Source organism: Trichomycterus rosablanca, chromosome 3 (genome assembly GCF_030014385.1).
Source record: "Trichomycterus rosablanca isolate fTriRos1 chromosome 3, fTriRos1.hap1, whole genome shotgun sequence".
In the NCBI taxonomy this organism is placed as follows: Eukaryota; Metazoa; Chordata; class Actinopteri; order Siluriformes; family Trichomycteridae; genus Trichomycterus; species Trichomycterus rosablanca.
In genome coordinates this window covers 50397822-50463686 of record NC_085990.1, presented here as the reverse complement: position 1 = coordinate 50463686, position 65865 = coordinate 50397822, and the positions used below count along the sequence as shown (strand labels likewise).

The following is a 65865-nucleotide window of genomic DNA, read 5'->3' as shown; positions in this document are numbered from 1 at the left end:
ATGAATTCCAACATGTACTGTGACATTCTGAAACAGAGCATGATCCCCTCCCTTCGAAAACTGGGCCTCATGGCAGTTTTCCAACAGGATAACGACCCCAAACACAACCTCCAAGATGACAACTGCCTTGCTGAGGAAGCTGAAGGTAAAGGTGATGGACTAAACCCAATTGAGCACCTGTGGCGCATCCTCAAGTGGAAGGTGGAGGAGTTCAAGGTGTCTAACATCCACCAGCTCCGTGATGTCATCATGGAGGAGTGGAAGAGGATTCCAGTAGCAACCTGTGCAGCTCTGGTGAATTCCATGCCCAGGAGGGTTAAGGCAGTGCTGGATAATAATGGTGGTCACACAAAATATTGACACTTTGGGCACAATTTGGACATGTTCACTGTGGGGTGTACTCACTTATGTTGCCAGCCATTTAGACATTAATGGCTGTGTGTTGAGTTATTTTCAGAAGACAGTAAATCTACACTGCTATACAAGTTGTACACTGACTACTCTAAGTTATATCCAAGTTTTATTTCTATAGTGTTGTCCCATGAAAAGATATAATGAAATATTTGCAGAAATGTGAGGGGTGTACTCACTTTTGTGATACACTGTATATATATAAAATATATATTTTTTTTAAGCATTTTTCTCCCCTTTTTCTCCCTTTAGCGTGTCCAATTGCCCCATTGCATCATGCTTCCTCTCCACCAATGACGATCCCCGCTCTGATTGAGGAGAACAAAGCCACGTCCCCTCCAACACCTGGGCAGCAGCCGTATGCATCTCATCACCTACACTTTGACGAGTGCAGTGCAGCTCAGCGTTGTGTACGGAGAGACACACCCTGAGAGCACTCTTTTCTCATCTCTGTGCAGACGCCATCAATCAGCCAGCAGGGGTCGTAATTGCACCAGTCATGGGAGAGAAAGACCCCATCCGTCTTAGTCCCCACCCATATCTGAACAACAGGCCAATCGTTGTTCATGTGGCCGCTCAGCCCAGATGGCAGGCGGACCTGAGATTCGATACGATGTATTCGAGATCCCAGCTCTGGTTCCAGCGTGTGTTTTTACCGCTGTGCCACCTGAGCAGCCCCTAATAATTTATTCTTTCTGTGACCCACAGACAGGCCGGTGCCCAGGTGGCGCAGCCCAGTTCGAATCTCAGCTCTGCTACCGGTCGGCTGGGCGATATTTAGCAGAAACAATTGGCAGTGCCTGCAGCAGACAAAATTGGCCACCGCATGGTGGAAACAAGCCGGACTACTTGGGTAGGACATGACAGTCTACAGCCCTCATCGGTCGGAGGTTGGGGGGGCGGCAGCAGTGCAGACGAGGTTACAATTGTATACGAGCAAATAAAAAAGCAAAAAACTGAATAAAAAAGCATTTTTTTAAACAGAGTATTCGTTCCATGCTTGTGAGAGGTACGAAGGTGTTATTTAAGCTCCTGTAACTGCAGGGCTCAAACAGAGTGACATCAATCACTCATACATTCATTTAAAAAAAAAAAACACTTTAATTTGGTCCAAGTTGCTCTGGGTCTACAAACACTGGGCGCACAGCAGCAATACACACTCCACACAGAGCTTATGCATCACAGAGCAACACACACATTCACACCTAGGGCAATTCTGAATAGCCAATCCATCTTCTGCATGTTGTACTAAAACTAAAGCACCTGAAGAAAACCCACATAGACAAAGAGAAAATGCCAAACTGAACAAAAACACTGGTTGTGCTGTTATTGGAGAAAATATTTATTCATTTATTTCAAATAGCTGTTTTATTCAGGTCAGGGACGTGATGGATCCATCACCAACCAGAAACAATAGAATCACTTACATGTAGGGGGAATTTCAATGTAATAATACACCTTCTGCATATCTTTAGGAGGTGGAAAGAAACCGAAGCGGTCATTGGACAATCATCACTGCATTCTTGATACTTGTCCAGGTATCAATATAGGCTGGAGCCTATCCCAGCATTTCAATGGGCGCAAGGCACACAGTTACACCTTGGACGGGGCGCCAGTCCGTCATAAAATATACTAGTTTAGTTTTGTATCTCCAATTCACCTCACTTGCTCGTCTTTGTACTGTGGGAGGAAACCGGAACATAATGCCAAGTTCACACTACATGACTGTCCAAGTCGTCAGGTCGCTGTACAGTTCACACTACACGACTGGATCTCTTGTAATCGGGAGTCTTTAAGTCGGTGTGTATTTCACACTACACGACTGATCGGCGATAGGGGGTTTCACACTACACCATCTATCTTCCTCCACAGTCCAAAGACATGCAAGTGAGGTGAATTGGAGACACTCAATTGTCCAAGACTGTGTTTGATATAAAATTGTGTGAAGTAATGAACCTTGTGTAATGAGTAACTACCGTTCCTGACATGAATGTAACCAAAAGTGTAAAACATGACGTTAAAATCCTAATAAACAAACAAACAAACAAACAAACAAACAAACAAACACCATCTATCACCAACTGGAATCGCAGGCGAGCTTCTCTGGTCTCCCAAACGTTTAGTCGTGAAAACACACGCGAGAAGTAAAGAGGGGTTTAATGATACCACGTCCAGAAATACACATCAACAAAAAGAGAGCGATCAAAGTCGAGTTTCGATCGTCGAGCAAACGCCGATTTGCTCCCAAGCCAGCAAATCTAGCGCGGACCAGTCGCCGAGCGAAAATCAGGGAAAAAATCATGTAGTGTGAACTAGGCATAAGTGTATGTTAGGGGGTCTTTATTATTTTTTGGCAATAAAATTAAGAAAAATCATGAAGTATTAAGCTGATTTAAAAAAAGGCTCAGGATATTTTGTGCGGCTCTGGGGTCTCAGGGACCCCAAACAAAACATGAGAGTTTGTTTGTTTGTTTATTGGGATTTTAACGTCATGTTTTCACTTTGGTTACATTCATGACAGGAACGGTAGTTACTCATTACACAAGATTCATCAGTTCTCAAGTTTAATATCGAACTCAGTCATGGACAATTTTGTGTCTCCAATTCACCTCACTTGCACGTCTTTGGACTGTGGGAGGAAACCGGAGCACCCGGAGGAAACCCACATGGACACGGGGAGAACATGCAAACTCCACACAGAAAGGACCCGGACCGCCCCACCTGGGGATCGACCCCAGGACCTTCTGGCTGTGAGGTGACACTAAACATAGCAAGAACTAAACAGAAATGAAACATAATGCTTGGATAGAGAATGGAGTCCATCTAGTGGCGATTCATGCTCAACACAGCTCACTCATACAGCAGTTTCATACATCACTTTATTTTTAAATAATAACCGCAGCTATATTAACAATGATAAAGTCACAGTCTGTCCTTCGAAAAGCACTAAACACTAATGATTTCAAATGAAAGACGACTTCTTAGATCCACATTTTATTTCTTTTGGAAATTCAGGGAAAGTCATGCTCTAGAACACCACACACACTCACATAGAGATCAACAGTTTAGAAAACTCACACATGCTATAACTACATTAAAAAAAACCCAGACAATAAATTAAATTATACAACAGGTAGTTCCGACCTTACAATCTGATTGGTTGAGAAGCGTTCTAACCGTGCTGATATTGGTGATAACAGTTACGGCCTTTTCACACCACAACTGTATTACTCCGCTGACGCGTTGCCAGTAACGACAAACTTCATGCACACACACACGCGCACGCAGGCGACACAGACTTTATTCCCGATCTCGTCTTAAATCTGTGATCTGATACACAATCTAGTGCACTATGTAGGGAACATAACCAATTGTCTAATTCACTATCTAGTGCACTATGTAGGGAACATATATCCTTGATCTGATACACAATCTAGTGCACTAAGTAGGGAACATAACCAATTGTCTAATTCACTATCTAGTGCACTATGTAGGGAACATAACCAATTGTCTAATTCACTATCTAGTGCACTATGTAGGGAACATAACCAATTGTCTAATTCACTATCTAGTGCACTATGTAGGGAACATATATCCATGATCTGATACACAATCTAGTGCACTATGTAGGGAACATTAATGTGTTTGTAACGCGAACAGTTAGTTAAGCCAGTTAGCAGCTCCTAGTAGTTCTGTTTTCATCCATAGCCTTTGGTGTGTGCGAGAGGTTTTTTGTTTCTTTTTTTCCCTTCGGAGGTTCTTGCCTTTTTCTTCTTGTTCTTCTTACCTCCCTGAAATGAGTTTTTGCAACTTGGGATGTCTGCTTTGTAGTGTTAAACTTTATATTCATTGTGGAACTACTTTTTAGCGGAAGTTATTGTCAATATTAAAGCATATTTATTATGAAATTCAGGGCTTCTTTGGTTTATTTTCTTTCTTTATTTTGTAAAAACTGTTGTATAAAAGCAATAGAACACTCGAGGTCGTGTTCTAACTGATCCAGTACATCAAAATAATAAGAGCAAAGCAACGGCATCAAGTACAGATAAATATGTTTGAGGTTAAAGGGGAAGTTTATTAGGATTTAAAGGTGATGCCTTACACTTTGGTTCCATTCATGACAGGACAGGTAGTTACAGGTTACCCATAATTCATCAGTTCAAGTTTAACGTTAAATCTCCGGTTCATCTCACTTGCATGTCTTTGGACTGTGGGAGGAAACTGTAGCTCCCGGAGGGAACCCACGCAGACACAGGGAGAACATGCAAACTCCACACAGAAAGGACCCGAACCGCCCCACCTGGACCTTCTTGCTGTTGGGCGACTGTGCTACCCACCAAACCACCAATGTGTGGGGGGTTAAGAAAGGTCAGTCACCTTAATAACAGCATGAAAGATTCTAACTGTGATATGAAGTAATATTTAAATAGGGCAGCGGTAAAGTTACTGGATGGACTAGTAATCAGAAGGTTGCCAGTTAAAGCCTAACCCCTGCTAGACTGCCACTGCTGAGCCCTTGAGAAAGGTAGTTAATCCTCATTGCTGTACACGGTTATATAATTGTAAGTCACTTTGGATAATCGCGTCTGCTAAATACTGTAAATGTACATTTTAATCAGGAGCAACACTAAGATGCTTGTTTGTATATTATACACATCCCCCTCTGGGCACATGCACTTATTTAACAAAACACACCAGCACATCCACAGGAAATATACATACACACTCTCACCTGGGGATTAACAGACTCTTTACTCATGTGGGTGTATTTCTCAACCAAACTATTTATTATTTAAACACAAAACACAGTGCTGACATGACACTGCCAACCATGTTATTTAACTTTATATATTTATAATAACTATGTTATTTTAGGTAAAGTTTCTTCTGTGTCCTTTATGTTTTGAGGTACAGGTTGCATCTGGGATTTTTTTTTTTTTTAATCAGCATTAGGTTTGCTTATTTATTTAGTCACATGACAAAAAATTAAACAAAGGCTCCCAGGCGGTGCAGCGGGAAATTCCACTAGCACACCAGCGCTGAGATTCTGAACACCCGGTTTGAATCTCAGCTCTGCCAGTGGTCGACTGGGTGCCATCTAGTGGGCAAAATTGGCAGTGCCTGCAGCAGACACAAAAAGAGTCTAATAAGACTAATAAAGTGGGTTGGGTTTTAAAACACTGTGTAAGGACCCTGGTTAGCACAGCCCAAGACGCCTAAGCAGAAGTGGATGAGCCTCATGGGGCAGTTAAGGTACTGGACTAGTAATCAAAAAGCCCACCACAGCCAGGTTGCCACTGTTGGACCCTTGAGCAAGGCCTTTAATCCTCAATTGCTTAGACAGCACACGGTCACTGTAAGTAGCTTTAGATAAAAGTGTTTGCTAAATGCCAAAAATGTAAATGTGCGAATCCACCGAGGCACGGGTGAAAAAGAAGGGGTTGGAGGACTGCGCACATGTCGGAGGGGGGCATGGAGCAGGTAAATATACCCTACTCAAATGCAATCAGGATTCCCAGCAGCAGAAGACTAATTGGCTGAGCTAAATTCGGAGGAAAAATGGACTAAATGCAGAAATAAATAGGAAAAAAAACTAAACAAGGACTGACCTTATAAATTCTACATGCCATACTATCTCCAACTTGGGATGACCGCAGCTAAGCGCACTGCATTAGGTCACTTTGCTGGAGCCTATGCCAGCTTTTCAATGGGCGCAAGGCACACAGTAACACCCTGGACATGACGCCAGTCCACCACAGGGCACACACACACACACACATACACATTTACTCATAGGGCAATTCAGTGTCTCCAATTAACCTGACTGCATGTTTTTGGACTGTGGGAGGAAACCCACGCAGACACGGGGAGAACATGCAAACTCCGCACAGAAAGGACCCGGACCGCCCCACCTGGGGATCGAACCCAGGACCTTCTTGCTGTGAGACGACAGTGCTACCCACTAAGCCACCGTGCCGCCCCAACAGGTAACACTTAATATTAATTTTGTAGTTATATTTGGATTTCTTTTTAGTGCTGTCAAATGCATTTTATTAATAACATCACAAACCGGATTTGCTACCATACGACTGATCTATAATCAAAGAAAATGCACACGAATTATTACATTGGTGGTGTAACATTTACTAGAAGCCTCAGCCGTTCCTAAATTATGGTCAGAAATGAATGACAGTAACACAAACAACTCAGAAAGTAGAAGAACAGCAAACCTGAACACAAAGAGTCCAACTGCAGACAAAATGGATCAAAACTCGCGATTCTTATTTATATATTAGTACAGATATAAGTCCATGTAACACCTCATCGATTTAGGACGTCCAGCGCCACCAGGCCACTTTCATTCTGTCCCAAACCGCTTCGATGGAATCAAATGCTGGACGCACGTCCAGGATAGAAAACTCGTACGTGTTTTTATCAAGGTCTCCTTCATAGTAGTCGATCACGTATCGCACTTCTTTTCCACAGCGGTCCACGATCCAGTCGTGACGGTCGAACGGTAATTCATACCTACCAAAAGAAATTAAATCAGTATGCTCAAACACACCTCAAAGTCAGCAAGCATGAAGAATAAACTAGGGATGTAACGATACACTCTACCCACGATGCGATACGGTTCACGATACGATTTTTCCCCCGATTTTTTTAAACAAAATTAAATTGAAGACAAATTATGACAAAGTTTCCTTTTATTATTTCTCTTAAAAAAAATAAAATAAAAAGCTGTAGTTGTGATTATCTTTTATTTATCTAAATAATGAATGCCCTTTTATTTCTGAGGTAGGTACAAACTATGCCAAATAATGCTTATTGTGTAAGAAAAACATTTTTTGAATGAAATTTTAAAACAAATCTAACATTAAATAAATAAATAAATAAATGAATAATACAAATAAAGAAATTATCTTCACATGAATAAATTTGGCTGGAAAATCCTCTACCTGGCAACTTTGTGAAGTGCCGTCAACCAGGCGTGGTGAATGGCTTCAGCGCCCTCTGCTGTTTAAAGTGAATATCGATTCATCTTTAATGAATAGCCGATTCGAATCGTGGCACATCTGCATTGATTTTTAACTGCCTTGTGGTGCATCGTTACATCCCTATAATAAACTGTTAATAAATCAATTTCGTACCCCATCCAGTGACGAATTCTGGCCCTGGGGGACAACTCCTTTGCTTTACCACCAAATCTTTTCAGAGATGGGCCACATGGGCATTCACTGCAAACGAAAAAGAAACCAAAATTAAGTTCAAACAGGATCAACGTTCCAGTTCAGTGAAGCTGGGGTGGTGATGATAAGTGTTGCTTTATTTACCCAGCATGCAGCGCCTCCCACTTGAGGATTTCATACCAGGCCTGCTCGTTGTTTTGATTGTGGATTTTAATGATATTTGTCATGTCTTGGGGAGAAAGGGCATCTTCTTTCCATCGCCAGCTACAAAATAAATACATACGTTCATGGTTCTGATATATTTAATACAGTAGTGTTCAAAAAAATAGCAGTGATTTTAAAAAAGTGAATAAAGCACAAAATCATTATAATAACTTTTATTTCCATAAATGCAAACGCACTGAAAATACTCCACTTTCAATTCTAAATCAAAACATTAACAACATTTAGCCAGTTTGTGTTAATCCTTTACAGAAAGTTAAGAAAAATGAATATTAAGCTTTTCAAAATAATAGCAGTGCAGCATTTTTCATTAAAAACTCAAAAAAACTATCTATAACATGAAAAAATGTTTGAGGTTTCACTTTACTTTAAATTACTGAACTAATATTTAGTGGCAAAACAATTGTTTCTGAGATCTGTGTTGCATGGAGTCGACCAACTTCTGGCACCTCTGAACAGGTATTCCAGTCCAGGATGATTAGACGACATTCCACAGTTCTTCTGCAGTTTTGGGTTTTGCCTCAAAAAAACACATTTCAGACGTCAGAACACAAGTTCTCTCTGGGATTGAAGTCAGGGGATTGGGCTGGTCACTCTATTACCTCAATCTTGTTTGTCTGTAACCAAGATGTTTTGGGTCATTGTCATGTTGAAACACCCATTTTAAGGACATTTCTTCTTCAACATAGGGCAACATGATCTGCTCAAGTATTCTGATATATTTAAACTGATCCATGATCCCTCGTATGTGATAAATAGGTGTAACACCATGGTATGAGAAACATCCCATATCATCATTTTGTACCACCATGCTTTACTACCTTCACAGTGTACTGTGGCTTGAATTCAGTGATCGGGGGTCGTCTGACATACTGTCTACGGCCACTAGACCCAAAAAGAACAATTTTGCTTTCATCAGTCCACAAATGTTGAGCCATTTCTCTTTGGACCAGTCAATGTGTTCTTTGGGAAATTTGAACCCATTCAGGACACGTCTTTATCTTAACAACGGAACTTTGCAGGAGTTCTTGCTGATAAATTGGCTTCACTTAATCATCTTCTGTACTCACTGGGAACTTCAGATGTTCCTAATTCTTTCTGGAGGTGATCATTGACTGAGTATTTGCTATTTTGGCTATTCTTCGATCCATTCGAACAGTAGTTCCACGCTTCCTTCTGCATCTTTCAGGTTTTGGTTGTCACTTTAAGGCATTTGAGATCATTTTAGCTGAGCAGCCAATAATTTGCTGCACTTCTCTGTATGTTTTTTCCTCTACAATCAACTTTTTAATAAAAGTACTCTGTTCATCAGAACAATGTCTGGAACAACCCATTTTACCCAGTATTTCAGAAGGAAACGCGCTATGACCAACCTGTGCAACATTTGCCCCCCTTACCTTAAATAAGGGCCAAAATTGACACCCATTCTTCTGCAGAATGAATGAACTTCACCAATTGAACTCCTCACTGCTATTATTTTGAACAACCCACTTTCAATCAATGCTTCGATTACTCAGAATGAGTGGCATGCATGTCCTAATTGTTGGGTTTGTTTTGTTTTCATTACTCTACTACACTTTCAAGTAAATTATTTGCTATGTAGAAATATCACTTCTACTAAAAACAGTGATTTATCAGGTTAATGGTGTTGGACTGCTATTTTTTTTAACACCACTGTATGTAGGGCTCTACTAAAGTTACGGGAAAATGTGCTTACTTTCACGGATTTTAAAGAAAAGCGCCACATTTTACAGCAGCCATTAAATGACACTCATAAATTGAATGTTAGAATAAATGGAAGCTACAACACACAGCACAGCTACCTTAATAGTGAACATAAACATACGTAAACATAGCTGAATGTAAAGGCTCAGTCTCAAATGAGAAATTTCTCATCCGTGTTTTGACAAGCCTGCGTCCACAGAATTGGATGTGATTTTTCCAGACTCTTTTTTTGACTGTGGGAGGAAACCGGAGCACCCGGAGGAAACCCAGGCAGACACAGGGAGAACATGCAAACTCCACACAGAAAGGACCCAGACCGCTCCATCTGGGGATCGACCCCAGGACCTTCTTGCTGTGAAGCGACAGTGCTACCCACTGAGCCACCGCGCCGCCCTTTGGGGCGTGGATACACGTTGCCTTTCATTCTGGTACTTTCAATATTCAATCAGGATGTGTTTTTATATCTTTTTATTATGAGTAAATGTGTCAGTCTGGTACGGCTGATGCTGCATGTAGTGTAACTTCGTGTTTCCCAAGGTTCTTTTTTTGTCTGGTATTTAATTTTGGGTCTTATTTTGTATCATTTGTTGTTTGTTAGTTTGTTTTTCTCCTGATTAGTTGGTCTGCTTTTTCGTGTCCGGCATCCAGCAAAGGTAAAAAGATTGTTTAATAAGCTTAAAGCGTTGTTGACTTCAGTCTGTAATTTATTTTTTTCAACCTATGCTTGGCAGATGCCTGTGAATGTATAAGTTACAATCACAAAGATGTCCAAAAATCCCAGTCAACTCAAATAAACTTTGGTATATAATTACATAATGATTGCAAAAAGTCCAGTCATAGTGGAGTGGACATTAGAATTAACCCAGTATGTGGATAGTAGAGATGCATGAGTACCGATACTAGTATCGGGTATTAGCCCGATACCGCGCTCATTAACTCGTACTCGTACTCGCAAATGAGGCTCCGATACTAAACATCCGATACCTTGTGCCTAGTGCACGTTGCTGCGTTAACGCAGGAGTTTTCAACCTGTGGGGTGCGAGTACTTGTCTGGGGGGGCGCGAGTGCCTGACCGGTGCCTTACGAGATTGCCTTACGAGATTTTTTTACTTCTAAAACTAAAGCAATTCATTTTTCACCCACGGGAGACAGATTGAATTATTCTCACTGACCACGCTCACACGCACATTTAATGTTATTTAGTTCCGTTTGACAAAAAAAACCCTTCAAAATAGAGCTAACAGCGAAGATAACTGGTTACAAAAACAGCGACCGCTGTTACAGGACGTGTGTGTGTTCAATACTCTGTTCACAGTGTCGATACAAGTGATTCAGGAGTCGACTCATTTGAAGCACAGCGTAAGTTTCTTTTCTCAGTCATCTCTCCGTGTTTACTGTTATAATGAATGTTGCGGTTGTAAATAAACACCAACTACTATAGAACATTTTGTGTGACTCGCTTACATTATAAAGCTCAGGCTTAATTATACTGGTTATTACCACAGAGCGGGAGCCGACTCAGAGTCGTTTACGATTTACCGAGGTGAACCACGAATGTACGTGCTGATAGAATCGGCTCAGATGGGATCGGACTGTATTATCCTTTTAAAGTAAATATTTCAATCAGCAGAATCGCATCGCATGTATGATGTGCACAGCGTTAATTACGTGCGTTTATTAATGAACGTTAACGTTAGCTTGTCAGAAGCTTTCTCAATGATGTCTGAGCGGTGTTTTTTTTTTTTTTAAACAAGTGATGGCAACCGAAGCAACTGTTCCACTGCACTATTTTACACTAAAAACTACACTATTCCATAATGCTCCAGATTGCATAATTCTAAATAGGTATCGGCGAGTACAAAAATACATGTACTTGTACTCGGTTGGGAAAAAGTTTTATTGATGCATCCCTAGTGGATAGTATTACTTACTCCATAGTAGGGCTGGGCGGTATGGCCAAAAATTTGTATCACAGTATTTTTTTTAGAATTCTTACGATTTCACAGTATATCACAGTATTTTTTTTTTTTTTTAATAATTTAATAATTGTTTTTGTATCAATGGAATTTTATATAGGTCTTTGGCTTATTCTTTTTTCAAGAGTACACAGAATGTAAAGCATTTCCATTTCATCATGTGTATATAATGGAGGTTTTGAGAGCTATAAGTTTTGCTTGGCCCCATAAAATGACTCAGTATATGATGGTATGAATATGCATGCTGCAGTTTCAGAACGTAAACCATTTTTATTGTGCTAACTGCAAAGTAGTAAAAACAACGTTAATGCCAAAAACCATAACATTATATTATTATTATATTATTACTGTACAATTTGCTCAGTTCTCCCAATGAAATCGTTATACTGAAGTATTTATCTGTTGTACAACATAAAACATTGCTTCAATGTTGTTGGTATAACGTTGAAAAAACACTATTTTCCGATCCAATAAAAGCGAATCTGCTTTTTTTTAACCTTTCGTCTCGAGTGTCTATAGAGAAATCAGGTCCTTGCATGAGTGGATTGTTACTGCATTCGTAATGCCTTTGTGTGCAAATGTTGCATAGTCTGTGTGTAAACCGTAGTGTGTGTGTGTGTGTGTGTGTGAATGCTCACTGTAATAGTCATCTAACATTACTATTACAGTGGAAAAACAACCAGGGCTCTAAATAAAATATGTACCGAGGATATAAAAAGTCTACACACTCCTGTTACAATCCCAGGTTTTGTGATGTGAAAAACAAAGATGAATCAACAAAAATAGAAAAACAACAACAATATGGTTTCATCAATATGCACCCTCAGAAACTAATACTTTGTTGAAGCACCTATCAGCATGGCACATCTTGACTTGTCATCCTTTGTCCACTATTCCTTGCAAAAGCGCTTCAAATCTGTCTAATTAAGAGGGCATCTCCTGTGCTCTGGATTCAGATCTGGGCTCCGGTCAAGCCCTTTTATTGCTGATATGGAGTTTTGGGTTGTTGTCATGCTGAAAAGTAAAATCTCTCTTCATCTTCAGCTTTTTAGCAAAAGCCTAAAGGTTTGTGCCAGATTTTAAATGAAAATGGACATTTTAGCAGTCCTAAATTCTGCCCACTTTTAAAGCCTACAGCAACTGTGTAAACTATGCCACGGTATGGCGGTATACGAAAAATTCATACCATACGAATAATTGACGCCGATATACCGTCATACCACCCAGCACTACTCCGTATATAAACAATAAAGTTAAAAACGTACCCCTTTCTTAGCATGGCATTCCAGAACATTTGCTCAGAGGGATACACCCAGTTTTTTTCTGTTTCCGCTCTTGGGATGGTGGATTCCTGTCTATTTACCGGCAAAGGGAAGGGCTGGTCCGTGGCTGGCTGCTGGTTAGGTGGTGGCATCTGATGAGAACACATACACACATACACATTACATTGGATCACCTGCAAATCATTTCTAATGTAAACACGAACAAGCACAAGCAGTGAAGTGATCGTTCTGGTACCATGTTTGATGGATCGATATCAGACTGTCTGTCTGCAGCCTTCATCGGACACTCCACGAACTCGTAGGCCCGCTGCTGGTGTGCCGGTCCGGCCGAGGCTGCGGTAGGAGGCGGACTCTGGTGCATGGGACACTCTGATGGAGGGGAACCTTAAAATCAGACAGCATGTTAATAAGGCAGCGTTTATATAATATCTGTGGGGAAGATGCACTCGATTTAGACTTACTCTCCTTGCGTGCCTGGTGCATAGGGCAGCCCGACGGAGGCGAGGCACTGCCAACATGAGCTTCTGCTGTAACAGTGGCAGCTGGGCTGGAAACTGAGCCACCCATCCTCAAGCCCTTCGATTTTTATTGCAACTGCAAATACAAAGTAAAAATGTGGCAACATAAGCTTTAATAACGTGAGATTTTAGCTGCAGGTTTACTGTAGTATATTTATGTATTTATTAAGATTTTAATGACATCTTTGTCAGACTGTTTAACTGTGACTAACTCATGCACACATTTGATTATCATAATGTATTTGTATATATTGTTAATAAGAATATACACCGATCAGCCAGAACATTAAAACCACCTCCTTGTTTCTACACTCACTGTCTATTTTATCAGCTCCACTTACCATATAAGAGCACTGACTGTAGTCCCTCTGTTTCTCTACATACCTTTTTAGCCTGGCCACAGAGCAGGTATTATTTAGGTGCTGGATCATTCTCAGCACTGCAGTGACACTGACATGGTGGTGGTGTGTTAGTGTGTGTTGTGCTGGTATGAGTGGATCAGACACAGCAGCGCTGTTGGAGTTTTTAAATACCGTGTCCACTCACTGTCCACTCTATTAGACGCTCCTACCTAGTCGGTCCACCTTGTAGATGTGAAGTCAGAGACGATCGCTCATCTATTGCTGCTGTTTGAGTCGGTCATCTTCTAGACCTTCATCGGTGGTCACAGGACGCTGCCCACGGGGCGCTGTTGGCTGGATATTTTTTGGTTGGTGGACTATTCTTAGTCCAGCAGTGACAGTGAGGTGTTTAAAAACTCCAGCAGCATTAATGTGTCTGATCCACTCATACCAGCACAACACACACTAACACACCACCACCATGTCAGTGTCACTGCAGTGCTGAGAATGACCCACCACCTAAATAATACCTGAACAGATGGACTACAGTCAGTAATTGTAGAACTACAAAGTGCTTCTATATGGTAAGTGGAGCTGATAAAATGGACAGTGATCTGCATTTAGGTGCTACTCATGCAGATTATTGATTTTTTTACTATTTCTTGATCAATATTAGACAAATAACAGAATAATGATGCTAGTGGATAGAATTAAAAAACACTGTATATGAAATCCGACTCAATACCACTTCTGCATTTTAAACCAGTATGAGCCTCGGTAATACTCAGGTAAACAACTTCAGTGTGTTTTCCCTTGTACACAAAACTTATAGGACATGTTGGGTGGACAGAAAAGGCTGCGTAATGCCAGAGCTATGAACATAATGTATGTAAACAAGGTGGAGTTGTGAAATAAATACAGGTGCAGTCTGATGAGTCTGACAGCATGCTTTCATTATCGATACAGATACGGAGACATAATTGGTTTTGTTTTCTCTGGTACATTTCTCATAAATGTTTTATTTAAACCACATTAATGCACATTAAAGCTCTAAAATTATGGAGCCTAACTGTTGACTTCTGACTGACTGATCATCCTTAAGAGAACTTTATTAGCTTTATAAATCCCTTCTGAAACCCAGCATGAAAATGAGAGACACTCATGTGGTTGGTACAAAACTGGACACTTTTGCAGGTGGCTGAGGAAAGGACACTCAAAAACTTTTATCCATAAAGGATAACACACAACACCCTTTAAACAGCACAATCACCAGACAGAGGAGTGTATTCAGTGATAGACTGTCTCTGTGCTGCTCTACAGACAGGCTGAGAAAGTCTTTTGTACCGCAGGCAGTCAGACTGTTTAACACCACACGACATCGGGGCCGTTAAATCGGACTTTAACTCATACACACCCTTGATTATTATAATGTGTATAGGTAATACATATATTTGTATATACTGTTAATATGAATACACACATATACTGTACATACAGTGTATCACAAAAGTGAGTACACCCCTCACATTTCTGCAGATATTTAAGTATATCTTTTCATGGGACAACACTGACAAAATGACACTTTGACACAATGAAAAGTAGTCTGTGTGCAGCTTATATAACAGTGTAAATTTATTCTTCCCTCAAAATAACTCAATATACAGCCATTAATGTCTAAACCACCGGCAACAAAAGTGAGTACACCCCTAAGAGACTACACCCCTAAATGTCCAAATTGAGCACTGCTTGTCATTTTCCCTCCAAAATGTCATGTGACTCGTTAGTGTTACTAGGTCTCAGGTGTGCATAGGGAGCAGGTGTGTTCAATTTAGTAGTACAGCTCTCACACTCTCTCATACTGGTCACTGAAAGTTCCAACATGGCACCTCATGGCAAAGAACTCTCTGAGGATCTTAAAAGACGAATTGTTGCGCTACATGAAGATGGCCAAGGCTACAAGAAGATTGCCAACACCCTGAAACTGAGCTGCAGCACAGTGGCCAAGATCATCCAGCGTTTTAAAAGAGCAGGGTCCACTCAGAACAGACCTCGCGTTGGTCGTCCAAAGAAGCTGAGTGCACGTGCTCAGCGTCACATCCAACTGCTGTCTTTGAAAGATAGGTGCAGGAGTGCTGTCAGCATTGCTGCAGAGATTGAAAAGGTGGGGGGTCAGCCTGTCAGTGCTCAGACCATACGCCGCACACTACATCAAATTGGTCTGCATTGCTGTCACCCCAGAAGGAAGCCTTTTCTGAAGTCTCTACACAAGAAAGCCCGCAAACAGTTTGCTGAAGACATGTCAACAAAGGACATGGATTACTGGAACCATGTCCTATGGTCTGATGAGACCAAGATTAATTTGTTTGGTTCAGATGGTCTCGAGCATGTGTGGCGGCAATCAGGTGAGGAGTACAAGGATAAGTGTGTCATGCCTACAGTCAAGCATGGTGGTGGGAATGCCATGGTCTGGGGCTGCATGAGTGCAGCAGGTGTTGGGGAGTTACATTTCATTGAGGGACACATGAACTCCAATATGTACTGTGAAATACTGAAGCAGAGCATGATCCCCTCACTCCGGAAACTGGGTCGCAGGGCAGTGTTCCAGCATGATAATGACCCCAAACACACCTCTAAGATGACCACTGCTTTATTGAAGAGGCTGAGGGTAAAGGTGATGGACTGGCCAAGCATGTCTCCAGACCTAAACCCAATAGAACATCTTTGGGGCATCCTCAAGCGGAAGGTGGAGGAGCGCAAAGTCTCGAATATCCGCCAGCTCCGTGATGTCGTCATGGAGGAGTGGAAAAGCATTCCAGTGGCAACCTGTGAAGCTCTGGTAAACTCCATGCCCAGGAGAGTTAAGGCAGTTCTGGGAAATAATGGTGGCCACACAAAATATTGACACTTCAGGAACTTTCACTAAGGGTGTATATATATATATACATACACATATACATATATACAATACTGCAGCTATTATTTTAGTTGTATTTAAAGCCATAGTGTCAGACGCACAATTGCACATCTTTTGCATTTATTTGCATGTCGTATATTGGGGGTGGGCAGCACTGTCGCCTTACAGCAAGAAGGTCCTGGGTTTGATTCCCAGGTGGAGTGGTCTGGGAGCTTCCTGTGTGGAGTTTGCATGTTCTCCCCATGTCTGTGTGGGTTTCCCCCGGGCGCTCCAGTTTCCTCCCACAATCGTCCATGACTGTGTTTGATATTAAAAACGTATGAACTGATGAATCTTGTGTAATGAGTAACTACCGTTCCTGTCATGAATGTAACCAAAGTGTAAAACATGATGTTAAAATCCTAATAAACAAATGAATGACATCATATAATGCATACATGCACATTGTACATTTGTATTAGTTTGTCTTTTTTTCTTTTGTTCTTTGTTCAGCTACTGGAGGACAATTTCCTTCGGGATAAGTAAAGTATCTATCTATCTAGCTCTCTCTCTCTCTCACTCACTATCCTTATATCTATTTATCCTTTTACCTATCTACCCGCCCACCCACCCATCCACCCATCCATCCATCCATCCATCCTCTTACCTATCTACCCATCTATCTATCTATCCATCCATCCGTCCGTCCGTCCGTCCGTCCGTCCGTCCGTCCATCCATCCATCGATCCTTCTATCTATCTATCGATCGATCGATCCTTCTATCTATCTATCCATCCATGTATCCATCCATCCATCCATCCATCCATCCATCGATCGATCGATCTATCGATCTATCTATCTATCTATCTATCTATCTATCTATCTATCTATCTATCTATCCTTCCATCTATCTATCTATCTATCCTTCCATCTATCTATCTATCTATCTATCTATCCTTCCATCTATCTATCTATCTATCTATCTATCTATCCTTCCATCTATCTATCTATCTATCTATCTAAATATAACATCTAATATGGAACTAATAACAAAACTGATGACCAATAAAGTTGACAAATGACCTTAAATGACCTCTTGAACCAGGAGCACATCATTAGGTACCTGGTGTTATGTATATATCTCAGTTTAGGTCTTCTCACTACGTCCATACAGTAAACTAATGTAGTAATGCTTAATACAAGCATACATTAAACTGATTGTGTCGATGTGAAGATGAATGTTGAGTAATTACAGTAAACAATAAACAGAACAATAAAATAAAACTAATTTAGAGATTTAATAAAAGCTTACCATCAGATTAGCAGCACCCTCGTTTATGTAACTATATAATACTACAGTCACGCTCTTACTCATCGTATCACCCTTAATTAAACTACCAGTAATGTTCATAAATAATTATATTAACGTAAACTGAAGTTAATAAAGTAGTTAATAATATATTCTGTTTTACCTGAGTCTGGGTCTGAGTCTGAGCTAGCCGGCGGTGCAATCTACTCCCAATGTCAAGCCAACGTGCTGATCCCCGCAGCCTGAACTGATATTCCGGGCGACGTCCCAAATTGCACAGTATTCCCTACTCACTACGAACAAGCAAAGTAAGTGCGGGACGTCTACATGGCATGCGACACGATTTAAACACAAACCAACTACAACGGAATATAAAGGTTTAAGTAGTAAAGAGTAAATTCTACAATGTTTCAATTCGATGTGGTTTATTAAATTGCAAATTTTACAAACTAGTGCACTATGTAGTGGATATTGTGTGGTTTGGAACGCACACCCAAAATCGCTTCACAGTTCCTTCTTTCGTGTAGACTGAACAGCTCGATTCGTATTACTGCTACCTAGCGGGAACTACTTTAATAGCATCCAGTTAAATGCTCCACAGGCTGGAGTCAGATAAACAACAAACTCCAAATCTTGTTTATGCACCATCTTGTCTGTAGCTTGGGTGTGGTGTATGTTATTTATAAGGTAGGATAAGGTAGAGCATCTGAAGGTTGACGTGGGTTTGCATTATCAGGAGAGGCGACAGATTCAGCAGGAGAACCCAAGGAAGATTCTGGACCTTCAGACTGGACAAGCTGGCGTTAACCAGGGGTGCTCACACTTTCGTGGCTTGAGATCTACTATTTTCAGTTGACAGGTCATCGTAATCTACTTTTTAAAAAGGTTGGCCTTTGGAGCTTTTTTAAATGTGCTTCAGTTCCTATATTGATATTCAGCTTTACAGGGTAAGCAACTGAAAATCACACTAACCTCATTCTGATGATTTACACTGAATGGTGTCGGTCAGGTTTATGTAGTCTGGACTGTAGCTGCTGATACTGATTCTCAAGCAGCTTCCAAGTGTTCATCAGTAAGGGTGGAGCGATATTTACACTTCATTATTGTCATGTGGGAAAAGTCTGATTCACACAAGTAGGTTGATCCAAAAATGCTGTCAAATATGTGGCACATTTTCTTGTTTGGATATTTTTCCTCAGCCAGCAGGTTCCAAAGCTGTCCAGCAGAGGCGCTTGAGTTTATATGAATGTCAGACTGTAGGGTTAAAATTTCTGTATGTAACACGAGATTTGAATATTCTCCATCAGCTTCTTCCACGTATGATTGAAACAGCGTCTCTGCAGCGTTCTGACCCGAATCCAACCGTTTTTGGTTTCTTTCTGCTTGGTTGTGCACTCATCTTTACAAACAGTGCAGGTTACAAAAGGAAAAATGTAAAAATGGTGCAAACTGGCTACTAATGAATGAAAACTTTCTAGACTGCTTTAGGCAGGCTGAGGTTTAGCTATGGTAGCAAACAGCAAATTAAAGAAACAGTGGCCACATTTCATGTCAATCATGTTAAACTGTTTGAATGAGGCGCGATCTACCAGCTTGCACTGCGATCGACGTATTGGGCACCCCTGGCGTAAACCTTTGACCCCAGCAAAGAGAACCTCAGCAGCTCAACAGTTAGGTCAAAAAAAGCTCTATCAGGCAGAAAATAATAACTTTATGAAGGCACCTTTTTACTTTCTTTACTTCCCACAATATTTATTCCTTCATCTTTCTCAGTGTGTGCTGTAAATCTCACTCTTATACACTAACATTCACATGAATCTACAGTTATAATCTCATCATATCAGTGAAAAATACTTTAACCAGGCATGTGTTGGGTACAGGATCTGAATATCCAGAACACAAACCCACTTAAATATGAGGGTCCTTTTTTAACTTTATTTATTAAATAAATAACATTTTAAAAAACAAATATCATCACTTTTCTACATCATCACTTTCTGATGTATTTTTTCCAGCGTCGTACCAACTTTTTAACGCCATCAGCAAAAAGTGTTTTTGGTTGAGCGTGAAGCCACTGATGCAGCGCTGCTTTCACATCATCACATGAAAATAATTTTCCCCTTAAAGCTTCTTCGAGTGTCCAAAAAGGTGGAAATCAGATGGAGCTAAATCCGGACTATAAGCGTCTCTCAGATACGACCGATTACTCCTCCTCCCACCCTCACCGCTTATAACCAAAATATAGAAGTGGAAAAGTGAAGATCCCTCATATTTAACGGAGAGATGAGTTCATCCATGAGGAAGCTATGAATGAGCATATACATCTATTTATAATTTTATTATACAAAATGTCCCAACATTTCTGTAAATGTATATGCACAAATCTTTTTGCAATACGTTTGCACAATCCAGGGTCTGTAAATAAAAGAATGTAGTTGTTACACAGCAGTGATTACAGGTTTTCTTTAGGTGTACGCAAGGTAGCCAAGATTAATAAAAAATACAATTGGAAATATCAATAAAAAAAATAGAAAAATATCAATGAATATGTAAATATCAATGTAGAGATGGGCGGTATGACGGTACATTCGGTATACCGTCCTTGATTTCTCACACCGTATGGATTTTTCATATACCACCATACCATAGCACAGTTAATACAACAGCTGTAGCTTCAACTGGACACAAATCATATAATATTGTTCGCCGCTAAAAGCGCTATGGAGCGTTGTGTAGATTAGATACAGCTCACTTGTTAACCGTTTAGCATTTAGCAACTGTTTAGAAATATTTTTTGTTTGATGATTAAAACACTATATACTGTACTGTTTGTCGGGGCACGGTTGTTGCAAAAAAGCAAATGGTTAAGCGATGTTACTACCGGGGTGAAGATACTTCAGTTTAATTGCTATACCAACGTTATACCAACAACATGGAAGCAAGCTGGAACCCTAGATATATAAAGTCAAGTGATCATGTTGTACAATCAGTGGTCGTACCTCAGTATAACAGAAATGTGCATTTCATCAGTGGTGACTGGTGGACTGCAAACCTTGTTTTATTTGTTAAAGGAAGAGCTAATGGTAATTGTATAATACTTAAATATTATATTAATATTTGTATATAAACATTGTATATATTGTATTGTATTTATTGCACCTGTTTGTGTCATTTTGTGGGGCCAATAAAACCTTCAATATATACACCGATCAGGCATAACATTATGACCACCTTCCTAATATTGTTTTGCCCCCCTTTGCTGCCAAAACAGCCCTGACCCGTCGAGGCATGGACTCCACTAGACCCCTGAAGGTGTGCTGTGGTATCTGGCACCAAGATGTCGGCAGCAGATCTTTTAACTCCTGTAAGTTGTGAGGTGGATCCTCCATGGATCGGACTTGTTCGTCCAGCACGTCCCACGGACGCTCGATTGGATCGAGATCAGGGGAATTTGGAGGCCAAGTCATCACCTTAAACTCATTGTTGTGCTCCTCAAACCGTTCCTGAAGCATTTTTGCTTTGTGGCAGGGAGCATCATCCTGCTGAAAGAGGCCACAGCCATCAGGGAATAGCGTCTCCATGAAAGGGTGAACATGGTCTGCTACAATGCTTAGGTAGGTGCTACGTGTCAAAGTAACATCCACATGGATGGCAGGACCCAAGGTTTCTTGGCCTATATCAATGCCTATGCAATTTCAATTTCGACATTTTAACTGACAGAGTGAGATGAGTGCCAGCGAAGTAAATAAGTAAGTAGACCATAAGTTTAGAACCAACAAACTTGGTTGTGAGGACTGCAAAAGGTATCAATCTGCTACTATTGACTATAAGTTTTATAATCAAACACAACAGAGACAGAAAGCATCTTCAGCTGATACCCTACAGCAGCACTCCCCAAACTTTTTTGCACCACAGACCGGTTTCATATAACATATAACTTCACGGACCGGCGGGGGCTGCAGGATTTAATATAGAATAACTATAGAATGGAAAATCAGTGTGAATCCTGAGCTTTTTTCACTGCAACGAGACGGTGCTCCGACCTAAGGGTGATAACACCCAAAGAGTATTGGAAATTTCATTGCTCTTGTAGCGATCTCTAATTATTTATTCTTTCTGTGCGGCCCGGTAATAAATGACCCATGGACCGGTACCGGTCCGCGGCCCGGTGGTTGGGGGCCACTGCCCTACAGTTACACAGACCTTTCTGTATTCAGTACACAAGGGCACCAAGGGGTTAAAATAAAATAAAACTTAAACATCAAATTACCAAATCAAGATGACAATATGTAAAATATGAAATATATTCTCTATTTAATATCGCAGTGCAAGAAAGAATAAAACAAATGACTAGTCGTGTATTTCCAGTCTCATACCTGAAGTATATTTGCAGACTGTAACATCATCCCAACATCTGAAAATGTTACTAAATGACCGACTGTTCACGGTATCTAATATCAAAACATTCATATATCATGGTTTCTTACAAAAAAGCAAAATGTCCAAGAAGTAATGGGCTGTAAACATGCATTAGAAGGACAAGCAGTGATTTGGCAAATGTAAAATGATTAAGACAGGTTTGATGCTGGTGTAGCTGAATCTGAAAACAAAATCTAGTGCAGGAAACGCTTGTAAATCAGTGAGACAGCAAATAAATATCTGGAATAAATGTATACAAAACAATTAAAAAACAAGGGATCATTTCTTATAGATATACATACATAATAAAATCATTATCTCCATCTGCTTTCTACAACAAAGTAGAAATAATTCAAGTAATTCATTATTTAAAAATAGAATTTTAAGAAGCAAATCATTCTTGTACATCTTACATGGTCTGACACACATCCACACCTAATAAACCCATCTTCAGAAAATAAGACTCAATAACGTGGCCACGATTGCGTATATCATCAGTGTGTGCGAGTTTCCTTTAAGTTGAAGTGTGGCTAAGAATATTAACAAACTCACATAACACACCCAAATCTGCAGCCATAAACCCTGAATGTTGTGTATACACTGATCAGCCATAACATTAAAACCACCTCCTTGTTTCTACACTCACTGTCCATTTCATCAGCTCCACTTACCATATAGAAGCACTTTGTAGTTCTACAATTACTGACTGTAGTCCATCTGTTTCTCTGCATGCTTTGTTAGCCTCCTTTCACCCTGTTCTTCAATGATCAGGACTCTCCTAGGACCACCACAGAGCAGGTATTATTTAGGTGGTGGATCATTCTCAGCACTGCAGTGACACTGACATGGTGGTGGTGTGTTAGTGTGTGTTGTGCTGGAGTTTTTAAATACCGTGTCCACTCACTGTCCACTCTATTAGACACTCCTACCTAGTTGGTCCACCTTGTAGATGTAAAGTCAGAGACGATCGCTCGTCTATTGCTGCTGTTTGAGTTGGTCATCTTCCAGACCTTCATCAGTGGGCACATGACACTGCCCACGGGGCGCTGTTGGCTGGTTATTTCTGGTTGGTGGACTATTCTCAATCCAGCAGTGACAGTGAGGTGTTTAAAAACTCCAGCAGCACTGCTGAGAATGATCCACTCATACCAGCACAACACACACTAACACACCACCACCATGTCAGTGTCACTGCAGTGCTGAGAATGATCCACCACCTAAATAATACCTGCTCTGTGGTGGTCCTGACCATTGAAGAACAGAGTGAAGGCAGACTAAAAAGTATGTAGAGAAACAGATGGACTACAGTCAGTAATTGTAAAACTACAAAGTGCTTCTATATGGTAAGTGGAGCTGATAAAATTGACAGTGAGTGTAGAAACAAGGTGGGTTTAATGTTATGGCTGATCGGTGTATCTATTAACACAGACGACAAAAACGTCTCCGAACATCATATATTCCATTTAAAAGAATAAATATACAATTACAAGTACATACTGTTTCAGTTCTGAACTGAATCAAATAAATATAATAGGATGCAATACAAAATACCGACTTCGAAAAGCTCTGCTTTTGTATAAGTGTAAACTGTTTTAGCCACAGGCTTTGTTCACACTCCAATGAAAGTCCGACGTTTTCCCTCATACGTGGCAACGATTTGTCTTTTCATGATCTTATGATAAGCAAAATATAAAATCTGACATTTCAAATTTCAATCTAAATCACAAATAGTGCTGAAATCCCAAAATGATTCAACCCCCACAGCAAATAAGCAGTTTATTAGCAAAATATCAAATATAACTTTGAGCCGTTTCAGCTACAGTAAAGCATGGCGACGACTCACTAATGTTCTGGGGCTGATTTGCTTCCTCTAGTGCTGAGTGGGCAGATGAATTTAATCAAGAATCAGGAAACCATAGAGAAAACGTCACGCCTTCTGTAAGGAAGCTGAAGCTTGGGCGTCATTGGTAGTTCCAACAGGACAGTGATCTCAAGCATAGCTTAAAGTCCACCAAGAATTGATTTCAGAAAGTCCTGGGAGATTCTGAGGATTTGAACCCTGTAGAAAATCTTTGGTAGGATTTGAAGACGATAGTTGCAGCACATAAACCCATGAATATTAGCAAACTGGAGGCCACTGCTCATCAGGAATGGAGTAAGATTCCTCAGGAACGCTGCCAGAAGCTGGTGTCTGTCTATGCAGCACGAAAGAGTCTTAACCGAGTACTGAAGATGCTTGTCATGAAGGGGTTGAATAATTTTAAGACTGCACTGGTCATTAAAAGTAAGTTTTGGAGAAACCACTTGTTTTTTTTAGTTCTACTGAGCTATTTCAATTCTAATTTGCAATGAGGGTTGAATCATTTCGATTGCAATTGTAATCTGTATTGCGACTTCAGTCTGAACAGCCAGAGAAGTGTGTGTGACACCTTTACATTGATCAATTCAATATTAATCCTAATTTCACATTTGCAGGAATGAGTTATTATCAATGATGCAAATTGAAAATGTAAAGCTTTGATTGCATTAGCAATAGTACTAAACTGTAGAGAAAAGGTGACGCTGTGTGTTCCACCTGACCCGTCGTTTAAGGATTAACAGTAAAGACGTCTGGGACGCCTGTCTATGTAAGACAGAGATATCACCACGGACGAATTCGCTATATGAGCGTCATTGTGTGGCAGTAGAACTGGAACACTGTACTATTGGTGACGGCCGGTAGTATAAGTTACTTTGTCTGCTGTCAGTCTGTGGGATAGTCTTAGTATTTAATACTGTAATTTCCCTGTTAATATGTATAATTAATCCCATATAATAACGTGTATCTCTCTTGTTTTAATTTCATATTCTCTAAATTGTAGGGTATATTTTATTATATTTTCTTTTAGTTTTCATGTTCTTAATTTTTTATCTCTCGTTTGAATTTCATGTTCCCTTAATTGTAACTAAATGTTTGTTTCTGAGGTTCTAGATCTCAGGAATGTTTGAATGCTTTTAATAAATTATTTTTCCCTTATGTAAAGCACTTTGAATTGCCACTGTGTATGAAAGGTGCTATACAAATAAACTTGCCTTGCCTAGAGCTGTAAATCACGGGAAGTATAAATTATATATAAATAAATAAACAAAATCATTTAATCACATATTTTAAAAATTATATCAGACATACGGTAATGTCACCCTGTTGCTGATTTAAAGCTAGATTTATTTTCTTCCCTCATAAAAAGTGTCTGAAATTCTGAAAGGTTGTTTTGAAAGATCTGAATAGTTCCCAACAACGTTCCTTCAGTCTCCCTGTTGTGCATTTGTTACCTAGTACAACAGCATTCGAGATTCTGATACAGACAGAAACAGGAAAACTGTCTTACATGTTAGTTAAAACTGATACATGTTTTAAAATAAATAAAGTGATTTGTTGTTTTTTTTACCCTGAGGTGGTTCTGACTGAAACCTGTTCACCCTCTTGAGGTTAAAGACTGCAAGTCGAGACTGCAGTGCCAACAATGCTGCTCCTGCTAGATGGGACAGAAAGCTGGCGTGTCTGCACCCAAATGTCCAGAACTTACAACGGACTTTATCACAGACTAGACTGAACAATGAACAATAGTTTTTTTTGCTAGTTATAACTTTTAGTTCAATTTAATTTTATATGTTTGTTTGTATGATTTGTGTAGATCCTATTTATTTAAAGTATCCTCCAGGCCACCCAAAGAGGATGGAGGGCCCTGCTGATTCTGGTTCCTCTCAAGGTTCCTTCCTGTAATTTTAAGGGAGTTTTTTCTTGCCACTGTCGCCCTCGGTTTGCTCAATAGGGTTTTTTTGTCTGTTGGTCCTGGATTCTGTAAAGTTGCTTTGAGACAATGTCCATTGTAAAAACCGCTATATAAATAAATTTGACTTGACTTGATTTATTTGTTTAGCCGTGTTTACACAATGGTTATATTCATGACAGGAGAGGGTAGGTCATTTTGATATCAGTCTATAGCCCTTGTCAAGCGTTGTTTCGTATGTTGTTTTATATGCGTTTTAAGAATTTAAGGATTGTTTCTACTTTGTCTTGGTTAAAAATTCCATAGTTTTTAAAATAAATAAAGTAAAATTAAATATGCACACAACAGCCTGTGTTGCAAACTCACTCACTTTCTTAACCGCTTATCCAATTAGGGTCGCAGGCGGGTGGGCGCTGGAGCCTATCCCAGCTTTTCAATGGGCGCAAGGCACACAGTAACGCCCTGGACGGGGCGCCAGTCCATCACAGGGCAAACACACACACACACACACACACACACACACACACTATAGGGCAATTCAGTGTTTCCAATTAACCTGACTGTATGTGTTTGGACTGTGGATGGAAACCGGAGCTCCCGGAGGAAACCCACGCAGACACGGGGAGAACATGCAAACTCCGCAAAGAAGGGACCCAGACCGCCCCGCCTGGGGATCAAACCCAGGACCTTCTTGCTGTGAGGTGACAGTGCTACCCACCGAGCTACCGTGCTGCCCTGTGATGCAAACTGTGATATCAGAATGTTTTTTTATCTCACTTATCATTTACTCAGTACCACGTACTGGCCAACACTACTCTTGTCTTTGGTCTCGCCCCCCTCAGTTTCTTTAGATTAGAAATGTCTCTTGTATTTATTGTAGAGCTGTTATCTGTGTATATTCTGTGTTGCACCCTGACCCTGAAGGAACGTTGTTTCATTTCAATATGTATGGAGTTGTATAGCGCTGAAATGACAATAAAGCCTCTCCTGACTCTCTTATTTAGAATCCTTTTATATTTTAGTGGTCATTTGGCCAAACACATTTTGATTGCAACTTCAGGCAAAAGTGGACTACAGGGCAAACTTATGAATGTGTATTCTAATGTTTTCAATTACTAAATTATGTTTTTGAGCTTCTTCTATTTATGCGTGACCAGAATCTGTTTTGCCAGATACAAAGAACGGTTTGTCAGATAAATTAAACAAACTAAACAACTTATCAAAAGTGTGAGTGCTTGGGAGTGTGAATGTGACCGAACATTAACATCCATGACTGAAGCAGACTGTTGGCTTTGTACGAAAATCCCTTTATGAAATATTAATCATACTTAAAGCCCTACCATGTAATACGCAATTTGCTGTGAAATTCAAACTTTGAGGTTTGTGTTTAGCCATTTAACGTTTTTCATTCGTGTAGCGTTCAAGTTCCTCACGTTTACTGGTTAATTTGCACTATGAAACGATCCTAGCAATCCTACGGCAATTCAGTTAGCAATCGCTTAGTCAAAATGTCCAAGATGTTGAAGTGTAAAGCAGCTAAAAACACGACTCGGGTAACTGAGTTTGGAACACTAACAACCAATTCTGTGGACGCAGAGACGGGGGTCAAAACACGGATGAGAAATTTCATATTTGAGACATAACCGTCGCTGGATGTTCTAGGTTTACATTCAACCGTTAAGGTAGCTGTGCTGTGTATTGTAGCTTCTATTTAATCTATCACTTAATTTATGTGTCATTTAATGACTGGCGTGAAATGTGACTCTTTTCTTTATAAATCTATATCTGTGATTTTTAAAAAACGAGGTCCGTGAAATTAGTAGGACCTTACTTAAACAGAATATGCACGATGCAAAACATTCATAGAACCACAGCATGGCGAGAACAGATCAAGTGTACGAAGTGGACACAAACCTGCTGTGTGGAAGTCATTCCACTATCTTACAATTCAAAATCAAAAGTGGCTAAACAGTGTGAGCAGCTCTCCAAACAAACCAAATTCATAAGCGCCTGGATGGATTTCAGCATCATTTACGACGTCCAATAAGCAAAAAAAATGTATGCCGTGTCCTCCAGCACGTCGACAGCTCGGTTCTCTTCCCAATCATCACAACCTCAGTATAAAATATTGAAATATTTAGTCCATGTTGATTCACAGTTTAAGTCTCTCAGCCTCGGTGACCTGAAGATGGCATTTTGGAGTCCTTGTGTGGTACAGTACAGGTCAGAATGGATCCTTCACAGCAAGGGAAGGAAATGAAACATTGGTGGTGTCTTGCGACCCTAGACGTTTCGTCGTCCTATAGATGGCAGTGACTTTGATAAATAACTTTAAAATGAAGGACCTTTACCAGAAAATGAAGGACCTTTAGCACAAAGCTGTAGTCTATAAAACGAAGGTTAAAAAAAGACATTAAAACTTAAGAAAGTTGAAATAAAATACAGTCGGGTTTGTACGCACGGCCCAGATCACTGTAGATGAAGTAGGTGGTTCAGGATGTGAGCTCAGCGTCTTTACAAGCAACGTTTATAAAAATTTAACATCCGCGGTTCACTTGTAACACACTGTTCTGATAGCATCAGCCACTTCCTTCACGTATTGCTCTGGGTTTCTTATCTCTGCTTCGAAATGCCGACGCCGACAAAAACAAACAGCCGCCTCGTGAAAAATCCCTTCTCAATTCCTTACCACAGAGAGCAAACGTTTCACCATCCTTCAGTCGGCCTTTCCGTTTTTAAGTGTCTGGGTTTTGATCTGCTGGCTGGATCGCAGGACTCTGTAGCAGCCGCGAGCGATCTTATGCATCCACATGACGTTCATGATGTCCAGACAGAAGCTGGAGAAGATCCAGGCACTGCGGCCGCCGAACGAGACGCGGTAGAAGGCCTCCGTGCCGTAGACGGAGTACATACGGCTGTAGTAAACAGGCATGACGGAGATGCGCACCATGAAAAACACGAGCGCCATCAGCACGCCGTTGGCAATGTTGAGCTTGGAGGATTTTGGGTAGCCTAAGACTTCAAAGAACCAGCTGAAAAACACAGGCGAGCAACGGTAAAATAAACCAGGGTTAGTTCAAAAATATGTGGATCACATACACTTTAAATTAATGTACACACAAACCACTCTTGGGTCAAGAATAAAATACAGGGGGCGCTCAGGTGGAATCTTCCAGGGCTGAAATCAAGCCTCTGTGGAGTTTGAGGTTTGCTTAAAACTACTGTCCTGTTGAAAGGTCCAATGACGCCAAAGCTTCAGCCTCCTTACAGAAGGTATGATGTTTTCACCTAGGATTATTGACTTTCCAGACATACCGCTGATTCAAAGATTTAGTTTTTATGTCATTGCTCCACAGAACAGAATCCAAAAGACCTCTGTAGTTTATTTATATGATTTTCAGCATACTGAAGACCTTCAGCATTTAATGTGTGCCCTACTGTACAAACAAAAACCTCAGGGTCAAATCTTGCTGCAGGTCTTTTGCAGTCACCTCATGGTTTTTGACCACCTGCCTCCTTAGGAACATGGCAGCAGCCAGTGGTGGCAGCTTCCTCATTCTGCCCCGTCCAGGTACAGTAGCCAGTGTCCTTTTAACTTTGAACCTGAGAACTGCACTTCCAACTGTTTCTCTACAAACATTAAGTGATTTGCGGTCTTTTTGTTCCCTTTTTCTTGTTTGTACGAGGCATTTCTGTCTTATCTTAGCCTTATGGACAGCTCTGTTGACTTATGTCTAACATGCAGTCAAACGAGACAGTCAACAAATCCCGAGCCAGTCCAGGTATTTTGTGTGTTTTATCTCAAACACACTTGATGAAACCAATGAAGCTCTTGATTAGCTGCATCAGATGTGCTTGAGACAACACCTGATTTGCAAACTTGTGCTGTTATGAGTGATTCTATTCAAGGGGTTGAATGAGTCAGGGACTGCAGTGGTCATTTTGTGCTGAATTTAGAGGAACCACTTGTTATATTAGTCATGTTTAGCTATTTTAATAGCTGCAAGTTTGTACATTTTGCTAATAAACCTAATTTGCAAAGAGATTTAAATAGGGATGTAACGATACACTCTACCCACGAGGCGATGCGATTCACGATACTGGGTTCACAATTCAATTTTTTCCCGATTTTTTAAACAAAATTAAATTGAAGACAAATTATGACAAAGTTTCCTTTTATCATTTCTCTTAAATAAAATAAAATAAAATACTGTATTGGTGCTTATCTTTTATTTATCTAAATAATGAATGTCCTTTTATTTTTGAGGTAGGTACAAACTATGAAAAACAATGCTGCACATTTCCCTTTTTGTGTAAAAACTTAAATAAAATTTTAAAACAAATCCCACATTAAATAAATAAACGAATAATACAAATAAAGAAAGTATCCTCACATAAATAAATCTGGCTGGAAAATTCAGAACCTGGCAACCCTGTAGTGACGTCAACCAGGCGAGATGAATAGCGCCAGCGCCCTCTGCTGTTTAAAGTGAATATCGATTCATTATACATGTAAACCCATTTGAATCGTTACACATGTGAATCGATTATTAACTGTCTTGTGGTGCATCGTTACATCCCTAGATTTAAATCCTTTTAAATGCAACTGTATGTTAAAAATATGACCAGGGGTATGAGCGTAGTTTAAAATAAGCTGCCGAGCAACTACAAGTCTCTTACAGAACATAATAAAGAGAAAACAGTGCAGAACCTACCGCTGATTCACACACGGCGTGGAAAACTCTGCAAGCAGACGGAAGTTTGCGAAATAAGGCAACATTCCTTGGCCCTGAAACAACAGTGTGAAGAAAAAACACAGTGACAGACCAAATAAAGCGACACATTTATAAAGCTTACCTTTTATTTAACAGAACAAGTCTAACATAAATGGAGAAATGATAGTAGACACAATTTAAAGACCTGGTCTCTAACCAATCAGCACTTTTGCTTACAATGGGGTATTAAAGTAAAGAACTTAACCTTAATGTTGTACATGGAACTTATTGCAAAAAAATATAACGATGTCAGCGTCTCTATTTATCTATTTACTCTTTTTAAGACTTTGAGAAGAAGATAAATTAATATAAAAAATGTAATCCTCACATAAAAGGGAATTTGAATTTCTTAATTACACCGATCAGCCATAACATTAAAACCACCTCCTTGTTTCTACACTCACTGTCCAGTTTTATCAGCTCCACTTACCATATAGAAGCGCTTTGTAGTTCTACAATTACTGACTGTAGTCCATCTGTTTCTCTGCTTGCTTTGTTAGCCCCCTTTCATGCTGTTCTTCAATGGTCAGGACCCCCACAGGACCACCACAGAGCAGGTAATATTTAGGTGGTGGATCATTCTCAGCACTGCAGTGACACTAACATGATGGTGGTGTGTTAGTGTGTGTTGTGCTGGTATGAGTGGATCAGACACAGCAGCAGTGCTGGAGTTTTTAAACACATTGTCACTGCTGCACTGAGAATAGTCAACCAACCAGAAATATCCAGCCAACAGCGCCCTGTGACCACTGATGAAGGTCTAGAAGATGACCGACTCAAACAGCAGCGATAGATGAGCGATCGTCTCTGACTTTACATCTACAAGGTTGACCAACTAGGTAGGAGTGTCTAATAGAGTGGACAGTGAGTGGACACGGTATTTAAAAACTCCAGCAGCGCTGCTGTGTCTGATCCACTCATACCAGCACAACACACACTAACACACCACCACCATGTCAGTGTCACTGCAGTGCTGAGAATGATCAACCACCTAAATAATACCTGCTCTGTAGGGGTCCTGACCATTGAAGAACAGGGTGCAAGCAGGTTAAAAAAGTATGTAGAGAAACAGATGGACTACAGTCAGTAATTGTAGAACTACAAAGTGCTTCTATATGGTAAGTGGAGCTGATCAAATGGACAGTGAGTGTAGAAACAAGGAGGTGGTTTTAATGGCTGATCAGTGTACATACACTATTGCTGCTATTATTATTTTTAGTTGGTGTCCATGCTATACTGTCAGATGCACAAACTGCACTATTTTTAGCATACTGTATATCGTACATTTGCTACACTCGACTTTACCCTCTTCTTGTTCAGCTACTGGAGGCCAATAATTTCCCCCTATCTCTCTCTCTCTCTTTCTCTATCGTATCTGATATCTATCTGATTGTAAAGAAAGGCTCTGATTCTTATTAGCTGCTTGAAGTAAACATATTGTTAGCAGTTTCCAGCATTTTGTCCCTGTACTATCACTTTTCTCTTCACTGTACAGATAACAGTGGCAGACATGAATACGAGAACACAGTCAAACATGAATAACACACTTACCTTGGAGCTAAAATAAAATACTTACTCAACAGTAAGCAAATAACAAAAAATAAAAAAGAGAAAAACAGCATATGCAGGCTAGTACCCCTATGCACTGGTAAGTCCATACTGTAACTGGGATTCATAGCTGCACAGTATTCTGCAACAGCACAACAGCAGACAAGACAGGAAATAGTCCATCTAAATTAACCCTGCCCCCCTCCCACACCTCCCTTAATTATAGTAGTTTTTGCATGAAGACATGGGGACTGCATTAACCAGGTAGTCGTGCTAGACGGACAGGACAAAGGTGCAGAATGAAAGCAAATACAACAGAAAAGCTGCAACACCAACACCAGGGATTTGTTTGACATGCACTCGCTGACACTCGCTGTTTATAAAATCTGACAAACTGGTGACTCAGGTATGAACCAGCTCATAATAATTAAACTTCCATAATATGACGTCCATAAATATGAAACTATTTGGCATTGTCATTTTCCACAAAAGGCGGCATGGTGGATTAGTGGGCAGCAAGAACGTCCTGGGTTCGATCCCCAGGTGGGGCGGTCCGGGTCCTTTCTGTGCAGAGTTTGCATGTTCTCCCCGTGTCCGCGTGGGAGCGTTTCCTCCGGGAGCTCCGGTTTCCTCCCACAGTCCAAAAACATGCAGTCAGGTTTATTGGAGACACTGAATTGCCCTGTAAGTGAATGGGTGGCTGTATGTGTGTGTGTGTGTATATATGTGTGTCTGCCCTGCGATGGACTGGTGTCCCGTCCAGGTTGTTACTGTGTGCCTTGCGCCCATTGAAAAGCTGGGATAGGCGACCCTAATTGGATAAGCGGATAAGAAAATGAATGAGTGACTTCTTGTCCCATGTCCAGTTATAATAACAGCCTACCACTGGACATTAGGTCTGCACTGTCCACTGCTGCTGTTAAATCTAGATTAAGAACTCATTTTTACTGGTTAGCCTTTGATGCTTTTGCTATGATTGTAATGGTTTTTGCTTTGTTTAACATTGTGCACCCCAGATTTAATGTATTACTTTGTACAGCATATTAAATGTGGATTTGATTATTAAATAAATATTCATTCACTATAATGTTTCTGTAGGTTTTCCATACCAAAATTAATTGTTATTCCTGATCTACATAAGTCTACTAACTAGGAGATCAGTTCCGAGTGAGCTTACACTATATGGACAAAAGTTTTGGAACAGATTTTACCCCCCAATTTTCTCCTCTAATCTAGTCGTATCCAATCACCCTGGCTGCGTTACGCTTCACCTCTACCGATACAACCCTCCACTGCTGACTGAGGAGCTTCGCAACTGACACCCTCCCCTCCCCTCCAACACGTGTGCAGTAGCCGACTGCATCTTTTCACCTGCACAAGGCGAGTTCATATGCGGATCAGCCTTGTGCACGGAGAGTCACACCCTGATCAACATTATTCCCCAACTCTGTGCAGGCGCCATCAGTCAGCCAGCAGAGGTTGCAATTGCACCAGTTATGAGGAACCCTGGTCCGGCTCATCCAATCCCTGAACAACAGCCAATCGTTGTTCAGGTGGCTACCCAGCCCAGCCGGATGGCAGAGCTGAGATTCGATACTGCGCCACCTGAGCAGCTTAGAACTTTATTTTTAATTCATGTATTTCAGCCACAACAATTACATACAGGAATTTATATGCATCCAACTTTCCTGTTCCATCATGACTGCGCCCCGTTAACAATGCACGTTCTATAAATACGTAAAGAAAATCTCGATTTAAGGAAGCTCCAGTGGGGCCGCGCAGGTGGCACAGCGGTAAAACACGCTTGCACACCAGAGCTGACATTTCAAACCCGTCGGTTCGAGACACAGCTCTGCCATCCGGCAGAAAAACGATTGGCTGTTGTTCATACCGTGTGGGAGCCGGATAGGGACCTCGTCACCGAGGCAATTACAACCTCTGCTGGCTGATTGATGGTGCCTGCACAGAGTCGTGGGGTCAATGCATCGATCAGGGTGTGGCTCTCCGTACACAAGGCTGATCCGAATATGAACTCGCCTCGTGCAGGTGAAAAGATGCAGTCGGCTACCGCACACGTGTCGGAGGGGCGTGTGTCAGTCTCGCTCTTCTCAATCAGAAGTGGAGATCAGCATCGGTGAAAAGGGGGCGTAGTGCAGTCAGGTGGTTGGATGCGAACTGGATCATCGATTGATCAGTGTCCAGTCATACAAATGGTCTTTTGATTGAATGGGCACAAATTCCCACAGACATACAGTACTTCTTGTGAGAAACGAAGAAGCCCTCACAGAGGATCACACAGAGGTCGGTTTATTTTAATACCATTTGTTTTTGAAATGGGATCTCCAACAAGCTCATGGTCAGGTGTCCAAAAACTTTTGGCCATACAGTGTATATGCTCTACGTGCGCTATAGCAATTTTAAAGCCATTACTCCTCAGTGTGGTGCAAATGCCTCTATATACTTTAAAGTAGTTTTTTTTTTACTATTAGCACTTGACAATATACAACAAAAAAAGCTAAACAGATCTGTATTATACGTTCTTTGTAATTAACAGGTTGCATGTAGTAACACGATCACAAACATATATAATAAATATATAATATATAAATATACAGTGTATCACAAAAGTGAGTACACCCCTCACATTTCTGCAAATATTTCATTATATCTTTTCATGGGACAACACTATGGAAATGAAACTTGGATATAACTTAGAGTAGTCAGTGTACAACTTGTATAGCAGTGTAGATTTACTGTCTTCTGAAAATAACTCAACACACAGCCATTAATGTCTAAATAGCTGGCAACATAAGTGAGTACACCCCACAGTGAACATGTCCAAATTGTGCCCAAATGTGTCGTTGTCCCTCCCTGGTGTCATGTGTCAAGGTCCCAGGTGTAAATGGGGAGCAGGGCTGTTAAATTTGGTGTTTTGGGTACAATTCTCTCATACTGGCCACTGGATATTCAACATGGCACCTCATGGCAAAGAACTCTCTGAGGATGTGAGAAATAGAATTGTTGCTCTCCACAAAGATGGCCTGGGCTATAAGAAGATTGCTAACACCCTGAAACTGAGCTACAGCATGGTGGCCAAGGTCATACAGCGGTTTTCCAGGACAGGTTCCACTCGGAACAGGCTTCGCCAGGGTCGACCAAAGAAGTTGAGTCCACGTGTTCGGCGTCATATCCAGAGGTTGGCTTTAAAAAATAGACACATGAGTGCTGCCAGCATTGCTGCAGAGGTTGAAGACGTGGGAGGTCAGCCTGTCAGTGCTCAGACCATACGCCGCACACTGCATCAACTCGGTCTGCATGGTCGTCATCCCAGAAGGAAGCTGACGCACAAGAAAGCCCGCAAACAGTTTGCTGAAGACAAGCAGTCCAAGAACATGGATTACTGGAATGCCCTGTGGTCTGACGAGACCAAGATAAACTTGTTTGGCTCAGATGGTGTCCAGCATGTGTGGCGGCGCCCTGGTGAGAAGTACCAAGACAACTGTATCTTGCCTACAGTCAAGCATGGTGGTGGTAGCATCATGGTCTTGGGCTGCATGAGTGTTGCTGGCACTGGGGAGCTGCAGTTCATTGAGGGAAACATGAATTCCAACATGTACTGTGACATTCTGAAACAGAGCATGATCCCCTCCCTTCGAAAACTGGCCTCATGGCAGTTTTCCAACAGGATAACGACCCCAAACACAACCTCCAAGATGACAACTGCCTTGCTGAGGAAGCTGAAGGTAAAGGTGATGGACTAAACCCAATTGAGCACCTGTGGCGCATCCTCAAGTGGAAGGTGGAGGAGTTCAAGGTGTCTAACATCCACCAGCTCCGTGATGTCATCATGGAGGAGTGGAAGAGGATTCCAGTAGCGACCTGTGCAGCTCTGGTGAATTCCATGCCCAGGAGGGTTAAGGCAGTGCTGGATAATAATGGTGGTCACACAAAATATTGACACTTTGGGCACAATTTGGACATGTTCACTGTGGGGTGTACTCACTTATGTTGCCAGCTATTTAGACATTAATGGCTGTGTGTTGAGTTATTTTCAGAAGACAGTAAATCTACACTGCTATACAAGTTGTACACTGACTACTCTAAGTTATATCCAAGTTTTATGTCTATAGTGTTGTCCCATGAAAAGATATAATAAAATATTTGCAGAAATGTGAGGGGTGTACTCACTTTTGTGATACACTGTATATATTTTAGTTTATGCATTTTCTTCCTTTTTCTCCCTTTTAGCGCGTCCGATTGCCCGATTGCGTCATGCTTCCTCTGCACCAATGCCGATCCCCGCTCTGATTGAGGAGAACGAAGCTAACCCACGCCCCCTCCGACACGTGGGCAGCAGCCGTATGCATCTTGTCACCTACACTTTGACGAGTGCAGTGCAGCTCAGGATTGTGTACAAAGAGACACACCCTGACGGCACTCTTTTCCCGTCTCTGTGCAGGCGCCATCAATCAGCCAGCAGAGGTCGTAATTGCATTAGTTATGAGAGAGACCCCATCCGGCTTAATATTCCACCCCTATCTGAACGACAGGCCAATCTTTTTTCATGTGGGTGCTCAGAGATCCCAGCTCTGGTGTTCTAGCGTGTTCTAGCATGTTCTATATATAAATATATAACATATACAACGACAAACAGCCAATCTGAAATATATCTGTAACACTGACGAACCATCAAACGACATCAACAAATGATGCTTATGGATTCGCCAACAACAAATTTAGTCGCACCAACATAAACAACACTTAAAAGCGTAAGGATGAATCTACATCCTCAAGTACATAAAAATGTTATATTCGGCTGATCGGCTTGATTTGGCAGTCATGAAAGTGTCCAGTAACAGTATGGTCATTTATTAGGTCACTTAATGTACCTGGCTCATGTGAAGCTAAACTAAGCGCTTCCTTACAACTGCATGTCAAAACAGAATCCACAGTGTACGACTGTCAGGTCGACTCTGAACGACTTTAGTTTGAACTGATAAGGTGATGCACATTGTGTGCAAAACTGTAAACACAAACTGTTGGCAGAACACAAGAAAAGTAAAAAAAAAAAAAGCATCCAGACAGCTCGATGGTGTGTTTTTTTAAAGCAGCACAGGAAAGAAGCAACAGATTTCTTCACGAATTAATGCTCTGCTGCAGGGTGCAGCTAATGAGTTTTTAAAAAAATGCAAGAAAACAGATTGAAAAAGGGCAAAGCAAATAACGTTAGAGAAACAAAAGTGCTCAGCTATGGTATTAAAAAGAGGAAAATAACAGAAGCATGCACACAGCAGACTTTCCACCAGTAGAAGCAGCAGCGTTAAGGCCCTGACACATCAATCTGACCATTGAGAACCACTCTGGATCGCCTTCCAGTGCCTCACACCAAAAAGAAACAGCTAATGTGCGACATCATTCATCATATCGAGATGGCAGACATATGTATGCATAATTTTAAAAAAGTGGCAGTGTTAGCTTAAGGGTTAAAGAACTGGACTAGCAATCAGAAGGCTGCTGGTTCAAGCCCCACCACTACCAAGTTGCCACTGTTGTGCCACAATTCTAAGTGGCTCTGGATGAGATTGCTTCACAATTCAGATTCACTGTGTTTACCTGGTTTTTAACATTTAACTGTGTTACATTGCAATAAGCATACCAACTAGGACAGCTTACTGTAAGCAACCAAAACACATTCTTCTGTACTAAATACCAGTATAATAAAAGTATCATAAAAGTATGGCAGAAGAGAGTTGTGAATAGTGTTGAGAGATGTTCTGTTTTGGCATATCATTAGGTTTCATGTGATTTGTTACACAGGCTTTTCTAGTGATGTTTCTGGGTTTTTTTATTTATGCATTTAGTGATTTAGCGTAGCCAATAAGTCTTCCGCTATTAGGAATCCCGACTGCATAAGAGGAGAGTATATTCGCCTGCCCCACGCCCCCTATGACGTGTGCGCAGTCCGCCGACCTCTTCTTTTTCGCCCGTGCCTCGGTAAAATAATAATAATAAGGATAATGATCATCTAGGGCAGATGGGACGTCTTTATTTGTCATATATACGTATAAACATGTTCAGTACGATGAAGTTCATTTTTCAGCATTTCCCTGCTGGTTTATAAGCTGGCGTCAGAGTGCAGGGTCAGCCATCGTACTGCACCAGTCTCGCTCTTCTCAATCAGAAGTGGAGATCAGCATCGGTGAAAAAGGGGCGTAGTGCAGTCAGGTGGTTGGATGCGACTGGATTAAGAGGAAAATCGGGGGGAAAAGGGGGCTCCTGCACAGAGCCCAGCTTTGGAATGAACTGGATCATCGATTGATCAGTGTCCAGTCATACAAATGGTCTTTTGCTTGAATGGGCACAAATTCCCACAGACATACTTCTTGTGAGAAACGAAGAAGCCCTCACAGAGGATCACACAGAGGTCGGTTTATTTTAATACCATTTGTTTTTGAAATGGGATCTCCAACAAGCTCATGGTCAGGTGTCCAAAAACTTTTGGCCATACAGTGTATATGCTCTACGTGCGCTATAGCAATTTTAAAGCCATTACTCTTCAGTGTTGTGCAAATGCCTCTATATACTTTAAAGTAGTTTTTTTTTTACTATTAGCACTTGACAATATACAACAAAAAAAGCTAAACAGATCTGTATTATACGTTCTTTGTAATTAACAGGTTGCGTGTAGTAACACGATCACAAACATACAGTGGGGGAAATAAGTATTTGATCCCCTGCTGATTTTGTAAGTTTACCCCCTTACAAAGACTTGAACAGTCTATAATTTTTATGGAAGGTTTATTTTAACAGAGAGAGACAGAATATCAACAAAAAATCCAGAAAAAAAACATTAAATAAAAGTTATAAATTAATTTGTATTTAATTAAGGGAAATAAGTATTTGATCCCCTACCAACCAGCAAGAATTCTGACCCCCACAGACCGGTTATGTGCCCATGAGGCACACAAATGAGTCCTGTCCCTGTATAAAAGACTCCTGTCACAGAATCAGTTTCTTCCGTTCAAATCTCTCGACCACCATGGGCAAGACCAAAGAGCTATCAAAGGACGTCAGGGACAAGATTGTAGACCTGCACAAGGCTGGAATGGGCTACAAGACCATCAGCAAGAAGCTTGGTGAGAAAGAGACCACTGTTGGTGCGATCATTCGAAAATGGAAGAAATACAAGATCACAGTCAATCACCCTCACTCTGGAGCTCCATGCAAGATCTCACCTGGTGGGGTAAGAATGATTCTGAGAAAGGTGAGGTCAGTCCAGAAGTACACGGGAGGAGCTTGTCAATGATCTCAAGGGAGCTGGGAGCACAGTCACCAAGAAAACCATTAGTAACACACTTCGCCGTAATGGATTGAGATCCTGCAGTGCCCGCAAAGTCCCTCTGCTCAAGAAGGCTCATGTACAGGCCCGTCTGAAGTTTGCCAATGAACACCTGAATGATTCAGAGAAAGCTTGGGAGAATGTGATATGGTCAGATGAGACCAAAATTGAGCTCTTTGGCATCAACTCCACTCGCCGTGTTTAGAGGCAGAGAAATGCCCGGTGGGGATGGTGTTCTTGGGGTCATATCCAGCATTTCTCTGCTCCAAGCTCCCTTGAGATCATTGACAAGCTCCTCCCGTGTAATTCTGGACTGACCTCACCTTTCTCAGAATCATTCTTACCCCACCAGGTGAGATCTTGCATGGAGCTCCAGAGTGAGGGTGATTGACTGTGATCTTGTATTTCTTCCATTTTCGAATGATCGCACCAACAGTGGTCTCTTTCTCACCAAGCTTCTTGCTGATGGTCTTGTAGCCCATTCCAGCCTTGTGCAGGTCTGCAATCTTGTCCCTGACGTCCTTTGATAGCTCTTTGGTCTTGCCCATGGTGGTCGAGAGATTTGAACGGAAGAAACTGATTCTGTGACAGGAGTCTTTTATACAGGGACAGGACTAATTTGTGTGCCTCATGGGCACATAACCGGTCTGTGGGGGTCAGAATTCTTGCTGGTTGGTAGGGGATCAAATACTTATTTCCCTTAATTAAATACAAATTAATTTATAACTTTTATTAAATTTTTTCTGGATTTTTTGTTGATATTCTGTCTCTCTCTGTTAAAATAAACCTTCCATAAAAATTATAGACTGTTCAAGTCTTTGTAAGGGGGTAAACTTACAAAATCAGCAGGGGATCAAATACTTATTTCCCCCACTGTATATAATAAATATATAATATATAAATATATATATTTTAGTTTATGCATTTTCTTCCTTTTTCTCCCTTTTATCGCGTCCAATTGTCCGATTGAATCATGCTTCCTCTCCACTAATGGCGATCCCCGCTCTGACTGAGCAGAACGAAGCTAACCCACGCCCCCTCCGACTCGTGGGCAGCAGCCTTGGAGCCGAGAGGTTTAAAGGCCTTGCTCAAGGGCCCAACAGTGGCTGCATGGCAGAGAAGGGATTCAAACCCACAACTTTGTAGTAGGTTACTTACAGCTCTACTCACTAGGCTACCACTGTCTCTGAAAAAGCCAGATTCGAACCAGCGACCTAAGGATGCCGGCACTATCCACAACAGTCCTCCGCTCTACCAGCCGAGCTATCAAAGGGCAAAAGAACAGACCTTTGAAAGAGAGCCGATATGGGATATGAACCCAGGACCTTTTACACCTAAAGAGATAATAATGTATGATACAGCTTTCTGCAATTGTTTAAGCAGCCGATCACCAACCGGTTCACACACACAGTGGCAGTTGTAGCCTAGCAGTAAAAGGTACTGGAGTAGTAATCACAAGATCGCTGGTTCAAGTCCCACCACTGCCAGGTTGCTGCTGTTGGGCCCTTGAGCAAGGCCCTTAACCCTCAATCGCTCAGACTGTATACTGTTACAGTACTGTAGGTCGCTCTGGATAAAGGCGTCTGCAAAATGCCGAAAATGTACATTTTAAAATTAGTTAAAATTAAATCATAATAAAATCTGAACAGCGGTAGTGGGCTAGCATGACTTACCGCCGCGCCACCTGCGCGCCTAGTTTAGTTGGCATACCATGAATAATCTAATTACTGGGCTTAAATTCAGGTGGGCTTACCTGATATTTTACAAATACCTCTAATTTTTAGATAAGATCGTGTACTAATTAAATTATTTTGGGGCGGCACGGTGAACCCGGGTCCTTTCTGTATGGAGTTTGCATGTTCTCCCCGTGTCTGTGTGGGTTTCCTCCGGGTGCTCCGGTTTCCTCCCACAGTACAAAGACGTGCAGTCAGTTGAATTGTGTGTGTGTTTGCCCTGTGATGGAGTGGCCAAACCTGTCCAAGATGTTTCCTATCTTTCTCACTGTGAATTGCATCCACCGCAACCCTGACCAGGATAAAGCGGTAGTAAAACAGACCAAAATAAATGACTTTGTAAATATAATTAAATTAATTGATAATATTAAAGGTGTTAGTGAGAAACAGCAAGCTTTAATAACCACTTCACACCTTTCGGGCCAAAGCTTTTTCTATCAAGCAGCACTGCTGTTCACCCTCGGTCATCTCTTTCCCATCTTGCCTGCCCATTCTGCTACTGGACAATAGGGAACTCACCAGTACAAAGTAGTAAGCATACAATGCTGCCAGGTGATGAATTACAAAAAACTTGTCCCCTATCGCCCTCCAAAAGTAAATTATGAGCAGCAGATCTGAAAAAGAGAGATAAGAACAGGCAGATTATGTAAACTACAAGCAAATCAACCTCTCAGTGAAGTTTTAATTGGAAATGAAAATAGCATGTATAACTTGGTCTTGAAATATGTGTAAAAATGTAAGAAGATCCATTTTATTTGTGCCTGGCTTACACTACTGCAATAATCGGGCTGATTTCAAAACTGACAATCACAAAATGTGTCCTGATTCCACGCGGCTCTTAAAACAATGATCTTGTGGTATGGGGTGTGTATAATCCAACCTTAATCCCTTCAATCCTTTAACCCTTTTTTGTTTTGATTTAACTCATCATATAACTCACAACTCAAGTTATTATGATGATGTTGCTGGTGTCAAGAAGGTCCTGGGTTCGATCACCAGGTGGGGCGGGGTGGTCCGGGTCCTTTCTGTGTGGATTTGGCATGTTCTCCCCGTGTGTGTGTGTGTGTGTGTGTGTGTGTGTGTGTGTGTTTCCTCTGGGAGCTCCGGTTTCCTCCCTCAGTCCAAAAACATGCAGTCAGATTAATTGGAGACACTGAATTGCCCTATAGGTGAATGGGTGTGTGTGTGTGTGTGTGTGTGTGTGTATGTGTATGTTTGTCTGCCCTGCGACGGACTGGCGCCCAGTCCAGGGTGTTACCGTGTGCTTTGCGTCCATTGAAAAGCTGGGACAGGCTCCAGCAACCCCCCCCCCCCCCCCCCCCCCTTAACTTTAAATGTAATCTTAGTTAATCATTACATTTATCCTTTTCTTTAGTTTTTGTATTAGTTTAATAGTCGTGGTGTAAGAGATAAGTGTCTTTGGTACACCGCAGTACAAACAGAAAACACACTCTTGACGATATATGCAAAAGAACGACTACAAATAAGGACTTCAAGTAGCTTAATATTTACGGAGGTGAAATCTATAGCAGTGCTAATAACCTTAGTGCCGTACAAGAATGAAAAAATCAGTATTATATTCATTCTTAATGTATTTCTTTAATCCAGTCTCCCAAATTGAGCTAACGTCATTGATTAAATCATCAAAATCCGACCCTATTCCGACCTGCGTACCTAGATTTACTCCCTGCCATCATCGAGCCTTTACTTACCATTATAAGTAAATCCTGTACCCTTGGATACATACCCAAATTGTTTAAATGTGCAGGTATTAAACCTGATTTAAAAAATAATAATAATAATAATAATAATAATAATAATTTTGATCCACAAGATGTCTAAACATAATTCAAACCTTCCTTCGTTTCCAAGATTCTAGAAAACGGCAACAATAATGTTCACAGAAATAATACTCAGTAAACATTTCAATTAGGATTTAGACCCAACTATAGTACTAAAACTGTATTAATTAGGGTAGTTAATGATTTATTAATGTCCTCTTAGATACATCTCTTTTCTTGTTCTATTAGAACTATTAGCGTTTAATACTGTAAATTGTAATATTTTACAGCATAAGCTAGAAAATACAGTAGGCATTGAAGGACTCAAACTCTCTTGGTTTGAATCTTATCTGACTGACTGCCCCAAATAAAAATAAATGCTTTAAAGTTACAACGTACAGTGTTCCACAGTTGTTATAAACATGGCATTCATTTTCAATGTTATGCAGAGGATACACAGTTGTATATCAGACAAACCCAACTACACTTATTATTATTTAAATTAACGATTGTGTAAACAGAATAAAATACCAGCTGTCATGTTATAAGCATGTTATATTGCTTAATTTAGATAAAACTGAGGTATTACTTGTCGAGGGATGCATGACTCCGGTCCTGGTGCTCTCATGTTCTATCACAATTGCTGGCCCAGTTACGATATGTTGGGTAATCTGGCTGCAGGACATAGGATGGGGACTGTCCGGGACCGACTACAGACCAAGGCGCAGAGCTTGGGAGTTTACGATCATAGAGATTTGTGGTGGACATGGATGTTGGGCTGTTGTTGTTGTTGTTCTACCACTCTCATGCGATCACTCAGGTTTGTTGAAAGTGGGTGCTAATGGCCTACGAGAGCCCTCATGGCTATGGTATCTTCTAATTCTCCAGTTATGCTGTAATATTTAGGGGTGTCAGAGTCTCACACCTTTCTCAACACATCTGACTTCTAAGTGTAAATAATTTTGTTTCTATCATATTTAAACTACGGTACATCTTCTGATTTTTTTACCCCAAGGTGGTTCTGACCTGAACCTTTTTTTACCCACCTGAGGTTGAAACCTGCAAGTTTGAGGCTGCCAGCCATCAATGCCACTCCTGCTGAATATGATGGAAATCTGCACTTACAATGTCCAGAACTCACTATTAGACTTTATTCTACTACAGACTCTGACTTAAAGATGATAGTCAAATTATTTGTGTGTTTTAATTGCTATAACTTTTGTTAGAAATAAATGTATTTTATATACATGGTTTGTTTAATTCTAATTTACTCAAATGCTCCTCGGTCCCTGATGAGTCTGGTTCATCTCATGAGCTCTTCCTTGTAACATTTGGGGAGTTTTTATGCCACTGTTGCCCTTCGACATGATTAGAAGGTTTTATGATCGTGGATGCTGTGAAGCAGCTTTCAAAACGATGTCTATTATAAAAAACGCTATACAAATAAAGTTGACTTGACTGTAGGTGTGAACTCTCACCAGATATGAGGTAGCCTGTTGTTATTCCCACATTTATCTTCACGAGCGTAGGATCTCCCCTGTAGAGTAACAGAGAACAAATGAGTAACTGCTACACCACGCTCACGTAGTGAGACAAGTGACCGAAAGTCTGCCGAAGCTGTGACTTCTCCCACAACGCAGTGTTCTCCCAGCACACTCTGTACATGCAGCGGCACAGTGCCGGCTCTTACCACACGGGGTCCTGATTGACGGCCTCATCGAAGAAGAGGATGTAGAGGCAAAAGAGCCCGACCAGAAATGCATGGAGTGTGGACACCGTCCTAGAGGAACAAGAACAGGGAGCATGAAAGCAAAGCCACAAAGTCATAAAATGCACTAGTGTAAATAGATCATATCAACATACAGCTTGGGCGGTGCGGTAAAACATCATCAAAGTGTGAATATGAGATATGTGTGGAATAACCATCAAATCCAGTCTGAAAGCTCCACATGTATCTGCGTTAATCTGGATTTTCCTCACTGTTTCACTTTTAAACTTGTGTTACAGCTCGAGGTTCTGAGAAATTGTGAGAATCAGCTTTTCCCAGAGTCTAAAACGTTTATCATTTAAAAAAAGCTTAACATGGTTCAGTGTACTAAAATAACGACACAGGAGCACTAAACTTCTCATAACTGTTTCTGCTCATAAGTTCTCTCCACTAATGAAATTCCTCACTCGTTGTTTTAGCACAATAAGTCACGTTAAGCTTTATTCACATTAAGCATTGTTCGTTCTGCCTGAGTCGCTTTTACTGCGTCATATCAAACAGTTCGTCTCATTGGAGGAGCTTTGAAAAGGTCAGTGGTAAACGGTGTGCGGTGTGCCACTTAGGGAAACGCAGAGGCAAACTAAGCGGCACCGCCACACTCCATAAGAAATGGCACAGCGGCACAAAAGCGGTTTTGCTGCTTCTCAGGTGAGTGGGCCCTAAGGGTCCAAATTACAAACTTTATGTCAAACTACTACAACCTTGAAGTAAGATTGATCTCACTGCCCAATTGCTATGACCACATTATACATCAAAAGTATTTGCAGAAATATTTCGAGCTGTTGTATGTTCCTGCATTCTTGTTTTAGCGCACACAAGGCAAATAATAAATACATAAACAGGGGTTGGACAATGAAACTGAAACACCTGTCATTTTAGTGTGGGAGGTTTCATGGCTAAATTGGACCAGTCTGGTGGCCAATCTTCATTAATTGCACATTGCACCAGTAAGAGCAGAGTGTGAAGGTTCAATTAGCAGGGTAAGAGCACAGTTTTGCTCAAAATATTGCAATGCACACAACATTATGGGTGACATACCAGAGTTCAAAAGAGGACAAATTGTTGGTGCACGTCTTGCTGGCGCATCTGTGACCAAGACAGCAAGTCTTTGTGATGTATCAAGAGCCACGGTATCCAGGGTAATGTCAGCATACCACCAAGAAGGACAAACCACATCCAACAGGATTAACTGTGGACGCAAGAGGAAGCTGTCTGAAAGGGATGTTCGGGTGCTAACCCGGATTGTATCCAAAAAACATAAAACCACGGCTGCCCAAATCACGGCAGAATTAAATGTGCACCTCAACTCTCCTGTTTCCACCAGAACTGTCCGTCGGGAGCTCCACAGGGTCGATATACACGGCCGGGCTGCTATAGCCAAACCTTTGGTCACTCGTGCCAATGCCAAACGTCGGTTTCAATGGTGCAAGGAGCGCAAATCTTGGGCTGTGGACAATGTGAAACATGTATTGTTCTCTGATGAGTCCACCTTCACTGTTTTCCCCACATCCGGGAGAGTTACGGTGTGGAGAAGCCCCAAAGAAGCGTACCGCCCAGACTGTTGCATGCCCAGAGTGAAGCATGGGGGTGGATCAGTGATGGTTTGGGCTGCCATATCATGGCATTCCCTTGGCCCAATACTTGTGCTAGATGGGCGCGTCACTGCCAAGGACTACCGAACCATTCTGGAGGACCATGTGCATCCAATGGTTCAAACATTGTATCCTGAAGGCGGTGCCGTGTATCAGGATGACAATGCACCAATACACACAGCAAGACTGGTGAAAGATTGGTTTGATGAACATGAAAGTGAAGTTGAACATCTCCCATGGCCTGCACAGTCACCAGATCTAAATATTATTGAGCCACTTTGGGGTGTTTTGGAGAAGCGAGTCAGGAAACGTTTTCCTCCACCAGCATCACGTAGTGACCTGGCCACTATCCTGCAAGAAGAATGGCTTAAAATCCCTCTGGCCACTGTGCAGGACTTGTATATGTCATTTCCAAGACGAATTGACGCTGTATTGGCCGCAAAAGGAGGTCCTACACCATACTAATAAATTATTGTGGTCTAAAACCAGGTGTTTCAGTTTCATTGTCCAACCCCTGTATATCAGTGCTCATAAATATTTATTCTAATCCAGGTCAAAGCCAAACTTAATAAGGTAAAAAAGAGAAAATCTGGCATGAAAGTAATAATTATAAATGTATAAAACATATATGGCACGAAGAGATAAAGATAACACACTCTACTCAACATTTTGACAACCATGACCTGATGAAACAGTGTGGTGTAAGTGGATGTAAGTGGCATATCACTGCGCTCTGACCGGATGCAGGTTTTGCATTTAATATTTAGAAGATTTTAAGTTTGTGGGACCCTGTAAATTGAACAAAACAGAAAACATGAACACTGTAGATTTCTGCAGGTGTGACTAAATCTTGTGGGTCAAAATGTATATACAGCAATTAAGATAAAGTTCAGTTATGTCATTCAACTTTCTGGCACAGCCTCCTACAAGCTGGTGGGTTCTTTGTGCCCAGATAATTAGGGCTAATTTGATTGCACCCATTTGACACCACAAGGTTTACGTCCCAGGAACGCCTGTATAAATCACTACCAATAAGCAGGGCGGCTTATCACTACCAATAAGAAGGTCCTGGGGTCGATCCCCAGGTGGGGCGGTCCGGGTCCTTTCTGTGCGGAGTTTGCATGTTCTCCCCGTGTCCGCGTGGGTTTCCTCCGGGCGCTCCGGTTTCCTCCCACAGTCCAAAGACATGCAAGTGAGGTGAATTGGAGACACTAAATTATCCATGACTGTTTGATATTAAACTTGTGAACTGATGAATCTTGTGTAATGAGTAACTATCGTTCCTGTCATGAATGTAACCAAAGTGTGTAAAATATGACGTTAAAATCCTAATAAACAAACAAACAAACTACCAATAAGCAATTATATTATTAATTCTATAAAACACAAGCACAAACAGTCACTTCATACCACAATGGCCCAGTAATGTACCACAATGACTAGAGTGTTTGATGAAACTAGTAACCATTAACCTTAACCCTGAGACAAAGGTACAGGAAGGAATAAAGTTCAAGATTGCATTTATTACCTCGAGTTCCACTCAATCTGCTGCTTGTAGCTGAGCTTCAGAAAGCCTGGGCTGATCCTGCATGACACCCAGGGACTCACGCTGTGGAAGAGCCACTGGAAGAAGCAGAAGCTGATCACGGCGATGAGCAAGATCAGCTGGAGGAAGGCGTCCATGGCCACCTGATCCCGCTGGCAGACAGCAAAGCAGAGGCAAATAAGACTCTGTGCAGCAATGTGTGTTTAAACATGAAATCAATGAGCAGCGACCTGCGGCCCTCTTTCCCAACGGCGTGGCTGCTGAAAAAACTCGAGTTCCAGAGCCAGGAGACTTAAATACATAACGGACACATGAAGATGTATACTGTGGGTTTCATACGTCCGACACGCCGCTGTGCCTTACGTTATTTAAAACACCACATAAACGCCTGCTATAGAGAAATGTTAAACATGTCATGAGATACACTGGGGACCACGGGGTCACTTTCAACTATTTCAACCTGGCATGTGTAGACCTATAGCGCAGCACTAAAATCTGGCAAAACAAGTTCTCTGTATAAGTATAAACAGCAAAGAGGTCGGGAAATCTGAAACTGAAGTCCAAGCTCTTGGTTGCCCAGAAACAACACGGTTTTTAAACCCAGGGGAGTGAATTTACACCAATTCCACACAGCTAATGAACTGTATTAGCTAAGTGCAATGATACAGACAAGAGTGCGAACAAACGAAGAAACATGCAGGGGAAAAATTTGGAACGCAAACCACAACACCAGTGGGGAGGACTGAAGCTGATTTGAATCTGACAGAAGATTTGACCAGAGAGTGTGTTACTTCTGCACAGAACACAGAGAGACCAATGTGGGAGAAGCAGAGTTCTTTTATTTAGAAAAAAAGAAAAGACAGACAGACAGACAGACAGACAGACAGACAGACAGACAGACAGACAGACAGACAGACAGACAGACAGAAAGAAAGACAGGCAGAAAGAAAGACAGACAGAGACAGGCAGAAAGAAAAAAGACAGAAAGAAAGGACAGCCAGCCAGACAGGCAGACAAAAAAAGATAGATAGATAGATAGATAGATAGATAGATAGATAGATAGATAGATAGATAGATAGATAGACAGACAGACAGACAGACAGACAGACAGACAGAGACAGAAAGAGAAAGACAGACAGAAAGAAAGACAGACAGAGTCAGTCTGTCACAGACAGACATACAAACATACAGAAAGACAGAAACAGAAAAACATAAGACAGAAAAAAAAAAAGACAGACAGACAGACAGAAAGAAAGACAGGCAGACAGACAAAAAGAAAGACAGGCAGACAGACAAACAGACAGACAGACCGAGACAGACAGACAGAAAGAAAGAAAGGACAGGCAGACAGAAAGAAAGACAGACAGATAGGCAGACAGACAGAAAGAAAGACAGGCAGGCAGACGGACAGAAAGAAAGACAGACAGATAGGCAGACAGACAGAAAGAAAGACAGGCAGGCAGACAGACAGAAAGAAAGACAGACAGATAGGCAGACAGACAGAAAGAAAGACAGGCAGGCAGACGGACAGAAAGAAAGACAGAAAGATAGGCAGACAGACAGAAAGAAAGACAGGCAGGCAGAAAGACAGAAAGAAAAACAGGCAGACAGACGTACAGAAAGAAAGACAGAAAGATAGACAGACAAACAGAAAGAAAGACAGGCAGGCAGGCAGGCAGGCAGGCAGACAGACAGACAGACAGACAGAGAAAAAGACAGGCAGAAAGACAGAAAGAAAGACAGGCAGACAGACAGTCAGTCTGTCACACAGACAGACATACATACATACAGACAGGCAGACAGACAGACAGAAAGACAGACAGACAGCTGCTCTGTTTATCATACAGCTCAATGCGCTCAGCCACAACTTCACATCTTTGTTTTTGATGAAATGTGTATGTACATTTTTAATGTTAAGTGGGAGTTTAATAGAGTTGCAGAATTTCTGCTCCTAAATTTACTTCTGTGCTTGAAGGCAGGACTTTGATTCACTTTTTGTCTTTTTCTAATCTGTAAACGTCCTGCAATCGTCACTCGTCCCCTCCGATTCGTGTGTCAAAACCAAGCGCTTCTTTTCACATGGGGTTTCCTGCCAATCTAAACCAAACCATACGGATCCTAACATTACCCATTTATCATTTTTACATCAGTGTGTTGGGGTCAGTATTGGGAGCATTCTGGGCATTTCTGAATCATATACTGTGACTACGGATAATGAGGAAGATGTTATTACACAAACAGCAGAAAACCACTTCAACAGTGCACTGTAAAGTAGAGCAAATCCATCCTTGATAAATTAAACCCTTGTAAATGTTCCTAAATATATCGTCTGTGGGAGTGGGAGCTTATGTGTTTAACATGTGTGAAAAGGTGCTACAAGGTAAATTGACCGCTGTATTTGTATTGAAGCGGTATTTTTACCAGCTGCACAAAGAGCACAATGAGACATCAGAGCATAGAAGGAAGCGTTTACCCTCCTCTATACAGCACACAAGCACTAGCTGGTTAATATCTGATCTGATTAAAGCACATAACAGTGGAGACGGAAATCATGAACAGACTGCTGCTGAATAAACCACACAAAGTGGCATGAGCTTAGGAGCTAGCTAGCAACATGTTCATAAAGGGTCTAGAAAGGTGCTAGCTAAAGGACAAGCTTATTGTATAAAAGGAAAAGTGTTTATGTCTGAAAATATAGTTATTTTGTCTAAAACTAAATTAACAATTAATTTAAGAATCTGTGATTTGTAAGTAATCTAGATTGTTATATAGCTAAACTGTAGTGGGTCATTCCGGGGATTGGGTGCCTTTTGGACCTTAAAACTTTTTTGAAAATAAAACACTGTTTTTATTTGCTGTAGGTTTTATTAAAACATTTCGATGCAGATTCTGACCCAGGATGTCCACCCTGTTAAGGACAAATGCAGAACTGTTGTGTCTTTCAGCTGCACTTAAGGCCGTTCTTTAAAGGATGAACACATAACATCATTATTTCTAGAGATGTACCGATCGGGGGGTGGGGGGGTTTATGTTACTTCTAAAACTAAAGCAATTCATTTTTTCACCCACAGGAGACATATTTAATTAGTCTAACTGACCACACACACGCACACACGCAGGTTTAATGTTATCCAGTTCAGTCTGAAAAAACCTTAAAAATAGGACGAACAGTGAAGATAAACCGGTGACAGAAGCATTGACGTGTGTGTGTCTTTAAGAGAGACGCTCTGTTCACAGTATCGATATAAGTGATTCAGGAGTCGATTCATTTTATGGGAAGCGTAAGTTTCTTTTCTCAGTTATCGCTCTGTTTTTACTGTTATTAATTAATGTCGTGGTTTTAAATAAACACCAGCTACTACAGAACATTTTGTGTGACTCTCTTACATTAAAAAGCTTCATTAAACGGCTATTACCACAGAGCGGTAACCGAGTCAGACTCGTTCTGCCTGTGGAGCTAAAAGTTTTCTGTCAGTCAGAGCAGATGATCCTGAACTAATGAATTTAGTAATTAATAAACTTTTGCCTCTGATTGGCTCTGTAACGTTTCTGTTCTCATCTACATCACAAGTAAGAACCGCTTACGATTTACCAAAGTGAACCAGGAGTTTATATAACGTGCTGATAGAATCGACTCAGATGTGACCGGGTTGAATTATCTTATTAAAGTAAATATTTCAATCAGCAAAATTGCATCGTATGTATGATGCACAACGTTAATGATGTTATTTTAGGTCATGAAATGCGATGGTTGACGAACGGTGATGTGATGGTTGGCGCTTTGTAGCTCAAAGTCTGGCTCGATCCACTGAGCTGTTAACTTAATATGGAGGCGATCTTTATATATCACGCCATCGGATCTGCTGAATTTAGGAAACATCGACCGATCGCATATTTTGATTAAAAATCGGCCGATTTCGATACATAGCCGATCGATCGTCCCATCTCTAATTATTTCTGTTATTATTATAACCAAACTGAATAATAAAGCTATATAAATTACACATGCATCCCATATACACTGTGACGTCCACCCTGTTACGTCTTAGGATGTAACATCGCTGACCATAACAGAGTGGACATTCTGACATAAAAATAGCCATTAGCTAGCGAGCATACAAGTGAATTCAGACAAAGAATTCTCTGTTTTTTAGTGTGATAATTTTTTAAATGATCAAATCGTTTTGCTTTTTCTCATATATCCCATAACAGGGCGGACATGTTATAGGGCGGCACCGTGGCCTCACAGCAAGAAGGTCCCGTGTTCGATCCCCAGGTCGAGTGGTCCGGGTCCTTTCTGTGTGGAGTTTGCATGTTCTCCCCGTGTCCGCGTGGGTTTCCTCCGGGTGGTCCGGTTTCCTCCCACAGTCCAAAGGCATGCAGCCAGGCTAATTAGAAACACTGAATTGTCCTATAGGTACCTAGCCGCTAGATGCACAAACCAGTGCAAGCCCGGATAACCAGTGCAGGCCCTGATGAATAGGGAGGGTCGTGTCAGGGAGGGCATCCGGCGTAAAAACTGTGCCAAATCAATGCGGATCGAGATCCGCCGAGAGCCGACCCCACAACCGAACGGGACAAAGGCCGAGGAAGAAGACGAAGAAGGGTGGACATGTTATGGTTGACCATATAAGACTTTTAGGATAAAATGTGGATAAAACAACATTAAAATGAGGAGTTTAATGAGCCGCTCATCTTCCACAGTTGTTTTCCCTCCAAAAAGATCATGTGAGCTCCAGGAAATGATGTCAGTATGTAAAACAGCTCTTCATTTTAAGAGACAGTAGTAAGTAGTGGTACTGTGACTATCAAGTAAATACAGGGCCAGTATCACCGACACTGATACTGATACTGATACTTTTCATGTAGGGAAAAGCAGTGTGTCATGATTTATGAGGTGAACGTATCATCAATATGCTTTGACGACTGAATGATTTTGTGTTAATTAGTTAATCATGTGCATGTGAAAACCCACTACAGTTTTTAGGGGAATAAAAAGTAATTTTATTCATGTAATAAACTTTAATGAAGTCTGGGGGTTTTGTTTAGAAACAATTATATATTGAATAAGGAAACAGAATTCACCCGCTCATTGTACGCTCTGGCTTTTTGTAAAATAAAGTACACAAAAATATTAAAGAACGTCAATTCTTTTTAGTGAAAGCTTTTTGTTCATAAACAATAATATAATAAAAATACGTTTATTCCTTTCACTGCACTCCTTCTCTGGCTTAAAACAAAGTACAGTACAGCATTGTAACTGAAGAACAAATGTTTTAAAACTCTTTTTTTTTTCTTTTTTTTTTAATTAACTGATGAAAAATATCCACTTTTTCTCTCTGCCTGTCACTTACTGCTACATGTATTTTCTCTCAGTGTAACTTAGTCACGTGATGGCACGACAATAAAACACAGCGGAGCAGAGACGAGGAGCAAAGTGTGCATGTTAGATGTAAAAAAGTGGTGTTTGCACACACACACACACACACACACGTCTACTTTTTGATAAATCGGGAGGAACGTACTGAATGTAGCAGAGAAAAAACTGAAACTAAAGTATCGATCCGATTCCAATACCAACGTTGGTATCGATACTATCGATATTCGGATCGATCCGCCCACCACTAGTAGTAAGAAATAACAGGGTGGACAGCAACTTGAGGGACGTGTGAAAAACCCAACAGTTTTATACAACAGTTAGTTCCGACCTTCCAATCTGATTGGTTGAGAAGCGTTCTAACCGTGCTGATATTGGTGATAACAGTTACGGCCTTTTCCCACCACAACTGTATTACTCCGCTGACGCGTTGCCAGTAATGACAAGCTTCATGCACACAAGCCGCCGGTTGTTTTGTAGGCCTATTTGTGCTCATACACATCCAGAAATTGATACGAAGGTGTGCAGATTAACATATACAAATAACACAATAACTCTAATAAATAACTACATTCTATCTTTTAATTCTTAATTAATTTTATTTTTAGCTTTTTCTCCTTTTCCTTTCATCTTCGCTTATTCATATTCGCTTATTATTTTTATTCCAAACTAGCGTTACTTTGTGGTGTTAAACTATAGCTGCGTCCGGAATCGCATACTTCCATGGTCAGTAGTACGCGAAATGAGTACGCGAGAGCGGTTAGTATGTCCGAATACACAGTGCAAATAAAGAGGTACCCGGATGACCTACTTATTGGGCAGCCATGTTTGAGTAAGCAAGCGATGCACACTTGCGATCCGCTAATGTATCCCATAATGCAACTGGAGCTGCGTAGGCGTTCAAAGCGGAATAAGAAACAAGAAAGACGCGGAAAACTGAGTCCTCTGTTCACAAGTGTAAGTAAGATAAATAAAATAAAAAATTTTAAAGACGAATAAATAACAAAAAGACGATAAATATCAAAAATTTTGGTGATATTACGTCATCACGTCCTTACGTCATCACTTGACGTTAGTAAGATGGTGGATGTAGTACGTAGCGGTGTTTAGTGCATACTGCATACTGCTGTACTGAAAGTATGTACTTTTTTACCTGCCGAGTAGTGCATACTTCCTCCAATCTAGTACGTACTCTGTAAGTATGCGATTCCGGACGCAGCTTATATGTCTTTTTTAACCTACTGTGTTAAGGCAGGGTCGGGAATTTTTACCGCTGCATAGCAGCAACTCATTCGCTGTGGAACTACTTTGTGGCGGAAGTTATTGTCAATATTAAAGCATATTTATTATGAAATTCAGGGCTTCTTTGATTTATTTTCTTTTTTTATTTTGTAAAAACTGTTGTATAAAAGCAATAGAACACTCGAGGTCGTGTGTTATCTCGGATAACATCACGGCTGTGATTTGGTCGCAGGCACGAGCCGAAGGCGAGATGTTATTCGCGATAACACACGACCTCAAGTGTTCTATTGCTTAAATAATCAGCAATAAAATCAAACTCATAAAGAAAAAAAAAATCCAAGGTTTAGAGGGACTTAAGCAAAACCTTTAAACAGTATTGAAAGACTGAGATATTTTCATGATTAAACCTCATATATCATCACTAAATCAGAATGTACAGCACTGGAAAACCTCTGCTATCTAAGAGATAAAAACAGTACGTATACAGTCATTTTATTTTGGGAGGGTAGAAAACATTGTGTTTAGTATTTGAAAGTGTTCATTATTTCAGTAAGATGTTTAGAAATGGTATTGTTTAAAATGTACTTCATAAATACAATGATCAGTACCGGGGACACAAAAGGCACCGAATTGTAGGAATGACCTTAGTAACGTTCATTTAGTGTTAGATGTCAAGCAATGTTACTGATAAACATATGTAAACTTAATAAAATAATTCTCATTTTCCCTGCCCATAAAAAACACATTTCTTAATCACATATTTAAATCATTACACACATTTAAATCCTTTGTCCTGACACACACTGACTTTGATAAGAAACCTACGCTTCACAACCACATTTAAAACGTTAGTTATTTTTACCTGTGGCTATAACTGCTTATAAAGCTTAAAGCCTGCTCTAAACCCTATGAGTAATATAGCTGTAAAGGTAGGCCAGTAGCTAGACTGTCATCATCATATAGGTAAAGCAAGATCATACAGAACTGGTTATGGGTATGCTGATGCAGCTCTGGGCAAACAGAACATGTGCAGGTGCAACAGCGAGACGTACAGACGTAAACATGCAGCTAAACAAAGCATGTGAGAAAACACAAACACTACAGCGTGTACAGCCAGGCCAACGTCAAGCAATCTTACTCACTAAAGATTTACATACGTTCTACACTAGCCTATGGTGTAACAGCTAAGCAAAACCTGCCTTAACGCATGATTTTTACATGGACGTACTCTTCGGCCACCTTTACACTGGACAATATTTCACCCAATGTTGCTGCCGCAGATACAAATACAGTGTACGATACAGATTCAGATGTTCCATACCCATCAGAATATTATTTTTGGCATCAAAATTATAATAATTATTATAATAGTGAGTCTTTAATTGTTGTTATTAAAGCAAAAAAGGTGGAATATCTGAGGAACACAATGCAACAAGATAATTAAACAATTTGGTCAATGAATGAAAACCTATTAAAACAGAATCTGAAACAGTCATGAAAATGACTTCATACCAAACTCATCTAAATGACTAAAAGTCTAAAAACATATTTCCCCAACATTGTTTAATCAATCCTTTCTGGTGATTTTTATACTGTCCAATAGAGATGGGACGATCGATCGGCTACGAATCGGTATCGGCCGATTTTTAATCAAAATATGCTATCGGCGATCGGCGATATTTCCTAAAAGTAGCCGATCCGATCGTGTGATATATAAAGACCACGTTAAGTTAACAGCTCAGTGGATTGATCCAGACTTTGAGCTACGAAGCACCAACCATCGCATCACCATTCATCAACCATCGTACAGAAACCATCGTGAAAGCTCTTACGATGTAATTTTGCTGATTGTAATATTTACTTTAAAAAGATAATTCAACCCGGTCACATCCGAGTCGATTCTATCAGCACGTTATATAAACTCCTGGTTCACTTTGGTAAATCGTAAGCGGTTCTTACTTGTGATGTAGATGAGAACAGAAGACGTTACAGAGCCAATCCGAGGCAAAAGTTTATTCATTACCAAATTCGTTAGTTCAGGATCATCTGCTGAACTTTTAGAAAACTTTTAGCTGCTTAGACGGAACGAGTCTGACTCGGTTACAGATCTGTGGTAATAGCAGTTTAATGAAGCTTTTTAATGTAAGAGAGTCACACAGAATGTTCTGTAGTAGCTGGTGTTTATTTAAAACCACGACATTTAATTAATAACAGTAAACACGGAGAGATAACCGAGAAGAGAAACTTACGCTTCACATAAAAACGAATCAACTCATGAATCAATGAATCACTTATAGCGATACTGTGAACTCTGCGTCTCTGTAACTCTGTAACTGCGTCTCTTCTAAAGGCACAAACACACAAACACACACACACACACGCCCTGCTCCGGTGTATCTTTACTGTGAGGCTCTTTTTAAGTTTATTTACTGCTAATCCCCCCCCCCCACCCATCGGAATCGGCTATCGGCTGATGTCCCTGAAAGGAGATCGGAGATCGGTGCCAAAAACCCCGATCGGTCCATCTCTACTGTCCAATATACACTATGACAGGGGTGACCAATTTGTCGATCCCACACAGTGCACTCTGGTAGATCGCGCCTCATTCAAACAGGTCAACATGATTGACATGAAATGTGGCCACTGTTTCTTTAATTTTGTTACCAGAGCTACGCCCCAGCTCACCTAAAGCACTGCTAGTCTAGAAAGTTTTCATTCATCTGTAGCCAGTTTGCACCACTTTTGCATTTTTCCTTTTGTAACCTGCACTGTTTGCTAGGGGTGGGCGATATGGCCCTAAAATAATATCACGATATTTCAGGTTATTTTTGCGATAACGATATTTTTGGCGATATAACAAAACACTGAAAAATATTTTATTTATTTCGAGAAAACACTATTGCAAAAAAAATATAATGTTCAGGTTTTATTTAGAATTAATATAAGTTAACACATTGTAATGGCGGAGTCAGACAATTTTCACAGTGGTGGCCAGACTAAGACCATTGCTAGCACAGGGGTGGCACAGAAACTGATACCTTTTTTTATGTGGTCACTCACTCATTTACCTATACAGGCAGTGATCAGTTGGCAGTTTAACATTTGGCTGCCAACTTGTGTGTAATGATGACACTTAATTGAACCACAGAACATGCCAGTGTGAATGCATGGAAAACTAATTTTAAAACGGATAACTGCCCAATCTGGCAACACTGCAACGCGCAGAGCCCGGTGGGCCTTTACTCGTAGCGCGCCACCATTACTACTAAGTACAGTAGTAGTATTAGTACTAAGTAATAGTAGTACTACATCTGTGTTGGTGGTTGACATTAATGTTGAGAGCATTCCTGCACTGTTTGGAGGAGGTGCGCTGTTGAATTGCGTCCCTGTGTGAACCTGCGTGCAGAAATACTGCGTGCAAAAAAGTTGCCGGCAAAGCGGTGGTTGGGATTTGGGTTGCCAAAGATGAATTTATGGTGGACTTGGAGTTTTTGGAACGAGCTCCTCCACCGCAGAGCCGCGTTCCGCCATACTCGTCGCTGTGCCCAAATGACCCACGTAACTAACGTACGCCATTTGCGTAGCTGTGTGACGTCATTACGTAAACAACGCAGAATATCGCTATTATTACAATATGGGATTTTTTGTATCGTTTAAAAAATTATACCGGTATTATCGTGAACGATACGATATAGCACACCCCTACTGTTTGTGAAGATGAGTGTGCAACCAAGCACAAAGAACCCAAAAAAACGGTTCGATTCGGGTCAGAACACGGAGAATATTCAGATCTCACGTTACATACAACAAAATTATAACCCTACAATCTGACATTCATATAAACTCAAGCGCCTCTGCTGGACAATTTTGGAACTTGCTGGCTGAGGAAAAATATCCAAAAATAAGAAATCTGCCACATATTTCACAGCATTTTCAATCAACCTACTTGTGTGAATCAGACTTTTCCCACATGAAAATAATCAAGTGTAAATATCGATCCACTCTTACTGATGAACACTTGGAAGCTGCTTGAGAATCAGTATCAGCAGCTACAGTCCAGACTACATAAACCTGACCGACACCGTTCGGTGTAAATCATCAGAATGAGGTTAGTGTAATTTTTAGATCTAAAAAGTAGATCGTGATGACCTGTCGACTGAAATAGTAGATCTCAAGCCACGAAAGTGTGGGCACCCCTGATCTATGATGTAAAAAAAAATATTTAGGAAAAGGATTTCTTCTATTTTTCCTAAATATTTCAGACCTTCCAACTAATTTTTATAAAGACATTAATAGTAATAACATTAAGCAGCTTTCAAACGATCATTTCATTTATTTAAGATAAAGATTTATTCAAAGCCTATGTCACCCATGTGAAAACGTAATTGCCATTTAAACCTAATAACTGGTTTTGCCACCCTTGGTAGTAACTGCAAGCGTTCACAGTAACTAGTGATGAGCATTTACATCACTGTGGAGGAATTTTGGACCATTTTCTTTACAGAACTGTTTTAATACGACTACATTAGAGGGTTTCGAGCATGAACTGTCTGTTTAAAGTCTTCACAGCAGCTGAATGGGATTCAAGTCACAAACTCGGCCACTCCAAAACTATAATTTTGTTTCTTCAAATCATTCAGAGTTGGACTTGGTTGTGTGCTTCGGACCATTGTTCTGCTTCATAACTCAACTGATCTTGAGTTTCAGGTCACGAACTGACAGGTGGACATTCTCCTTTTTTCTTATTGAGAGCAGAATTCATGGTTTCATAAATTATAACAAGAGGTCCAGGTCCTATAGAGGCAAGACAAGCCCCAGACCATCATCACACTATCATCATTATTTTTGACTCTTGGTACACTATATTGCCAAAAGTATTCACTCACCCATCCAGATCATTGAATTCAGGTGTTCCAATCACTTCCATGGCCACAGGTGTATAAAACCAAGCACCTGGGCATGCAGACTGCTTCTACAAACATTAGTGAAAGAACGGGTCGCTCTCAGGAGCTCAGTGAGTTCCAGCGTGGTACACTTGGTACATCCAGCGTGGTACATTTGTAGTTCTACAATTACTGACTGTAGTCCATCTGTTTCTCTACATACTTTTTTAGCCCCCTTTCATCCTGTTCTTCAATGGTCAGGACCCCCACAGAGCAGGTATTATTTAGGTCGTGGATCATTCTCAGCACTGCAGTGACACTGACATGGTGGTGGTGTGTTAGTGTGTGTTGTGCTGGTATGAGTGGATCAGACACAGCAGCGCTCCTGGAGTTTTTAAATACCGTGTCCACTCACTGTCCACTCTTTTAGACACTCCTACCTAGTTGGTTCACCTTGTAGATGTAAAGTCAGAGACGATCGCTCATCTATTGCTGCTATCAGTGGTCACAGGACGCTGCCCACAGGGTGCTGTTGGCTGGATATATTTTTGGTTGGTGGACTATTCTCAGTCCAGCAGTGACAGTGAGGTGTTTAAAAACTCCAGCAGCGCTACTGTGTCTGATCCACTCATACCAGCACAACACACACTAACACACCACCACCATGTCAGTGTCACTGCAGTGCTGAGAATGATCCACCACCTAAATAATACCTGCTCTGTGGTGTTCCTGTGGGGGTCCTGACCATTGAAGAACAGCATGAAAGGGGGCTAACAAAGCGTGTAGAGAAACAGATGGACTACAGTCAGTAATTGTAGAACTACAAAGCGCTTCTATATGGTAAGTGGAGCTGATAACATGGACAGTGAGTGTAGAAACAAGGAGGTGGTTTTAATGTTATGGCTGATCGTGTGTCCTATCCTACGAAATGCTTTAAATCTCATACTTTGCAAATGGCCTTCATTATTAATAATTACTGATCTTTTTTTAGGATATTAGCAGTTTATTAGTAGGTCATATTGGTTTAACTGGTTTAATATTGTTGAAATAATGAATATAGGCTATTTTATGTGTATTTTTGACTGAGAAACCAGTGAAGCAATCTGGCAACCCTGGAGAACACTTGTTCCTGGTCAAGAAGAATAACCAAATTTAGTACTTAAGTACAATACGAGTCACTGATTGATTTTTTTTTACACTGATTTAATGTATTTACACCATGTTTGTAATGTTTATGCTTTTGTTTTGTATTAAATTAAATTAAATTAAATGCAAAGCAAAGGTTGGGGTTACTTGGCAAAGGAAACAAGGACCGTATAATGTGGTTCCGTGTCATGGAAATGGGGGCAAAAGTAACCAAAAATATAGTATTACTGGGGTCGAATTTAACCCCCAGCAGCTGTTCAAACACAGTATTATGAAATTAAGTTTGTGTTTAATCCAGAACAAAATCCTGTCGATAATAAAATGACAATAATAAACTGAATTCGCATATAACGAAGGTAATAAAGTTGTGATGATTTGCATGCTCCTACTACCACCATTAACAAAACGAAAGTAGGCAAAATAAAGGTGAAATAAAGCTTACTACTTTAGCTAATAATATATTAAAATAAAATGCTACCACACAACGCAAAACATATAATATAATAGCATTTAAACTAGTGTATTACATGTTATATGTATTACTATACTGACAAACTGCACCACGACACTTGGTCCAGCAAAACAAGCAAGCATGTCGTTACACTCACATGTATAGTCAAAATAAATGCTGTCACAAGAATTAAAAAAACAACAAACAAACAACAAGAGAGAGTCAAAATATAGCATGACATGCAATAAACCTGTCTGTTTTTATCATTTATTTATTTATTTATATATGCTTACCTCTTGCCGACCATCAATGATGTTAGCTAGCTAGCTAGCTAGGTAGCTCCTGTACTTGGCAGCTAATTGAGCACAACGACTGCACACATCTCAACACCGACCGAATATCTCTCACTCCTCACCCGGTAACCTTATCGACCCCCCATCTCAGAACCAAAACACGGCCTTGACTTCATTTCAGAGCGGATAAACTCCAGCCTGTGTGTGTGAACGCCATGCGTGGTCATGCTGGGCAGGAGAACATAGCAGGAACGATCCATGTTAGAGCTGGATGCTGCAGAGATGGAGGAGGTTACTCCAGAGCATCGGGTTTCACACTCATTCTTAAAGACACATCACTGAGCACTGTTTTCTATTTTATTATTATAATTACCTACGTGTTTGTTTATTAGTTTATTAGGATTTAAAGATGATGTTTTACACCTTTGGTTCCATCCATGACAGAACAGGTAGTTACAGGTTACACAAGATTCATCACTTCAGGTTCAGTGTCAAACACCATCACAGCCAATTATTTCTATATTACTCTAGTTCATCTCACGTACACGTCTTTGGACTGTGGGCGGAAACCGGAGCTCCCGGAGGAAACCCATGCACTGGGAGAACATGCAAACTCCACACAGAAAGGACCCAGACCGCTCTATCTGGAAATCGAACCCAGGACCTTCTTGCTGTGAGGCAACCGTGCCACCCAAGCAGCCTACATAAAAGGCCTCGAAATAACATCAAAGACTGGGCAGTTTTTGCCTAGCGGTTACGGTAATGAATTAGTAATCAAAAGATCGCTGGTTCACGCCCCACCACTGCCAGATGGTCACTGTTGGGCTCTTAAGGCTCATATTTCTCTGGATACACTGAATCTTTTCATAATGTTATTTACAGTATATGGAGAAAGGGAAACTACACCCAGTGTAATTGCTCAGAATGTGTACTGTCACAGTTTTGTAAGTCGCTTTGGATAAATGCCGAAAACGTAAACGACTCAATCCACCAAGGTCACAGACTGTTTGCCCTTCTCCCATCAGGCAAAAGATACACAACGTTTGGGACACACACTAACAGACTAAAGAATAGAGTGTAGCTTCCATTACTTCCCCACCTGCACACACACACCCATAGGTCCCAAGGACGGATTAAGGATAGTCTGGGCCCCTGGGCAAAGAGTTGCCCAGGGCCCCCTCCAAAAACATAAATAGATTAATACATTAAACCAGAGTTTCTCAACCTTTGCTCAGTCACGGCACCCTTTAAAAGTTTTCAAAATATTGGGTTGCCCCAGGCTGTCCCTCCTCGCACCACGCCCCCTCCCCTTGGTGAACCAGCTCTCGGTTGCGAATGGTAGGCACTGCTTCCGCCACGCCCCCTCCCCCTTGGTGGAGCAACACTCGGTCGGCACACCCCCCTCCCCTTATAGAGCCAGCGGGCACGGTGGCTTGCCTGGCAATCTCTAGGTCCCTAGAGGATCAAGAGCCCAAGGTGACCGACTTCTGTAGAAGTCGTTCGGGGCCCCAAAAGCATGGCTAGGGCCCCCTAACCTCGAGGGGCCCTGGGCGCTGGCCCCACTGGCCCAGTCAATAATCCAGCCATGATAGGTCCTGAAGACAGGAAACAAACCAGCCTTTCTTATTACGGAGTGTCTATTTGCACCTGGGTACACATAGCATTCCCCACACAGTACAGCTATTCGTACCCCAAAAAGAAAAAGAGCAAACAAACTCAACTGCGCATGTCTACCAACAATATAGCATTCCCCACACAGTACAGCTATTCGTACCCCAAAAAGAAAAAGAGCAAACAAAGTCAACTGCGCATGTCTACCAACAATATAGCATTCCCCACACAGTACAGCTCTTCGTACCCCAAAAAGAAAAAGAGCAAACAAACTCAACTGCGCATGTCTACCAACAATATATAAACACTATACATGGACATGCTAAAGGTCAAGGGATAGCAGTAAATTGATCATGAAGTGGCGTTATCTGGGGACGGCTTGGAAATGCCCATATCTGTATAAGTTGTGAGGTATTATCTTGTGAGTAAGGCTGACCACTGGTGCTCATGGCAAGGCGATGCAAATTATTGGCGTTTGAGTGAGGCAATATTGTGGGTACCAGACGGGTGGGACATTTAACATTCCTTAATCCAGTGTCACATGTACTGGGAATATGTCATAGAGGGACCAGAGATCCTGCACCTACAAATACCACTGACCTGTGGGTGGGTATCCAGATGGCACGGGTCAACACCCCTCCAGATATTTCCGTCCACTTGTGGAACCAATGCCTGCTGCACTTAGCCAGGCTAAAGGGGTACCTAACATGATACTAGTTCCTTTACCAAGACTTTTGGCATGTCAGTATATATTGCTGTTTTACACCTGGGTGTAGATAATGTATAATGTAAATAATACAATCTGAAAATATTATACAATCTGAAAATAATATAAAAAATAGTGAAATTATTTGTAATCTTGTGATATTTACACCTGGGTGTAAATAGTATAAATTGCTGTTTACACCAGGGTGTAAATTGTACACTTTGCTGCTTACACCAGGGTGCAAATAGCATCTGCCTTCTTATTATCTCCCCATGCCTCCCCTAAAATGCTGGTAACACAAACTTTTATCCTAGGATGTGTTTACACTGGGAATATTTTCATTTTCTCCATATACTGTGCATACTATTGTGAAAAGATTCAGCGTATTCAGGTAAATCTAAGTCTGTAAGGGAAAATAATGGTTAAAGTAACTGACAGTCAAGCCATCAGGCAACACAGCTTGAAAAACCATCATGCTAATGTGATAAATGTAGCCACATGGGCATGAGAATACTTCAGAAAACAAACAATCAGGGTTCTGGAAAACTGGATTCATCTTCTGATAATGAAAACATAAAAATGTTCAACCTGTATATGCTCTCACTTGGCCAAATCTTTAAAAACAGCAAAATATTATATTACAGCGATGCAGACAACACCCAGATATACTTAGCTCTCAAACTACACTCCCATTGACTCATTATGTAAATGCCAAAAGTTAATAAATAACTGGATGAAAGGTAGTTTTCTTTCTTTCTCCATAAGTATGGATCTTTACTTTCCTGTTAGTGCAGTTGTGGTCAAGTAATAAGTCTTCAATGTGTTTGGGGATTAAGAGTGACAGAAAATTATAAACACAATATAAATGACTGTTTTAATCATAAGATTCCCAGTACTTCCAAGCCAGCTATATAGCCGTGTGGTAGTTTAGATAGATAGATAGATATAGATAGACTTTATTTGTCATATATACATACACAGGTGTACAGTACAATGAAATTCTTTCTTCGCATATCCCAGCTTGTTTGGAAGCTGGGGTCAGATCGCAGGGTCAGCCATCGTACGGCGCCCCTGGAGCAGACAGGGTTAAGGGTCTTGCTCAAGGACCCAACAGTGGCTGCTATATACTATAACAATATAGTTTCAACTATATTCATTTAGTTAGTATGGTTTATTGAGTTTAGCTTTAGTTGAATATTGAATATTGAATTGAATATCTCTGAATATAATAATGCAGATTGTGACTCAGGGCGGCACGGTGGCTAAGTGGGTAGCACTGTCGTCTCACAGCAAGAAGGTCCTGGGTTCGATCCCCAGGTGGGGCGGTCCGGGTGTTTTCTGTGTGCAATGCATGTTCTCCCTGTGTCTGTGTGGGTTTCCTCCGGGAGCTCCGGTTTCCTCCCTCAGTCCAAAAATATGCAGTCAGGTTAATCGGAGACACTGAATTGCCCTGTAGGTGAATGTGTGTGTGTCTGCCCTGCGATGGACTGGCGCCCCATCCAGGGTGTTACTGTGTGCCTTGCGCCCATTGAAAAGCTGAGACAGGCTCCAGCCCTGATTGGATAAACGGTTAAGAAACTGAGTGAGTGAGATTGTGACTCTCACACTGAAATCCCATGAGCTGGTGACCATGAGCTGTTTATAATAGATTTGCTAGCTGGAAACCTGCCTGCTGACTGCTGCCAGATGAATTCTACCCTGTCATCCATTGGCCACATCGAATGCTACCAACAATGCATATCCAGGTAAATCTAAGTCTGTTAGGGAAAACAGTGGTTAATGTAAGTGACAGTCAAGCCATCAGGCAACATTGCTTAAACAACCATCATGCTAATGTAATACATGTAGCCACATGGGCATGAGAATACTTCAGAAATCACCATCAGAAAACAAAGCATTTCACTGCCAGTTGTACTGTGTATGACTATGTATGTGACAAATAAACCTTGATTTGATGAATCACAGGTATGTGATTATGGTAAATGTTAAATTGTTCATCTCTGATTAAACCAGTTGC

The 65865-nt window shown here is 41.0% G+C and overlaps 2 protein-coding genes across 3 annotated transcripts; both read right to left on the bottom strand.

Moving 5' to 3' along the window:
• Positions 1-5175: 5175 nt before the first annotated feature.
• Positions 5176-18100, bottom strand: LOC134310586 (holocytochrome c-type synthase). Its single transcript, XM_062992214.1, has 7 exons — positions 18032-18100; positions 13269-13401; positions 13043-13191; positions 12790-12938; positions 7746-7865; positions 7563-7649; positions 5176-6939 (listed from the first exon to the last, which is right to left on the bottom strand). The coding sequence occupies exons 2-7, from the start codon at positions 13372-13374 to the stop codon at positions 6741-6743; spliced, it is 810 nt and encodes a 269-aa protein (XP_062848284.1). The 5' UTR covers positions 13375-13401; positions 18032-18100; the 3' UTR covers positions 5176-6740.
• An 8075-nt stretch (positions 18101-26175) lies between these two features.
• On the bottom strand, positions 26176-61747 carry tlcd4a (TLC domain containing 4a). Of its 2 annotated transcripts, none has more exons than XM_062991428.1 (7): positions 61532-61747; positions 48122-48291; positions 44924-45013; positions 44712-44770; positions 41867-42066; positions 30773-30846; positions 26176-29089 (listed from the first exon to the last, which is right to left on the bottom strand). In XM_062991428.1, the coding sequence occupies exons 2-7, from the start codon at positions 48274-48276 to the stop codon at positions 28774-28776; spliced, it is 894 nt and encodes a 297-aa protein (XP_062847498.1). In that variant the 5' UTR covers positions 48277-48291; positions 61532-61747; the 3' UTR covers positions 26176-28773. The 2 variants fall into 2 exon arrangements, with proteins under 2 accessions (XP_062847498.1, XP_062847499.1); XM_062991429.1 differs by having other exon boundaries at positions 41972-42066.
• Between the last annotated feature and the right edge of the window lie 4118 nt (positions 61748-65865).

What these genes read in the sequence shown, in the direction of transcription:
- tlcd4a (XM_062991428.1), bottom strand. Translation starts at nt 48,276, where the DNA reads ATGGACGCCTTCCTCCAGCTGATCTTGCTCATCGCCGTGATCAGCTTC. An exon ending in GTCAATCAGGACCCCGTGTG is followed by an intron (nt 44,771 to 44,923) that starts GTAAGAGCCGGC and finishes GTTACTCTACAG; the next exon opens with GGGAGATCCTACGCTCGTGA. An exon ending in ACGCCGTGTGTGAATCAGCG is followed by an intron (nt 29,090 to 30,772) that starts GTAGGTTCTGCA and finishes TGTGTTTTTCAG; the next exon opens with CTGGTTCTTTGAAGTCTTAG.
- LOC134310586 (XM_062992214.1), bottom strand. Translation starts at nt 13,374, where the DNA reads ATGGGTGGCTCAGTTTCCAGCCCAGCTGCCACTGTTACAGCAGAAGCT. An exon ending in ATATCGATCCATCAAACATG is followed by an intron (nt 12,939 to 13,042) that starts GTACCAGAACGA and finishes TGTTCTCATCAG; the next exon opens with ATGCCACCACCTAACCAGCA. An exon ending in TGGGAGGCGCTGCATGCTGG is followed by an intron (nt 7,650 to 7,745) that starts GTAAATAAAGCA and finishes TTTCGTTTGCAG; the next exon opens with TGAATGCCCATGTGGCCCAT.